This window comes from Ambystoma mexicanum, chromosome 6p (genome assembly GCF_040938575.1).
Source record: "Ambystoma mexicanum isolate Mex_15411 chromosome 6p, UKY_AmexF1_1, whole genome shotgun sequence".
Classification (NCBI taxonomy): domain Eukaryota; kingdom Metazoa; phylum Chordata; class Amphibia; order Caudata; family Ambystomatidae; genus Ambystoma; species Ambystoma mexicanum.
Genome location: NC_090935.1, coordinates 2055223 through 2127311, shown reverse-complemented (window position 1 = coordinate 2127311; position 72089 = coordinate 2055223). Strand labels below are relative to the sequence as shown.

Here is a 72089-nt window from a genome sequence, read left to right as displayed (position 1 = left end):
GGTGGCGTACACCTGTATCCAAGATTACCAGAGATCAGAGCCAGTTTAGGCATGATTTCCACCACCACATGGTACAGATGTTGTGTGCACCTGTATCCAAGATTACCAAAGATCAAAACCAGTGTAGGCATGCTTTCAACCATTGCATGGTACAGAGGTGGTGTTCACCTGTATCCAAGATTACCAGAGATCAGAACCCGTGTAGGCATGCTTTCCACCATCGCATGGCACAGAGGTGGTGTTCACCTGTATCCAAGATTACTAGAGATCAGAACCAGTGTAGGCATGCTTTCCACCACCATATGCTGCAGAGGTAGTGTGCACCTGTATCCAAGATTACCAGAGATCAAAACCAGTGTAGGCATGCTTTCAACCATTGCATGGTACAGAGGTGGTGCTCAACTGTATCCAAGATTACCAGAGATCAGAACCAGTGTAGGCATGTTTTCAACCATTGCATGGTACAGAGGTAGTGTGCACCTGTATCCAAGATTACCAGAGATCAGTACCAGTGTAGGCATGCTTTCCACCACTTCATGGCACAGAGGTGGTGTTCACCTGTATCCAAGATTACCAGAGATCAGAACCAGTGTAGGCATGCTTTCAACCACTGCATGTCACAGAGGAGGTGTTCACGTTTATCCAAGATTACCAGAGATCAGAACCAATGTAGGCATGCTTTCCACCACTGCATGGCACAAAGGTGATGTCCAACTGTTTCCAAGATTACGAGAGATCAGAACCAGTGTAGGCATGCTTTGCACTACCGCATGGCACAGAGGTGGTGTTCACCTGTATCCAAGATTACTAGAGATCAGAACCAGTGTAGGCATGCTTTCCACCACCACATGCTGCAGAGGTAGTGTGCACCTGTATCCAAGATTACCAGAGATCAAAACCAGTGTAGGCATGCTTTCAACCATTGCATGGTACAGAGGTGGTGCTCAACTGTATCCAAGATTACCAGAGATCAGAACCAGTGTAGGCATGCTTTCCACCACCACATGGCACAGAGGTAGTGTTCACCTGTATCCAAGATTACCAGAGATCAGAACCAGTGTAGGCATGTTTTCAACCATTGCATGGTACAAAGGTAGTGTGCACCTGTATCCAAGATTACCAGAGACCAGTACCAGTGTAGGCATGCTTTCCACCACCGCATGGCACAGAGGTGGTGTTCACCTGTATCCACGATTACTAGAGATCAGAACCAGTGTAGGCATACTTTCCACCGCCGCATGGCACAGAGGTGGTGTTCACCTGTATCCAAGATTACCAGAGATCAGAACCAGTGTAGGCATGCTTTCATCCATTGCATGGTACAGAGGTAGTGTTCACCTGTATCCAAGATTACCAGAGATCAAAACCAGTGTAGGCATGCTTTCCACCACCGCATGGCACAGAGGTGGTGTTCACCTGTATCCAAGATTACCAGAGATCAGAACCAGTGTAGGCATGCTTACCACCACTGCATGGTACAGAGGTAGTGTTCAGCTGAATCTAAGATTACCAGAGATCAGTACCAGTGTAGGCATGCTTTCCACCATTGCATGGCTCAGAAGAAGTGTTCACCTGTATCCAAGATTACCAGAGATCAAAACCAGTGTAGGCATGCTTTCAACCATTGCATGGTACAGAGGTGGTATTCACCTGTATCTAAGATTACCAGAGATCAGTACCAGTGTAGGCATGCTTTCCTCCATTGCATGGCTCAGAGGTAGTGTTCACCTGTATCCAAGATTACCAGAGATCAAAACCAGTGTAGGCATGCTTTCAACCACTGCATGGCACAGAGGTGGTATTCACCTGTATCCAATATTACCAGAGATCAGAACCAGGGCAGGCATGCTTTCCACCACCGCATGGCACAGGTGTGGTGTTTACCTGTATCCAAGATTACCAGAGATCAGAACCAGTGTAGGCATGCTTTCAACCATTGCATGGCACAGAGGTAGTGTTTTTTTTTAATTGCTTTTGTATTGCTTTTTGCTTTTTATAGAAGGGAGCCCCATATCTTTGGGTCGTTCACAGACCCTACCCTAGCAAAGTAATCTCGTGTGGAGTTGAAATATTGACCAATTGAAATTCTTTAAATAGTAAACCTTACAGTAAGCCGCATTCGATTAGCCGCAATTGTGCAAACAACTAGATACTGCACATATGAGCTGGCTTTGGTTTAAAACCCTATTCTATATATTTCTATATATTTGCAGTAGGTTCCCTTGGGTGTAGCCAATGATATAATTGTAAGAACAAATGGGTTCTTTTTTACACACTTAAATGTTTGTGTTGTGTTTAGGCCCATACAATATCAGGCGCAGCCCTCCCTGGACCTGGGGATTCATCTTCACATCTATGACCGCCGGCTGAACGAGCGTTCGGGCATCCCCGGTAAGACCTGTTAGTCCATCCTTGTAAATTTCTAAACTTCAATTCTAAATTGATGATCCGTACTGTGGGAGCCAATTGGATGATGTATACATGTTCGTTTGCCCTTTGACACCTTGCAGAGAGGAACTTTGGTGTTCATATATTCGCTATCTGCAGGAACTTCTACTGGGACGTTGTTATTTAATTTGTACAAATGGACCCAGCGTATAACTAAAGGAAGAGACGTACAGCCTTCTATTGCATGAATGAAGGTCAGTTAATATTCTTTGCAGCCATGGGCATACACCAATGGACATATATTTCCCACTGGTAGCCAGTATCAGGCCTGTTCTTATTTGAATCTTAAGTATGTGACTTTGTGTACTCTGGTTATGGGCTGCTATAGTGAAGGTCTTATACATTGACTTCTTTTGTGTGGACATCTGTAGCACTGATTCTGTCTATGGCCTGGTTTTACATCTTATCTGCCTCCCAGAGACACCAATACAAGAGAGCAGCACTACTTTCTGTTAGACACCTCAGGTCCATCCCGGAGTTATCCCGGGTTGGGAGCAGGCCTTTGTATATGATTATTTATTGTTTTATTTTACATTTGTCTATTATACATATTATTTTCACTATTGATGTTATATGTTTTCTTTCCAAGCATAGGGGTTTCATATATTGATGTGTCCCATCTGTGTTTCTTCTCCCTTTTTATGTTAGAATATACTTTTGTTACTCCTGATGAAGACGTCACTACACTAAAGTCTATACGTCGAAACCGGTTGAGTTTGGACTAAAATGAGGTCGTGGTCAGAAAACCCTGGGACCCATCTTAATTGCCTAGGCCACTGATGTCATCTGTTGTGGCCCGTCAAATATTCTCTCTATAAAAAATGCTTCAGATGAATTAATTGTGATGAATTTTCTTATAGATTTTATATTGTACATTGATTGGTGTCTAGTATGAGTGGTTTGTCTAATGGATGGATGAGGTTGTATGCTTGGATGATTGAATAAGAAGATTTTTATTATTATATAGATGTGTCTTTTTTAATAAAAGTTGTTTCCTGCTATGTAAATTGTTTTTACAAGTGCAGATTTAATCATGATTTGTTCGATATATTAAATTAGTATCAGGTTTAATAAAATCCTTGATACCATCTTTTTTGAATCGTTTCCTTTGGATGTCTTTCCGTTATCCAAATTTAAAATAATACTCCCATCCAAAGTGTGGGGTCTCCTGTGTCTTTCAGAGTACACACAGAGGTAGTGTTCACCTGTATCCAATATTACCAGAGATCAGAACCAGTGCAGGTATGTGTTAGGCAGAATCCCGTGCAGTGCCCTTAGGGACCATTACACACAATTAAGACTACAGGTGGCAATACAAGTTTTACCTTTGGTACAAGCCTGTTCTACTAAGTTATAGTGGTAGCAGTAGCAGAGCAGCCAGGCTTATCTCAAGAGTATATGAGCAGTAGCAGAGATTACACAAAGGGACCACAATTACTGTGGCTCAAGCAAACACTCAGTCAAGGTTTCAGGTAGAAAAATATAAGTCATTTATTTTTAAACATTTGTTATAAACACAACACTTCTATTAAATTCAAAACCACACACAAAATATACTAGAGCTAACCAGTTCACTTTGTATGGTATAACTCAAGGTAAATACCCTCTGTTTGAATGGACCGGTGTTAGGAAACAAGATACGTTACCGTGAATACGATTGCGATCACTTTTTGACAGTTCGATCTACTAAATAAACGCGTATCCGTGACAAGGAATTCTACCAGGGCAAAACACACTTAGCACCTGAGACACCCAGAGGGAGTTGGAGGCAAAAATCATAGGCAATATTATAGATACGCAGACAGAATCGAAGAACATTCATAGACAGGAATTCAAGAGTCAAAGGGCCGGAGACAAGGTCAAATGACACCGGGTGCCTGTTGTCGAGGATCACACAGTCGGACAGTTCACGATTCAACGTAGCCAAGAGTACTTTGATATTGTCAATGTTCGGAAGCAAAAATTATAAGAAGGAGGGAAGACAAGGGCAAGCCTTGGAGATGAAGAAAAGGGATTCACTCTAATTCCTCAAGTAGAACACAGTACCTTATTCAATGGAGAAGCTGGTGCACTGGCAGTTGTTCTGTTGGTTTCCTGCAGACCCACGGTTCCTGGAGCTTCGATGTGAAGGAGGACGTTTGGAGGGGTCTGCACCACACAGGGATGAAGCCGGCACCAGCGGCGATGAATACAAGGTGCACTCCTTAAAAACAGAAGAGGCTCTTCAGATGGCTATCCGGACCACTACAGCAGTGTGCAGCGATTTCGACCAAGAAGAGGATCCTCTGGCTGTGGAAGATGAGCTGGTTATCCCCACCAGGCTCAACGGAAGAAGACTCCGGACTGGATCTTCTCTGGTTGTCAAAGGGTAGATAGCTCAGGACTGCAGCAGGGCTTCACTGGGTCGGGGTAGTTGCAGCAGTTGACTTTTTCTCTGCTTCTCTTCGGTTCCTTGTAGTTCCAGTGGCGACTCTCTGACTTCTAGCCCAAGAGACCTGCCTTTTATGCGAAAATCCCCCATTCACACAGCCTGGCTGTCAATCACGCAGCAGGGGGTTGTCTGGCCCGGACAACCACCTCAGCCAATCATGGCAAGGTGCGACTTGGGTTTCCTAGGATACCCTGTGCAGGGGGTGACTACACCCCACCCTCACATTCAGCCCACCTAGACACCCAGGTTCCTGGAGGAGGGCTTCTGAGCAGAAGCCCGCCAAAAGACAGTGAACAAAGGAGGCAAACCTGGTTTGCCGCACAAAGCAAAACACAAGAAGGACTTTAACAAAAAGAAATGGGGAATAAACCTGACCGGAGCCAAAAGAAAAAGTATTTGGTCAAGCGGATTTAAGTTCGAGGCTAATATAATAGCCTAAAACAAAACCATGTTTATCTAATATAATTGCGGTAGAAAAGTTAGGGTAGATACCACTGCCACCAGCCAAGTCTAAATGTTAAAAGAGTGAAACAATGCTCTAGGAGGTACAGATACAAAGGGATATGAAGTAACCCTTTCCATTACTCCATGGAAGATGGGGTGTACTGGATCTGTGGGAAATTGACTAAGTAAAGTCAATGGCAACTTTACCCTTATCTGGGGGACTGTAGTCAGCCCCAGAAATGGAGTCGGTGGGAAGTCTAAAAGACAGCCCTGTGTCACTGCACTGAAGGTGCTGTGTAACACACAAAAGAAGGGGGCCGCAATCATAAAAAAACAGGTAAAAGACACATGGCAAAACATGGGTAAGAGTGGGGGAAAAACTCACACTCTTACAAAGTGAAAAAAATAAAGTCCAGAAGTCCAGAAGTCCAGAAGTCCAGCAAAGCTGGTGGGGGCTCACTAGGGGAGGGAAATTAGCCATAAAATGAGAATTCTCCCTAACACTCACCCCCCCCAGAGCAAGGGATAGGAGGATTTAATCCACTCCTGGATGGTCCTCATACCTCTAGTCGGTTAAAACCATCCTGGAGAGACCATCAGAATTTTGGTGGTGACTTCCTGCTCTGTGCTCAATGGAAAAATCAAATCCTTGTAGGCAGACTGACCATATGAGTAACTTTGGGTTTTCCCCTTTCATTTGCATCAGTCATCTCAAGGGTTGGTGGTCCGTCTGAATGATGAAAGTAGACCGATACAAGTATGGTCTAAACCTCTTCAGTGACCACACAACAGCAAAACATTCTCATTCTATTGTTGCCCACCTTTCTTTAACTTCCTGCTGATGGAACAAATGGGGTGTTCCCTACCTTTCTCATCTAGTTGACTAAGGACTGCATCTATACCTACATTAGAAGCATCCGTTTGTACAATGAAGGGTTGGTGATAGTCAGGAGCTCCTAGGACTGGAGCTTGACAAAGGGCTTTCTTTAGACCTTCAAAGGCTTGATTACACTCCTCATTCCACCTGACCTTTTTAGGGAATTTGGGAGAGTAGATGACATTCAAGGGAGAAGCTATGGTCCCATAGTTCTCTAGGAAGTTCCTATAATAACCAGTGAGACCTAAGAATGCTCTCACTTGGGTATGAGTAGTAGGGGTGGCCCAGTTTTGTACAGCTTGTACTTTGCTAGGCAATGGCCTTATTTCACCTCCTCCTACCTCATGTCCAAGGTAGACCACTGTACCCTGACCAATTTGACATTTGATTGCCTTAATGGTCAGATGGGCCTGTTCCAGAGCCTGCAATACATATCCTAGGTGTTCAATATGTTCTTTCCATGTAGGGCTGAACACTGCAATGTCATCCAAGTATGCCATGCAGAAGTCCTCCATCCCATTCAGAACTTGATTGACCATCCTCTGAAATGTAGCAGGTGCATTCTTTAGTCCGAAAGGCATTACCTTAAATTGGTAGAGGCCAGCTGGGGTGGATAATGCAGTTTTCTCCTTGGCATGGTCTGTCAGGGCTATTGGCCAATAGCCTGACATTAGGTCAAATCTGCTGAGGTACTTGGCTGCACCAAGTCTATCCACCAGCTCATCTGTCCTGGGTAAAGGATGGGCATCAGTCTTTGTGATTGCATTAAGAGCTCTGTAGTCCACGCAGAATATCAACTCTTTGGATCCTGCCTTTGGTACAAGCACAACTGGGCTAGACCATGGGCTAGTAGAGGGCTCTATAACCCCGAGATCAAGCATCGTGTTGACCTCATTCCTTATATGGGTTCTTACATTGTCTGACATTCTACTTTTGGCAATCAGGATTGCTATTCCCAAGTGGTTTCAGGCTACTGTGTGTGTAGCCTGATGGTGGTTTTAGGCAGTGACCTCCTGTGCTCACTAATATAGGCAAAAGTGGGTGGCAGCCTATTTTTCAGATTTTAACTGTGCATTTTTGGATGATTTCTGGTGAGCAGCGTGCTTTCCGGTGGCCACTCTAATGTTTCTGCTGCCAGCGATGTTGTAGGGCTTGGATGGGTGGGTGAAAACATCCCACACTTCCCAGTGTAACCTATACTTCCCAGGCTCAGTCTCATTGAGCTGAGAAGCTGCCTGTAGGCAAAGACCTTCCAAGGTAGGACACTCTCTTTGTCCTTTGCTGAAATCTGCCCTGTTGGGTCCACCTTCTGCCAGTAAAGACTGCAGCTCAAGATGGTCAACAGGGTCAAGATCTCCTACCAGAGTAAGATCTTCTTCTAGATCTGATTCCTCAGTATCTAGCTGAACCATACAGGGTTGAACCTCACACTCAGCCTCAGCTGGTGGAGGAGTCACTGATGTGACTTTGGAAAGTCGTGGAGTTGTCCTTCTGGGCACAGGAGTGCTTGCTGGTTTCTTGCTGGTAGACTTGGGTTTTCCCTTTGTCTCTTTCTGACCTACAATAGCAGTAAGTAAGTCCTGTGGACTTGGGGTGATAGCTTCCTCTATCATGTCCCCGGGAGAGTCTCTCAAGGTTCTCTCCCTTGCAGACCTTGTGAGCGACTGCTTCCTTCTGCTGGGGGGCATGGGGGTACTAGACACAACTCCAGGAGTTTTAAGGTCATTACCCAACAGGACCCTCCCAGGTACGTTATTTTGCACACTTACAGGTATTCTGACAGTCATGTCATTGCACTGGATGAGAGCTGGTAACTGGGGAACCATTTGCACAGGGCCTCCGGCTAACTTGGTTAGGTGTTTGGGTGCCTTAGCAACATCCTCCACCTTGAAAAAACATTCATCAACCACAGTTATGCTGGCTCCAGTGTCTCTGATGGCAGGGGTCTCCTGACCATTCACAAGAACACTATCTTTGTAATACTCTTTAGTATTATCTGGGATTGAGTTATAGACATCTAAGTTCTGTTGTTCCCAAAGACCCAAGGACACTAAAGAAACACTAGCTGAGACTCTTGTGGGCTCATCAGCTAGTAACTGAACGTTTCCACTGGCTATAGGTACTTCATCCACCTGGGAGAAGGCTAAGGAGACAGTGTTGATCCCGGAAGGTTTACCCTTACACCTGGGATCTCCTTTCACATGGCCAGGTAACCCACAAACAAAGCATTTCCCAAATGCTCTTTGGAATGGGGGTTTGTTCTGACCTCCATCTGGTGTGGAACCAGATGGTACACTAGCCTGATTCGTTTTCCCTTGTGGCTTACCCTGGTTATGTTTGGGGCCCTCTTTTGGAATGGAATAATTGGAATTCTCTTTGTTGTCCTTCTTTGGCTGCTTCCCCTCATCCTTTTTCTGAGTAGCCCCAGAATCCTTGTGAGTAGCCCTATTGGCAACTCACAAATCAGCAGCCTTAGCTAGCTTCTTAGGATCTATCTTCTTTGAATCAGCCGAGTGCTGTCTAAGCTCAGGAGAGCAGACATCAAAAATAGACTCCAACATTACAAGATTCCTCAAACCTTCATAAGTGTTCACTTTGTAACCCTTAACCCACCCATCTAAGTTCTTCAAACAGTCACACACCCAGGTAGCTCAAGGGGTACCATCATGAGCCTTCTAGCTTCTTTTCCTTTGCAGATGGGGAGCAGGTGCAAGTGGATCTAGGTCACCTGGCCTAAGCCCCGCCCACCTGGTGCCTTCCTCTTTTCCACCACTTAGCAAGCCCCGCCCACCTGGTGACTTCCTGCTTCCCGCTCTTTTTCACCACTTAGCAAGCCACGCTCACCTGATGCCTTCCTGCTTGCCGCTCTGTTTCCCTACTTAAGGAGCCCTCCAGCTTCTTTTTCTTTGCAGATGGGGAGCAGGTGCAAGTGGATCTAGGTCACCTGGCCTAAGCCCCGCCCATCTGGTGCCTTCCTGCCTGCCGCTCTTTTTCACCACTTAGCAAGCCCCGCCCACCTGGTGCCTTCTGCTTGCCGCTCTTTTTCACCACTTAGCAAGCCCCGCCCACCTGGTGCCTTCCTGCTTCCTGCTCTTTTTCACCACTTAGCAAGCCACGCCCACCTGATGCCTTCCTGCTTGCCGCTCTGTTTCCCTACTTAAGGAGCCCTCCAGCTTCTTTTCCTTTACAGATGGGGAGCAGGTGCAAGTGGATCTAGGTCACCTGGCCTAAGCCCCGCCCACCTGGTGCCTTCCTGCCTGCCACTCTTTTTCACCACTTAGCAAGCCCCGCCCACCAGGTGCCTTCCTGCTTGCCGCTCTTTTTCACCACTTAGCAAGCCCCGCCCACCTGGTGCCTTCCTGCTTCCCGCTGTTTTTCACCACTTAGCAAGCCCCGCCCACCTGGTGCCTTCCTGCTTGCCGCTCTGTTTCCCTACTTAAGGAGCCCTCCAGCTTCTTTTCCTTTGCAGATGGGGAGCTGGTGCAAGTGGATCTAGGTCACCTGCCTAAGCCCCGCCCACCTGGTGCCTTCCTGCCTGCTGCTCTTTTTCACCACTTAGCAAGCCCCGCCCAACTGGTGCCTTCCTGCTTGCCGCTCTTTTTCACCACTTAGCAAGCCCCGCCCACCTGATGCCTTCCTGCTTGCTGCTCTTTTTCACCACTTAGCAAGCCCCGCCTACCTGGTGCCTTCCTGCTTGCTGCTCTTTTTTACCACTTAGCAAGCCACGCCCACCTGGTACCTTCCTGCTTGCCACTCTTTTTCACCACTTAGCAAGCCCCGCCCACCTGGTGCCTTCCTTCACCATCACCGTCTTGTGTCCAATGCTGGATTTGACTTTTATGGACTTCATTAATTCACGGTGCGTCACTCTTTCTCAACTATCATGCTGGACTTCCTTTGCATCTTGTACTCACGGTGGCCCTGAATCATGCTGTTCCCATCTTCATCTTGTATCCTGGCTTGCAACATTATGTGCTACTACTGACTTCTGCAATTGTATTCGCTCTCCACTCTTGCTTCTCCACTCTTTTTGACTGCTTACACTCTGTTCTCTCCTCCTTTCCCTTCTCCCTTTTCCTATTTCCTCCCCTTACTTTCTTCTATGCACTTACTCTATCAAAATTGTCCCTGGACCTAATATGATAGCAATTTAGCACTTAGCAAGCCACGCCCACCTGATGCCTTCCTGCTTGCCGCTCTGTTTCCCTACTTAAGGAGCCCTCCAGCTTCTTTTCCTTTGCAGATGGGGAGCAGGTGCAAGTGGATCTAGGTCACCTGGCCTAAGCCCCGCCCACCTGGTGCCTTCCTCTTTTCCACCACTTAGCAAACCCCGCCCACCTGGAGCCTTCCTGCTTCCCGCTCTTTTTCACCACTTAGCAAACCACGCCCACCTGATGCCTTCCTGCTTGCCGCTCTGTTTCCCTACTTAAGGAGCCCTCCAGCTTCTTTTCCTTTGCAGACGGGGAGCAGGTGCAAGTGGATCTAGGTCACCTGGCCTAAGCCCCGCCCACCTGGTGCCTTCCTGCCTGCCACTCTTTTTCACCACTTAGCAAGCCCCGCCACCTGGTGCCTTCCTGCTTGCCGCTCTTTTTCACCACTTAGCAAGCCCCACCCACCTGGTGCCTTCCTGCTTCCCGCTCTTTTTCACCACTTAGCAAGCCCCGCCCACCTGGTGCCTTCCTGCTTGCCGCTCTGTTTCCCTACTTAAGGAGCCCTCCAGCTTCTTTTCCGTTGCAGATGGGGAGCTGGTGCAAGTGGCTCTAGGTCACCTGCCTAAGCCCCACCCACCTGGTGCCTTCCTGCCTGCCACTTTTTTTCACCACTTAGCAAGCCCCGTCCAACTGGTGCCTTCCTGCTTGCCGCTCTTTTTCACCACTTAGCAAGCCCCGCTTACCTGGTGCCTTCCTGCTTGCCGCTCTTTTTCACCACTTAGCAAGCCACGCCCACCTGATGCCTTCCTGCTTGCCGCTCTGTTTCCCTACTTAAGGAGTCCTCCAGCTTCTTTTCCTTTGCACATGGGGAGCAGGTGCAAGTGGATCTAGGTCACCTGGCCTAAGCCCCACCCACCTGGTGCCTTCCTCTTTTCCACCACTTAGCAAGCCCCGCCCACCTGGTGCCTTCCTGCTTGCCGCTCTTTTTCACCACTTAGCAAGCCCCGCCTACCTGGTGCCTTCCTGCCTGCCGCTCTTTTTCACCACTTAGCAAGCCCCGCCACCTGGTGCCTTCCTGCTTGCCGCTCTTTTTCACCACTTAGCAAGCCCCACCCACCTGGTGCCTTCCTGCTTCCCGCTCTTTTTCACCACTTAGCAAGCCCCGCCCACCTGGTGCCTTCCTGCTTGCCGCTCTGTTTCCCTACTTAAGGAGCCCTCCAGCTTCTTTTCCGTTGCAGATGGGGAGCTGGTGCAAGTGGCTCTAGGTCACCTGCCTAAGCCCCACCCACCTGGTGCCTTCCTGCCTGCCACTTTTTTTCACCACTTAGCAAGCCCCGTCCAACTGGTGCCTTCCTGCTTGCCGCTCTTTTTCACCACTTAGCAAGCCCCGCTTACCTGGTGCCTTCCTGCTTGCCGCTCTTTTTCACCACTTAGCAAGCCACGCCCACCTGATGCCTTCCTGCTTGCCGCTCTGTTTCCCTACTTAAGGAGTCCTCCAGCTTCTTTTCCTTTGCACATGGGGAGCAGGTGCAAGTGGATCTAGGTCACCTGGCCTAAGCCCCACCCACCTGGTGCCTTCCTCTTTTCCACCACTTAGCAAGCCCCGCCCACCTGGTGCCTTCCTGCTTGCCGCTCTTTTTCACCACTTAGCAAGCCCCGCCTACCTGGTGCCTTCCTGCCTGCTGCTCTTTTTCACCACTTAGCAAGCCCCGCCTACCTGGTGCCTTCCTGCTTGCCGCTCTTTTTCACCACTTAGCAAGCCCCGCCTACCTGGTGCCTTCCTGCTTGCTGCTCTTTTTCACCACTTAGCAAGCCACGCCCACCTGGTACCTTCCTGCTTGCCACTCTTTTTCACCACTTAGCAAGCCCCGCCCACCTGGTGCCTTCCTTCACCATCACCGTCTTGTGTCCAATGCTGGATTTGACTTTTATGGACTTCATTAATTCACGGTGCGTCACTCTTTCTCAACTCTCATGCTGGACTTCCTTTGCATCTTGTACTCACAGTGGCCCTGAATCATGCTGTTCACATCTTCATCTTGTATCCTGGCTTGCAACATTATGTGCTACTACTGACTTCTGCAATTGTATTCGCTCTCCACTCTTGCTTCTCCACTCTTTTTGACTGCTTACACTCTGTTCTCTCCTCCTTTCCCTTCTCCCTTTTCCTATCTCCTCCCCTTACTTTCTTCTATGCACTTACTCTATCAAAATTGTCCCTGGACCTAATATGATAGCAATTTAGCACTTAGCAAGCCACGCCCACCTGATGCCTTCCTGCTTGCCGCTCTGTTTCCCTACTTAAGGAGCCCTCCAGCTTCTTTTCCTTTGCAGATGGGGAGCAGGTGCAAGTGGATCTAGGTCACCTGGCCTAAGCCCCGCCCACCTGGTGCCTTCCTCTTTTCCACCACTTAGCAAGCCCCGCCCACCTGGTGCCTTCCTGCTTCCAGCTCTTTTTCACCACTTAGCAAGCCACGCCCACCTGATGCCTTCCTGCTTGCCGCTCTGTTTCCCTACTTAAGGAGCCCTCCAGCTTCTTTTCCTTTGCAGATGGGGAGCAGGTGCAAGTGGATCTAGGTCACCTGGCCTAAGCCCCGCCCACCTGGTGCCTTCCTGCCTGCCGCTCTTTTTCACCACTTAGCAAGCCCCGCCCACCTGGTGCCTTCCTGCTTGCCGCTCTTTTTCACCACTTAGCAAGCCCCGCCCACCTGGTGCCTACCTGCTTGCCGCTCTGTTTCCCTACTTAAGGAGCCCTCCAGCTTCTTTTCCGTTGCAGATGGGGAGCTGGTGCAAGTGGCTCTAGGTCACCTGCCTAAGCCCCACCCACCTGGTGCCTTCCTGCCTGCCACTTTTTTTCACCACTTAGCAAGCCCCGCCCAACTGGTGCCTTCCTGCTTGCCGCTCTTTTTCACCACTTAGCAAGCCCCGCCTACCTGGTGCCTTCTTGCTTGCCGCTCTTTTTCACCACTTAGCAAGCCACGCCCACCTGATGCCTTCCTGCTTGCCGCTCTGTTTCCCTATTTAAGGAGTCCTCCAGCTTCTTTTCCTTTGCACATGGGGAGCAGGTGCAAGTGGATCTAGGTCACCTGGCCTAAGCCCCACCCACCTGGTGCCTTCCTCTTTTCCACCACTTAGCAAGCCCCGCCCACCTGGTGCCTTCCTGCTTGCCGCTCTTTTTCACCACTTAGCAAGCCCCGCCTACCTGGTGCCTTCCTGCCTGCCGCTCTTTTTCACCACTTAGCAAGCCCCGCCTACCTGGTGCCTTCCTGCTTGCCGCTCTTTTTCACCACTTAGCAAGCCCCGCCTACCTGGTGCCTTCCTGCTTGCTGCTCTTTTTCACCACTTAGCAAGCCACGCCCACCTGGTACCTTCCTGCTTGCCACTCTTTTTCACCACTTAGCAAGCCCCGCCCACCTGGTGCCTTCCTTCACCATCACCGTCTTGTGTCCAATGCTGGATTTGACTTTTATGGACTTCATTAATTCACGGTGCGTCACTCTTTCTCAACTCTCATGCTGGACTTCCTTTGCATCTTGTACTCACGGTGGCCCTGAATCATGCTGTTCACATCTTCATCTTGTATCCTGGCTTGCAACATTATGTGCTACTACTGACTTCTGCAATTGTATTCGCTCTCCACTCTTGCTTCTCCACTCTTTTTGACTGCTTACACTCTGTTCTCTCCTCCTTTCCCTTCTCCCTTTTCCTATCTCCTCCCCTTACTTTCTTCTATGTACTTACTCTATCAAAATTGTCCCTGGACCTAATATGATAGCAACTTCGTCTGTTTCCTCCACCCTCCCATTTCTTTTTTTTTCCTCCCCAAAACCCCTCCAGCACTGTCTGCACCCCTCTCCCTCACCTTTTGTTTTTCTCCGGCTCTACCAGAAATGTCATCAGACCTAGTACGGTAGTCGCCTGTCTGTTTCCATTTCCTTCCCACTCTCCCCCTCCCTTCCTTATCAATGTCTTAGCTCTTGCACTATCTGAAATGTCGTCAGGCTGAGTACGATAGTTAATTTCACATCCTTACTGTTCATGGCCTGTAAGAATGTGGTTGTATTTTCCCTTGTTCCCTCCCTTGCCTTGAAGTGCTTTGAAACACATTGTGCATAGGCGCTATATAAATAAACAATCATATCATATCATATCATATCATATCATTCTTTTTGAGGGTTCTAAACCTCTCAAGATACTGGTAAGGGGTCTTCCCAAACCTAGCTATTAATGCTAATTTCACACACTCATAATCCTGCTTATCCTCCTCCCCCAACTTCATTACAGCATCACTTGCAACAGGGGGGAGCCTAGAGAAAAGCCAAGGAATCAACTGATTCCCTGAGATACCTTGAATCCCATGATTGTACTCAAACGTTGCTAACCAATCCAAAACATCAAGTTTAGTCTCATGCATACCAATCATTTCCTTTGGCATACGGGGGTCTCTTAGGGCTGGAAGACCTAGAAGACTCGGGGCGAGAAGCATTTCCTACAATTTCTTAATTTCTAGTTCATGATTCAGCTCCATTTCTCTGAGCCTTAACTCTTGATGTTTCATGGCAGTTTGTGCATCAATACGTTTCACTTCCAATTCAATTATCATTTTCTCAAGTCCAATAAATTCAGGAGTAAGTGTAGGACCTGTGGGGGTCCTTGTGGACAGAGGTTGTGCTTTCTGAGCAGGTAAAGGAGTTGTAGGGTTTCCTAACAAGGACTCATCTACTTCTTCAAAATTAACACTCTCAGAATCAGAAACATCAGTATCCACATTTGCTGGAGGGTTAGGCCCTTCTGACCCACTCTCCAGACTTTGTTTTTCCATTAACTTTGCAATCAATTCAGATTTCTTTCCTTTACAAGAGAGACTCCTCACACATGGTTCTTAAAACCTCAGCGGTGTAGTTTAAGAGACCCTCTTCAGTGTAGTTTTCCATATTTGACATGATTTATTAGTTAAATAGAATTAGTGGTGATAGCCGTGTGGTTAGTTGAACCCAAGCAATAGCAGCACTCTAAGTGTAATCACTCTACTTCCAAATCCTCACCGCTGTACACCAGTGTTAGGTAGAATCCTGTGCAGTGCCCTTAGGAACCACTACACACAATTAAGACTACAGGTGAAAATACAAGTTTTACCTTTGGTACAAGCCTGTGCTACTATGTTAAAGTGGTAGCAGTAGTGGAGCAGACAGGCTTATCTCAAGAGTATATGAGCAGTAGCAGAGATTACACAAAGGGACCACAATTATTGTGACTCAAGCAAACACTGACTCAAGGTTTCAGATAGAAAAATATAAGTACATTTATTTTTAAACCATTTTTTATAAACACAAGACTTCTATTAAATTCAAAACCACATGTAAAATATACTACAACTAACCAATTCACTTTGTACGGTATGACTCAAGGCAAGTACCCTGTGTTTGAATGGACTGGTGTTAGGAAACAAGACACGTTACTGTGAATACGATTGCGATCACTTTTTGACAGTTCGGTCTACTAAATAAACGCAGATCCGTGATAAGAAATGCTACCGGGGCAAAAAAACACTTAGCGCTTGAGATACCCAGAGGGAGTTGGAGGCAAAAATCATAGGCAATATTATAGTTAAGCAGACAGAATCGAAGAACATTCATAGACAGGAATTCAAGAGTCAAAGGGCCGGAGCAAGGGTCAAGTGACACTGGGTGCCTGTTGTCGAGGATCACATAGTCAGACAGTTTACGATTCAAGGTAGCCAAGAGTACTTTGATATTGTCAATGTTAGGAAGCAAAAGTTATAAGAAGGAGGGAAGACAAGGGCAAGCCTTGGAGATGAAGAAAATGGATTCACCCTAATTCCTCAAGAAGAACACAGTACCTTATTCAATGGAGAAGCTGGTGCACTGGCAGTTGTTCCTGTTGGTTTCCTGCAGACCCACGGTTCCTGGAGCTTCGATGTGAAGGTGGACGTTTGGAGGGGTCTGCACCACACAGGGAGGAAGCCGGCACCAGTGGCGATGAATAAAAGGTGCACTCCTTAAAAACAGGAGAGGCTCTTCAGATGGCTATCTGACCACTACAGCAGTGCGCAGCGATTTCGACCAAGAAGAGGATCCTCTGGCTGTGGAAGATGAGCTGGTTATCCCCACCAAGCTCAAAGGAAGAAGACTCCGGATTGGATCTTCTCTGGTCGTCGAAGGGTAGATAGCTCAGGACTGCAGCAGGGCTTCACCGAGATGGGGTAGTTGCAGCAGTTGACTTCTTCTTCGGTTCCTTGTAGTTCCAGTGGCGACTCTCTGACTTCTAGCCCAGGAGACCTGCCTTTTATGCAAAAATCCCACATTCACAGAGCCTGGCTGTCAATCACGCAGCAGGGCGGTTGTGTGGCCCGGACAACCACCTCAGCCAATCATGGCAAAGTGTGACTTGGGTTTCCTAGGATAGCCTGTGCAGGGGGTGAGTATACCCCACCCTCACATTCAGCCCACCTAGACACACAGGCGTCTGGAGGAGGGCTTCTGAACAGAAGCCCACCAAAAGACGGTGAAAAAAGGAGGCAAACCTGATTTGCCGCACAAAGTAAAACACAGGAAGGACTTTAACAAAAAGAAATGGCGAATAAACCTGACCGGAGCCAAAAGAAAAAGTATTTGGTCAAGCAGGTTTAAGTTTGAGGCTAATATAATAGCCTAAAACAATACCACGTTTATCTAATATAATCGCGGTAGAAAAGTTAGGGTAAATACCACTGCCACCAGCCAAGTCTAAATGTTAAAAGAGTGAAACAATGCTTGAGGAGGTACAGATACAAAGGGATACAAAGTAACCCTTTCCAGTACTCCATGGAAGATGGGGTGTACTTGATCTGTGCGAAATTGACTAAGTAAAGTCAATGGCAACTTTACCCTTTTCTGGGGGACTGTAGTCAGCCCCAGAAATGGAGTCGGTGGGAAGTCTAAAAGACAACCTTGTGTCACTGCACTGAAGGTGCTGAGTAACACACAAAAGAAGGGGGCTACTGAAGTGGTGTACTTCAGAGTCCACAATCATAAAAACAGGTAAAAGACACATAGCAAAACATGGGTAAGAGTGGGGGAAAAGCTGACACTCTTACCAAGTGAAAAGAATAAAGTCCAGAAGGGGGACTCCCTAGGTGAGGGAAATTAGCCATAAAATGAGAATTCTCCCTAACAGCATGCTTTTAACCATTGCATGGTACAGAGGTAGTGTTCACCTGTATCCAAGATCACCAGAGATCAGAACCAGTGTAGGCATGCTTTCCACCATTGCATGGCACAGAGGTGGTGTTCACCTACATCCAAGATTACCAGAGATCAGAACCAGTGTAGGCATGCTTTCCAGCACCGCATGGCACAGAGGTGGTGTTCACCTGTATCCAAGATTAAAAGAGATCAGAACCAGTGTAGGCATGCTTTCCACCATTGCATGGCACAGAGGTGGTGTTCACCTGTATCCAAGATTACCAGAGATCAGAACCAGTGTAGGCATGCTTTCCACCATCGCATGGCACAGAGGTGGTGTTCACCTGTATCCAAGACTACCAGAGATCAGAACCAGTGTGGGCATGCCTTCCACCATTGCATGGCACGCAGGTGGTGTTCACCTGTATCCAAGATTACCAGAGATCAGAACCAGTGCGGGCATGCTTTCCACCATTGCATGGCACGCAGGTGGTGTTCACCTGTATCCAGGATTACCAGAGATCAGAACCAGTGTAGGCATGCTTTCCATCATTGCATGGCTCAGAGGTAGTGTTCACCTGTATCAAAGATTACCAGAGATCAAAACCAGTGTAGGCATGCTTTCCACCACTGCATGGCACAGAGGTGGTGTTCACCTTTATCCAAGATAACCAGAGATAAGAACCAGTGTAGGCATGCTTTCCACCATTGCATGGCTCAGAGGTAGTTTTGACCTGTATCCAAGATTACCAGAGATCAAAACCAGTGTAGGAATGCTTTCGACCACTGCATGGAACAGAGGTGGTGTTCACCTGTATCCAAGATTACCATAGATCAGAACCAGTGTAGGCATGCTTTAAGCCATTGCATGGCACAGAGGTGGTGTTCACCTGTATGCAAGATTACCAGAGATCAGAACCAGTGTAGACATGCTTTCCAGCACAGCATGGCACAGAGGTGTTGTTCACCTCTATCCAAGATTACCAGAGATCAGAACCAGTGTAGGCATGCTTTCCACCACTGCATGGCACAGAGGTGGTGTTCACCTGTATCCAGGATTACCAGAGATCAGAACCAGTGTAGGCATGCTTTCCACCACCGCATGGCACAGAGGTGGTGTTCACCTGTATCCAAGATTACTAGAGATCAGAACCAGTGTGGGCATGCCTTCCACCATTGCATGGCACGCAGGTGGTGTTCACCTGTATCCAGGATTACCAGAGATCAGAACCAGTGTAGGCATGCTTTCAACCATTGCATGGCATAGAGGTAGTGTTCACCTGTATCCAAGATTACCAGAGATCAAAACCAGTGTAGGCATGCTTTCCACCACTGCATGGCACAGAGGTGATGTTCACCTGTATCCAAGATTACCAGAGATTAGAACCAGTGCAGGCATGCTTTCCACCACTGCATGGCACAGAGGTGGTGTTCACCTGTATCCAAGATAACCAGAGATCAGAACCAGTGTAGGCATGCTTTAAACCATTGCATGGCACAGAGGTGGTGTTCACCTGTATCCAAGATTACCAGAGATCAGAACCAGTGTATGCATGCTTTCCACCACTGCATGGCACAGAGGTGGTGTTCACCTGTATCCAGGATTACCAGAGATCAGAACCAGTATAGGCATGCTTTCCACCACCACATCGCATAGAGGTAGTGTTAACCTGTATCCAAGATTACCAGAGATCAGAACCAGTGTAGGCATGCTTTCCACCACCGCATGGCACAGAGGTGGTGTTCACCTGTATCCAAGATTACCAGAGATCAGAACCAGTGTGGGCATGCCTTCCACCATTGCATGGGACGCAGGTGGTGTTCACCTGTATCCAAGATTACCAGAGATCAGAACCAGTGTAGGCATGCTTTCCACCACTGCATGGCACAGAGGTGGTGTTCACCTGTATCCAAGATTACCAGAGATTAGAACCAGTGCAGGCATGCTTTCCACCACCGCATGGAACAGAGATGGTGTTCACCTGTATCCAAGATTACCAGAGATCAGAACCAGTGTAGGCATGCTTTAAACCATTGCATGGCACATGGGTGGTGTTCACCTGTATCCAAGATTACCAGAGATCAGAACCAGTGTAGGCATGCTTTCCACCATTGCATGTCACAGAGGTGGTGTTCACCTACATCCAAGATTACCAGAGATCAGAACCAGTGTAGGCATGCTTTCCAGCACAGCATGGCACAGAGGTGTTGTTCACCTCTATCCAAGATTACCAGAGATCAGAACCAGAGTAGGCATGCTTTCCACCACTGCATGGCACGAAGGTGGCGTTCACCTGTATCCAGGATTACCAGAGATCAGAACCAGTGTAGGCATGCTTTCCAGCACAGCATGGCACAGAGGTGTTGTTCACCTCTATCCAAGATTACCAGAGATCAGAACCAGTGTAGGCATGCTTTCCACCACTGCATGGCACAGAGGTGGTGTTCACCTGTATCCAGGATTACCAGAGATCAGAACCAGTGTAGGCATGCTTTAAACCATTGCATGGCACAGAGGTGGTGTTCACCTGTATCCAAGATTACCAGAGATCAGAACCAGTGTATTCATGCTTTCCACCACTGCATGGCACAGAGGTGGTGTTCACCTGTATCCAGGATTACCAGAGATCAGAACCAGTATAGGCATGCTTTCCACCACCACATCGCATAGAGGTAGTGTTCACCTGTATCCAAGATTACCAGAGATCAGAACCAGTGTAGGCATGCTTTCCACCACTGCATGGCACAGAGGTGGTGTTCACCTGTATCCAGGATTACCAGAGATCAGAACCAGTGTAGACATGCTTTCCACCACCGCATGGCACAGAGGTGGTGTTCTCCTGTATCCAAGATTACTAGAGATCAGAACCAGTGTGGGCATGCCTTCCACCATTGCATGGGACGCAGGTGGTGTTCACCTGTATCCAAGATTACCAGAGATCAGAACCAGTGTAGGCATGCTTTAAACCATTGCATGGCACAGAGTTGGTGTTCACCTGTATCCAAGATTACCAGAGATCAGAACCAGTGTAGTCATGCTTTCCACCATTGCATGTCACAGAGGTGGTGTTCACCTACATCCAAGATTACCAGAGATCAGAACCAGTGTAGGCATGCTTTCCAGCACCGAATGGCACAGAGGTGGTGTTCACATGTATCCAAGATTACTAGAGATCAGAACCAGTGTAGGCATGCTTTCCAGTACAGCATGGCACAGAGGTGTTGTTCACCTCTATCCAAGATTACCAGAGATCAGAACCAGTGTAGGCATGCTTTAAGCCATTGCATGGCACAGAGGTGGTGTTCACCTGTATGCAAGATTACCAGAGATCAGAACCAGTGTAGGCATGCTTTCCAGCACAGCATGGCACAGAGGTGTTGTTCACCTCTATCCAAGATTACCAGAGATCAGAACCAGTGTAGGCATGCTTTCCACCACTGCATGGCACAGAGGTGGTGTTCACCTGTATCCAGGATTACCAGAGATCAGAACCAGTGTAGGCATGCTTTCCACCACCGCATGGCACACAGGTGGTGTTCACCTGTACCCAAGATTACTAGAGATCAGAACCAGTGTGGGCATGCCTTCCACCATTGCATGGCACGCAGGTGGTGTTCACCTGTATCCAGGATTACCAGAGATCAGAACCAGTGTAGGCATGCTTTCAACCATTGCATGGCATAGAGGTAGTGTTCACCTGTATCCAAGATTACCAGAGATCAAAACCAGTGTAGGCATGCTTTCCACCACTGCATGGCACAGAGGTGGTGTTCACCTGTATCCAAGATTACCAGAGATTAGAACCAGTGCAGGCATGCTTTCCACCACTGCATGGCACAGAGGTGGTGTTCACCTGTATCCAAGATAACCAGAGATCAGAACCAGTGTAGGCATGCTTTAAAACATTGCATGGCACAGAGGTGGTGTTCACCTGTATCCAAGATTACCAGAGATCAGAACCAGTGTATGCATGCTTTCCACCACTGCATGGCACAGAGGTGGTGTTCACCTGTATCCAGGATTACCAGAGATCAGAACCAGTATAGGCATGCTTTCCACCACCACATCGCATAGAGGTAGTGTTCAACTGTATCCAAGATTACCAGAGATCAGAACCAGTGTAGGCATGCTTTCCACCACCGCATGGCACAGAGGTGGTGTTCACCTGTATCCAAGATTACCAGAGATCAGAACCAGTGTGGGCATGCCTTCCACCATTGCATGGGACGCAGGTGGTGTTCACCTGTATCCAAGATTACCAGAGATCAGAACCAGTGTAGGCATGCTTTCCACCACTGCATGGCACAGAGGTGGTGTTCACCTGTATCCAAGATTACCAGAGATTAGAACCAGTGCAGGCATGCTTTCCACCACCGCATGGAACAGAGGTGGTGTTCACCTGTATCCAAGATTACCAGAGATCAGAACCAGTGTAGGCATGCTTTCCACCATTGCATGTCACAGAGGTGGTGTTCACCTACATCCAAGATTACCAGAGATCAGAACCAGTGTAGGCATGCTTTCCAGCACAGCATGGCACAGAGGTGTTGTTCACCTCTATCCAAGATTACCAGAGATCAGAACCAGTGTAGGCATGCTTTCCACCACTGCATGGCACAGAGGTGGTGTTCACCTGTATCCAGGATTACCAGAGATCAGAACCAGTGTAGGCATGCTTTCCAGCACAGCATGGCACAGAGGTGTTGTTCACCTCTATCCAAGATTACCAGAGATCAGAACCAGTGTAGGCATGCTTTCCACCACTGCATGGCACAGAGGTGGTGTTCACCTGTATCCAGGATTACCAGAGATCAGAACCAGTGTAGGCATGCTTTAAACCATTGCATGGCACAGAGGTGGTGTTCACCTGTATCCAAGATTACCAGAGATCAGAACCAGTGTATTCATGCTTTCCACCACTGCATGGCACAGAGGTGGTGTTCACCTGTATCCAGGATTACCAGAGATCAGAACCAGTATAGGCATGCTTTCCACCACCACATCGCATAGAGGTAGTGTTCACCTGTATCCAAGATTACCAGAGATCAGAACCAGTGTATTCATGCTTTCCACCACTGCATGGCACAGAGGTGGTGTTCACCTGTATCCAGGATTACCAGAGATCAGAACCAGTATAGGCATGCTTTCCACCACCACATCGCATAGAGGTAGTGTTCACCTGTATCCAAGATTACCAGAGATCAGAACCAGTGTAGGCATGCTTTCAACCACTGCATGTCACAGAGGAGGTGTTCACGTTTATCCAAGATTACCAGAAATCAGAACCAATGTAGGCATGCTTTCCACCACTGCAAGGCACAGAGGTGGTGTCCAACTGTTTCCAAGATTACGAGAGATCAGAACCAGTGTAGGCATGCTTTGCACTACCGCATGGCACAGAGGTGTTGTTCACCTGTATCCAAGATTACTAGAGATCAGAACCAGTGTAGGCATGCTTTCCACCACCACATGCTGCAGAGGTAGTGTGCACCTGTATCCAAGATTACCAGAGATCAAAACCAGTGTAGGCATGCTTTCAACCATTGCATGGTACAGAGGTGGTGCTCAACTGTATCCAAGATTACCAGAGATCAGAACCAGTGTAGGCATGCTTTCCACCACCACATGGCACAGAGGCAGTGTTCACCTGTATCCAAGATTACCAGAGATCAGAACCAGTGTAGGCATGTTTTCAACCATTGCATGGTACAAAGGTAGTGTGCACCTGTATCCAAGATTACCAGAGATCAGTACCAGTGTAGGCATGCTTTCCACCACCGCATGGCACAGAGGTGGTGTTCACCTGTATCCACGATTACTAGAGATCAGAACCAGTGTAGGCATACTTTCCACCGCCGCATGGCACAGAGGTGGTGTTCACCTGTATCCAAGATTACCAGAGATCAGAACCAGTGTAGGCATGCTTTCATCCATTGCATGGTACAGAGGTAGTGTTCAGCTGAATCTAAGATTACCAGAGATCAGTACCAGTGTAGGCATGCTTTCCACCATTGCATGGCTCAGAAGAAGTGTTCACCTGTATCCAAGATTACCAGAGATCAAAACCAGTGTAGGCATGCTTTCAACCATTGCATGGCACAGAGGTGGTATTCACCTGTATCTAAGATTACCAGAGATCAGTACCAGTGTAGGCATGCTTTCCTCCATTGCATGGCTCAGAGGTAGTGTTCACCTGTATCCAAGATTACCAGAGATCAAAACCAGTGTAGGCATGCTTTCAACCACTGCATGGCACAGAGGTGGTATACCACCTATACCATATACCACATAGGTGGTACACTATGAATATGCTCACGTCTTTCACTAAAGCCAATACACCCGTCATTGTCCTGGGTGACTTCATTATATAATGCCCTCCTTTAGACATGTTATACTATGAATATGCTCACGTCTTTCACTAAAGCCAATACACCCGTCATTGTCCTGGGTGACTTTATTATATAGCGCCCTCCTTTAGACATGTTATACTATGAATATGCTCACGTCTTGCACTAAAGCCAATACACCTGTCATTGTCCTGGGTGACTTTATTATATACTGCCCTTCTTTAGATATGTTATACTATGAATATGCTCACGTCTTTCACTGAAGCCAATACACCTGTCATTGTCCTGGGTGACTTTATTATATACCGCCCTCCTTTAGACACGTTACACTATGAATATGCTCACGTCTTTCACTAAAGCCAATACACCTGTCATTGTCCTGGGTGACTTTATTATATAGCGCCCTCCTTTAGACATGTTATACTATGAATATGCTCACGTCTTTCACTAAAGCCAATACACCCGTCATTGTCCTGGGTGACTTTATTATATAGCGCCCTCCTTTAGACATGTTATACTATGAATATGCTCATGTCTTTCACTAAAGCCAATACACCTATCATTGTCCTGGGTGACTTTAATCTTTGGGCTAATGATCCCATGGATAAAAAAGCTACCTCCCTTCTGCTAGCACTGTGCTCTACTGGATTCCCTGCCCTCACCCATAAGGCAGGACACATTTTAAATTTGGTTTTGACACACTGGGCTTCATTCCGAGTCCGGCGGTACCCTGCCGGTGCTACCGACGTGTTTCCGCCGGACTCTGAATAAATTACTGGCGTCTGACCTCCCCGTGCCACCGGCTCATTCCAAGTCATGTGGCCCAAGTTCAAGCAGCTTGTGGATACACTATTAAACTGCTCAACTATATTCATCCATACATTTCTCCAAAAAACAGTGCCCTTCCGGCTACAGCTCTGATTTACTCCCGTCTTGATCATGGTAATAGTCTTCTTGCAGGAACCTCCAAAGCTAACCTCAATGTGCTTCAAGTTGGTCAGAATCGAGCCGTAAGAGACATTTTCGGTCTCTTCAAAAAGATCATGTAACTGAGGCCAAACGGGAACTCCATTGGCTGCCAGTTAAACATCTGGTCACGCACAAGATTCTATCATTAACCTATAAATGTTCTAACAAGGACTCTGCACAACATCTATGCGATCGGCTGACTCATCTTATGTCCAGCCATCCCCAATGCTCATTTGATACTACAAAACGTAAACAGCCAAGATTCAAGCTTACGAGATTTGGTGGTACAACATTTGATGTTCAAGCACAAGCAGCCTGGAACAAGTTAACCCTTCATCGCGGGCAGGAAAATTCACTCACCTCCTTTAAAAAGGGTGTTAAGACCTTTGTCTTCAATTTGGCTCCTTATTAAAGCTTAGGTTGGCCTTTCCTCCATGCCAATCCTGCTCTTTATGTCTTAAGTCTTGTACATAACTATGTGCGCTTTGAGGCCCACAGGCAATTTTGCATGCTACAAAAACTATAAATAAATCAAATAAATAAATAAATATGTGCAGGAGGTGGAGAGGAAGAAGTGCAGGAGTGGGGTGCTCAAAGGGAGGGGGTGAGCAAGTGCTGGGGGGGCCAAGACCACAAGTTCAAGGGGAGATAGTGGGGAATGGAGTATGAGTGCAGTGGACAAGGTGGACCAGGTTAGGGCTAGTCTGGGGAAGGGTGCCCGAAGGCAAGTGCTGGCAAAGATTGCTGGGAGGAATGGTAGGTGGGTGGTCTGGCCCCTGTATGACTTTGAAGGGACCAGGCCACAGTAGCAGCGGCAGAGGGACATTTGCACAGGAAGGGGAGAGGGAAGGAAGCAGAAAAAAGGAAAGTCTTGAAATGTTTCCAGAACTTAAGTATATCCGGCTCAACTCTGAGAGGGGCAGGGAGGTTGTTACAGAGGGAAGTACCAGCTGAGGAAAGGGATCTACCTTTCAATCTCTGCTTGGTGAAACGTTTGACCTGCAGAGAGTTGGAGCTAGAGGACCGAAGTACTCTAGCTGGGAGGTATTTAGGGAAAAAGGCTCAATGTAGAGAGGTCCCAGGCCCCAGACAGCCTTGTGGATGATGCAAAGGGTCTTGAATTGGATCCATGTCGTCACCAGGAGCCAGTGGGGAGATTTTAGGGCTGGAGAGATGCGGTCCCTGGGCTTGAGGCCAAGGATAAATCTTGCAGTCCTATTATGGATTAGTTGAAGGGGATGAAGCGAGAAAAGGGGCAGATTGAGGAAGAGGCTGTTGCAGTAGTGCAGCCTAGAGAGAATCAGGGCTCTGGAGATGTTGAGCTTCTGGGGGAAGGTGAGGAAAGGTAGAATGCCTCTGAGATGGGGAAGCTAAAAGTTGGACTTCTTGGCAAGGTCCGTGACGTGTGGAAAGAGTTTTTGCCTCACAGGTGGCTGAGGGGAGAGGGCCCAAAGGAGGGTTGGCCAAGAGTGGGGGAGGGTGGGGCAAGGAGCAGGACCTCCCAATTAGAAGGATCGCTGTCTTACTGGCATTAAGGCAGAGATCATTGACAGAGAACCATGCCTGAATAGCAGGCAGGAAGTCAGGTATGAGAAAGGAGAGGAGGCAGAGGGTGGCAGATTAAAGGAGAGCTATGTGCCGTCTACATAACACTGGAAATGAGGGGAGAAGGTCGGGATCAAGTGGCCCAGAGGGGCTAGGTAGAGGTTGAAGAGCCATGGCGATAGGAGAGAGCCCTGAGGGACGCAACAGGTAGAGAGTGAGGTGGAACAGAGAAAAAGAGCCATTGGCACTTGGGATGGTCTGTCTGAAAGGAAGGAGGTCAGCCACGCCAGTGTCCTGTCTGTGATGCCTAAGGTATCAGGGAGATGATTTATGAGGATGTAGTTGTTGACTGTGTCAAAGGCAGAAGAAAGATCGAGCAGGATAAGAACAGAAGGAGTGCTGGAGTCCAAGTTAGAAAGTAGGTCGTCAAAGGTGTTCAGGAGAGCAGTTTCCGTACCTCTGGATGACCTGAAACTGGATTGGCGGTCACGGAGGCAGTCAGCCCTTTTTGTGTGGAGGGTTTGTTGGGGGATAACCAGATTCTCCATGAGTTTGCCCAAAAAAGGGGTGCGATAGGGCGATAGTTAGCCGGGCAAGAAGCGTCAGCAGATTACTTTTTTAGGAGAGGGCGCACAAGAGATGGTCACACCAGAGCTGTCTCATTCTGCACTGTTATCCACACTGGATAAAGGGTGAATTCTTTCCAATGGTGATATTTCGTTACGTTTACGATGGATAAATACAAGTATTACATGACATTGCAGATAAAGGGTCTGTTTTCAGCGATTTTCATTTAGGGTGGCCAACCATCCCGTATTTTGCGGGACTGTGACAATTTAGTGAGATGGGTCCTGCGTTTCGCACAGAGCCTGCCCGGGGCTGTTAAAGGTCCCCACTTACCTCCTTTGCAGAAGGATGCGTTCTCTTAATCCTTCCCAGCTGAACTTCAAACTGTTTCTTGTGATAGTTCACCCCTGTGGGAAGCACAGCCGCTCCCCCTGAGGTTTGCTTGGTGTTATCAAAGCATGACAGAAAGAGCTAGGAAAGGTTGCTGGTCCAGGCACCCTGTGCCTGGGGAAGGACTGTTGTCCCCTAGGATGTGCAAATGCTGGCTGATGATAGGAGGGCCACATAAGACTGCACGCTGCGTGGAATAATGCCCCCTGCCAATGACGCCCTCACACTGCAGTGCCTTTTATTTCACTCTGGATACAGGTTTAAAATCCCAATGAGGTTGTTTAGATTCACGTTTGTGTCCAGGCTGCTACTGGAATTTGCCATTTAGCAGGAAGACAATCACAGCTATAATCACACTCTTTTGCTCTCGCATGTTTTTATGACAACCTATGGTTTGCCTCTTAAGTCATGTGATGATGTAAATACAGATGCAGAATATGGGGGTGCAGGGCTCTTGCTGTGCACAGAGCCTTGATGATTCTAATCTAACACTTCAGTTCCCTGTGTGCAGAACAGTCCTGCAGGCTGGGAAGTTTAGTTACGTGTGGCAAGCATGCACGTGTGTGAGCGTGAATGTGCAGAACAGTCCTGCAGCATACTTGCCAACCCTACCGATTTAGGCAGTAGGATACCGCTTTTTAAGCAGTCCTACCACCTACCGATTTTTTTAGTTAAAAAAAAAAAATTGATCTTTTTTTTAAAATATTTTTTTTTTGTCCACGCCAGCTCGGGGGAGTCTTTCAAGGGCTCCCCCGAGCTGGCGTAGTGGGAGAAGGCACGGCATGCAGGCTTTTGATGTAAAAGGCGCCCACGGCGGTGGGCTAAGGGCGCCCCTCCGCCGCGGGTGCCTTTGACAAAAGACGCCATTAGCCCCCCACCACGCTAGCTTGGGGGAGTCTTTCAAGGGCTCCCCCGAGCTGGCGTGGTGGCAGAAGGCGTGGCAGGTGCCTCATTGTCATTGAATGCACCGTGGCGGCGGGCTCATTCAATGACAATGGGCTGCTGACGCGCCCTATTCCTATCATTACCTCCTCGCCTGACTATTTTTGAAACTTTAAGATTCCTACAGATTTTTGGTCACAGAATGTTGGCATGTATGCAGAGCAGGCTGGGAAGTTTGGTTATGTGTGGCACGCATGCACGTGTGTGTGCACAATGCCTTCAGCACTAATGTTATCATAAAGGTGGAAATGGGGGGGAACCCACGTGCGCAAAGGACGCTGCGTGGAACCAGGCAAAGTGCTAAATGCTCGGGATCCACTTCCTGTAAACTAATGTGTGTTGTTGCCCCCCCATAAATCATCCATTGCTTTATTGATTGCAGGGAACCTCGCACCATGCGCTCCCACCACCTGAAATGCGGGGGGGGGGAGAGGAGTAAAATGTTAATAAACGTGACGTCATTGAATGTGCGATTGAGTGAACCCCGGTGTATGACACGTCCTGATTGGTCATTACTGAGGGACGGGTTCGCGCAAGAAAGCAGACGCATGCGCAGAGTGGATAGACTCGGCTCACGGGGAAGAGCATGCGCAGAATGAATCACGCGACACGGATAGGCTAGGAGCATGCGCAGAATAGAGATAGGTTTCCTGATAGGCTAGGAGCATGCGCAGAGTAGAGATACCTTTACTGTTAAACTAGGAGCATGCGCAGAGTAGAGTTGGTTCCTGATAAGCTAGGAGCATGCGCAGAGTAGAGATGTTCCTGATAAACCAGGAGCATGCGCAGAGTAGAGATGCCTTTCCTGATAAGCTAGGAGCATGCGCAGAGTACAGATATTTTCTTGATAGGCTAGAAGCAAGCGCAGAGTAGAGATACCTATAACTATTAGGCTAGGAGCATGCGCAGAGTAGAGATAAGGCGCCTGAGAGGCTATGAGCATGCGCAGAGTAGAGATAGTGCGCCAGAGAGTCTATGAGCATGCGCAGAGTAGAGATAAGTTTCCTGATAAACTAGGAGAATGCGCAGAGTACAGATAGATTCCTGAGAGGCTAGGAGCATGCGCAGAGTAGAGATAAGGACCTGATCAGCTAGGAGCATGCGCAAAGTACGATAAGTTCCTGATAGGCTAGGAGCATGCGTTAAGTTGAGTCGGCCTTTGATAGGATAAGAGCATGCACAGGGTGGAGCTGCGGCATTTCGTAGTCTGAGAGCATGCGCAGTAACAGGTGTGCACCTTCTGAGCATGCGCATTGTAGAGACACGTCCATGAACTGCGGGTGGGTCAGAGGCCCGTGGTCACCTTCTCCGGAAGTGGGAGGTGAGAGGTTTATTATTCCCCCCCCCCAACCATTCTAGCGTTTATTCTGAGTTCTGGGCTAATATATCCCCTTCCCGGTCCCCCACGTTTAGGACAGAGGGTGTCTGCCCCGCAATCCTCTTCCACATATGTTCACACTCCTGCTCCCCCCCCCACCACCACTACTGCACCCCCTAGCCACTCCTGCCCCCCCAGCCACTCCTGCCCCCCTGGCCACTCCTGACCTTCCCTAGCCGCTCCTGACCCCCAGCCACTCCTGCTCTGCCCTAGCCACTCCTGTCCCCCCTAGCCACTCCTGTCCCCCTAGCCACTCCTGTCCCCCCTAGCCACTCCTGCCCCCCCCTAGCCACTCCTGCCCCCCCCTAGCCACTCCTGCTCCCCCTAGCCACTCCTGACCCCCCCAAGCCACTCCTGACCCCCCCCAAGCCACTCCTGACCCCCCCCAAGCCACTCCTGACCCCCCCAGCCACTCCTGCTCTCCCTGGCCACTCCTGACCCTCCCCCACCCACTCCTGTCCCCCCACTGGCCGCTCCAGCTTCCCCTGGCCGCTCTCCCTTTCCTCTGGTTGCTCCTGCTCACCCCTCTAACCACTCCTGCTCCCCCACTCTGACCGCTCCTGCTCTCTTCCCCCCTGTCTACTCCTGCTCTTCTCCCCCCGCCCTCTGGCTGCTCCTGGTCTCTCCCCATCCCCTGACCGCTCCTGCTCTCTTTCCCCCCTCTGGCCGCTCATGCTCTCTTGCCCCACCCCCACTTGCAGGTTGCTCCTGTTCTCTCCCCCACCACTGCAGGCCGCTCCTGCTCTCTCCCCCCCCCACCCTCTTACTGCTCCTGCTCTTTCACTCCCCCCCTGCCTGCCCGCCCTCTGGCCAGACACCTGCTCTTTCTCTCCCCCCCTGCCTGCCCGCCCTCTGGCCAGACACCTGCTCTTTCTCTCCCCCTCTGCCCGCCCTCCCTGTGGCCGGCCACCTGCTCTTTCTCTCCCCATCTGGCCGGACACCTGCTCTTTCTCTCCCCCGCTGCCCGCCCGTCCGCGCCCTCTGGCCAGACACCAGCTTTTTCTCTCTCCCCCCCCCCCTCCTGCCCGTCCGTGCCCTCTGGACGGACACCTGCTCTTTCTTGCCCCCCCGCCTGCCCGTCCGCACCCTCTGGTCGGACACCTGTTCTTTCTCGCCCCCCTTACCCACCCACCCTCTGGCCGGACACCTGCTCTTTCTCTCCTCCCCCTGCCCGCCCATCCTCTGGCTGGACACCTGCTCTTTCTCTTCCCCCCCATCTGCCCGCCCACCCTCTGGCCGGACACCTGCTCTTTCTCTCCCCCGCTGCCCGCCCGTCCGCGCCCTCTGGCCGGACACCAGCTTTTTCTCCCCCCCCCCCTGCCCGCCTGTCCGCGCCCTCTGGCCGGACACCAGCTTTTTCTCTCCCCCCGCCCGCCTGTCCGCGCCCTCTGGCCGGACACCTGCTCTTTCTCTCGCCGGCCCGTCGGCGCCCTCTGGCCGGACACCTGCTTTTTCTCTCCCCCCCTGTCCGCCCGTCCATGCCCTCTGGCCGGACACCTGCTCTTTCTATCCCCCCCTGTCCGCCCACCCTCTGGCCGGAGACCTGCTCTTTCTCTTCCCCCCATCTGCCCGCCCACCCTCTGGCTGGACACCTGCTCTTTCTCGACCCCCCCCCCACCCGACCGCCCTCTGGCCGGACACCTGCTCTTTCTCTCCCCCCCCTGCCCGCCCGCCCTCTGGCTGGACACCTGCTCTTTGTCTCCCCCCTCTGCCCTCCGCCCTCTGGCCAGTCACCTCTTTGTCTCCCCCCCCTGCCCGCCCACCCTCTGGCCGGACACCTGCTCTTTCTCTTCCCTCCCATCTGCCCGCCCACCCTCTGGCCGGACACCTGCTCTTTCTCTCCCCCAATCTGCCCGCCCGCCCTCTGGCAGGACACCTGCTCTTTCTCTACCCCCCGCCCGCCCACCCTCTGGCCGGACACCTGCTCTTTCTCTCCCCCCCCTGCCCACCCGCCCTCTGGCCGGACCTGCTCTTCTTTCCTCTGGCTACTCCTGCCCCCCTCTTGCAGACCGCTCCTGCTCTCTACCCCCCTCCTGCTCTCCCCCCGCCCGCCTACCACCTGGCCACACCTGCTCTTCTCCCCCCTCCCCACAACATCTGGCTACTCCTGCTCTCTTCCCCCCCATCTGGCTGCTCCTGCCCCCCCTCTTGCAGACCGCTCCTGCTCTCCCCCCAGCCCGCCTACCACCTGGACACACCTGCTCTTCTCCCCCCTCCCCACAACATCTGGCCACTCCTCCTTTTCGCCCGCCCTCTGCCCGCCCACACTCGGGCCGCTCCTCCGTTTTTGCCCACCCTCTGGCCGCACCGGCTCTTATTTCCCCCGCTCTCTGGCTACTCCTGCTCTCTTCCCCCCCTTTGGCTGCTCCTGCTCCCCCCTCCTGCAGACCGTGTCTGCTTTCTCCCCCCCCACCCTGGCCGCTCCTGCTTTCTACCCCCCCCTGGCTGCTCCTGCTCTCCCCCACCCTGCACTCCCGTCCTCTGGCTGCATCTGCTCTTCTCCCCCCACCCCACTCCCTCTGGCCGCACTTGCTTTTCGCCCGCCCTCTGGCCGCACCTGCTCTTCTTTCCCCCGCACTCTGGCTATTCCTGCTCCCCCCCCCCTTTGGCTGCTCCCCCCTCCTGCAGACCGCTCCTGCTCTCCCCCCGCCATCTGGCCACTCCTGCTCTTCTCCCCCCCCTGCCCGCCTGCCATCTGGCCGGACACCAGCTCTTTCTCTCACCCCCTGCCCGCCTGCCCTCTGGCCGGACACCTGCTCTTTCTATCCCCCCCCTGCCCGTCTGCCCTCTGGCTGCTCCTGCTTTTCACCCGCCCTCTGGCCGCACCTGCTCTTCTTTCCCCTGCCCTCTGGCTACTCCTGCTCTCTCCCCCCCTCTGACCGCTCCTGCTCTCTCCCCCCCCCTGGCTGCTCCTGCTGTCCCTGCCCTCTGGCCGCACCTGATCTTCTTCCCCCCATGTTGTTATACTTAGCATGACATTTTAGACCATCTAATAATCTCGCCAGACCTATGGGCGTCTGGTCTATTATTAGTAAGTCATTAGCATAGAGTAAATATTGAACCACTATTTGATTTAATCGCGGTGGGAAAGCCCTGACCTTTTCAAAATAGTCTGGTATGTCATGAATATAAAAATTAAAAAGTGTTGAAGCCAGCAAACATCCCTGTCTAAGGCCTACATTCGTTTTTATTGGAGCTGTTAGCAGGCCCTCCCTGTTCAATTTGACTCTTAAAGATGCACCTGTATAAACTGTAGAATTCTGTTTAGTAATAAAGCTGGACATCGCTGTTAACTTATCCCACAAGGCAAACCAATCAAATGCTTGCTTATAGTCCACAAATAGCATATATAAGGGTTTTTTTATGAGCTCGCGCTTGATGCTTTAAGTCTTGTAGGATGTGAAGGTTAAGTAGGGTGCCTATACATGCTGTAAAACCTGCTTGTTTAGTATCTAATACCTTGTTCATTCTGTGCCATTTATTACATTTTGATAGTAATATTCTAGCATAGATCTTCGCCGCTGAGTCCATCAAGGTCAGTGGACGATAGTTTTGAGGATTGAGACGATCATCTTTTTTGAAAACTGGCAGAATAATTGACTCTTTCCAAGAGTCGGGTATCATGCCAGTCTTCCCTATTCTGTAGTATATCTGTTGTAGTATTCCAGACCACTTGCCCAAATTCCTTTGGATGGTGGCATTAGCAATGCCATCAGAGCCCAAGGCTCTGGAATTGCTACATTTTTAAATGATGTCTTTGAATTCATCTTTATCTATTACAAAATAAGATTGATCTTTTATAGGCACAATTGATTGGTCATATGATTCCAGCTTATTATAGAGCAAATCAGAAAAGTATTTTGTCCATGTCTGCTCGTCAATAGGGTTAATCGAATGAGACAATGTCGTCATCCCTTCACATTCGTGCAACAAATCCCAAATACGAGCACTGGATTTGGTCGCTAAGGCTCGTATCATATTTTCATTTTGTTCTTGTTTTTGTGCCGTATATGTTGTGTAACAAAATGTGTGTATTTGTTTTTTATCCATCGTACAGCAGCTGTATAATCAGCAGGTTTGGCAAACTTGAATATTATTTGTGGCTTTAGGCATTTTCCTTTTTTCATCTATGATAATTTTATCATAGCTATGTCATTTTATCTCTTAATCGTCCATTATTTTTGTTTGTTGATTTAAAACAGTGCAATACTTCAACGTAATGTTTATTAGGGTTATGTTGAAACTCAGTTAACTACTTATTACGTTTATTCTCCTTCCATTTAATGCGATTTAGACCTGGACTACTGTCTGTAGCGTATGTATTGTAAGTACTAGAAGGTTGCTTACATATTTTTACTGTTATAACTAATATGTTATGGTCACTTAGGTTAGTAGGGACAACCGTAACATTTGTTATGTCAAGAGATTTGCTAGATATGAAGGCGTAATCAATAATGCTTTGCATTGATTCTCTCTTCCAGGTGTAATGAGGTGGGCATCACCTTTGATGCAACCATTTAACGTCGTCATGTTACAGTGTTTCATGTATTTTATCCATGCCCCTCGCTCAAGGAGATAGATTTCTTTTTTAGCCCACCTCTATGCACTGTATATTAAGATCCACAACGAGCAATATTTGGGTAATTCTATTTCTTCAAAAATATCCCCAATTTTAGTCATAAAATCTGTCTATTATGTCTTTTGAATTCCAATAGACATTGATGATAGCCATCGAATTTAAACATTGTGTCCAGCCATATTTTAGCAACTGTAATCCAGCACAGGAAGAGTTCCATGTCGATAGCTTACCGGGAGAGTCTATTTTTAAGGCTGTCAATAGGCCCATTGATGGTCGCCCCACTGATTTTTTTTCTTTTTCTTTTTTTTACTCCAATCTGACACTGGAGCAATACTTATTCTCTTTCCTCCTGATTTAATTTAGTAATTAAAATATATGCAATAATCTTGCTGGTAATGTCAAAAAGTGCTTCCAGGTGGTATATTGCCCGGGTCAGCCACTCTCCCTTTCCTTGTATAGGAGCTTGTATACTCTCTCGCTATCAGATGTTCCATTGCATGGTTCAGCCACTCTCCCTTTTCTTGTATAGAGACTTGTATACTCTCTCGCTATCAGATGATACATTGCATGGGTCAGCCACTCTCCTTTTTCTTGTATAGGGACTTGTATACTCTCTCGCTATCGGACGTTACATTTCATGGGTCAGCCACTCCCACTTTTCTTGTATGGGGACTTGTATACTCTCTCGCTATCAGATGGAAGTTTGCAGGGTTGAGCCACTCTCCCTTTTCTTGTATAGGGGCTTGTATACTCTCTCACTATCAGATGGTAGTATACAGGGTTGAGCCACTCTCCCTTTTCTTGTATAGGGACTTGTTTACTCTCTCGCTATCAGATGGTAGTTTGCAGGGTTGAGCCACTCCCCGTTTTCTTGTATAGGGACATGTATACTCTCTCGCTATCAGATGGTAGTACGCAGGGTTGAGCTGCTCGCCCTTTTCTTGTATAGGGACTTGTATACTCTCTCGCTGTCAGATGGTAGTTTGCAGGGTTGAGCTGCTCGCCCTTTTCTTGTATAGGGACTTGTATACTCTCTCGCTATGAAATGGTAGTTTACAGGGTTGAGCCGCTGTTCCTTTTCTTGTATAGGGACTTGCATACTCTCTCACTATCAGATGGTAGTTTGCAGGGTTGAGCTGCTCTGCCTTTTCTTGTATAGGGACTTTTATGCTCTCTCGCTATGAGATGGTAGTTTGCAGGGTTCAGCCGCTCTCCCTTTTCTTGTATAGGGTCTTGTATATTCTCTCGCTATCAGATGGTACATTGCATGGTTCAGCTGCTCTCCCTTTTCTTGTATAGGGACTTGTATACTCTCTCGCTATCAGATGGTGCAATGCATGGGTCAGCCACTCTCCCTTTTCTTGTATAGGGACTTGTATGCTCTCTTGCTATCAAATGGTAGTTTGCAGGGTTGAGCCGCTCTCCCTTTTCTTGTATAGGGACTTGTATACTCTCTCGCTATCAGATGGTAGTTTGCAGGGTTGAGCCGCTCTCCCTTTTCTTGTATAGGGACTTGTATACTCTCTCGCTATCAGGTGGTAGTTTTCAGGGTTGAGCCGCTCTCCCCTTTCTTGTGTAAGGGCTTGTATACTCTCTAGCTATCAGGTGGTAGTTTGCAGGGTTGAGCCACTCTCCCCTTTCTTGTGTAGTGGCTTGTATACTCTCTCGCTATCGGATGTTACATTTCATGGGTCAGCCACTCCCCCTTTTCTTGTATAGGGACTTGTATGCTCTCTTGCTATCAAATGGTAGTTTGCAGGGTTGAGCCGCTCTCCCTTTTCTTGTATAGGGACTTGTATACTCTCTCGCTATCAGATGGTAGTTTGCAGGGTTGAGCCGCTCTCCCTTTTCTTGTATAGGGACTTGTATACTCTCTCGCTATCAGGTGGTAGTTTTCAGGGTTGAGCCGCTCTCCCCTTTCTTGTGTAAGGGCTTGTATACTCTCTAGCTATCAGGTGGTAGTTTGCAGGGTTGAGCCACTCTCCCCTTTCTTGTGTAGGGGCTTGTATACTCTCTCGCTATCGGATGTTACATTTCATGGGTCAGCCACTCCCCCTTTTCTTGTATAGGGACTTGTATACTCTCTCGCTATCAGATGGTAGATTGCAGGGTTGAGCCGCTCTCCCTTTTCTTGTATAGGGACTTGTATACTCTCTCGCTATCAGACAGTAGTTTGCATTGTTCCACCGCTCTACCCTTTCTTGTATTCTTTTTGCGGCTCTGGACTCCATGGGTGTCATCTACACCAACTTCGCAGATGACACCCAGATCCTTATTCCACTAACAGGCAATCACAAGCAAGATTCTCTTCTCATCAATCAAATCTATTCACTCATACAAATCTGGATGGCGAATAATAACCTTTGCCTCGATGATGACAAAACAGAGCTACTCATATTAGGCTCACCCTCTAGAATTGACTCACTACAACCTAGCTACAAATCATTCAGCATCGATGGCACCCCAATCCCAGTTCTCAAGCAAGTTAAGACAATGGGGGCCTCATTACACGGACGGCGGTGGACCAAGGTGCTATTAGCACCTTGGTCCATGCCGGTAAAATACCGGCACCGCCTTGGAGGAAAGGGGAATTACCGCCCTATTCCAAGGTTGGTGGGGCGGTAATTCCCCCATTGCCCTTCCCCATTCCCATTTTTGCATCATGGGGCATAATGGGAATGGGGAAGGTGCTAATTACGGCACCACAAATTGCGGTACCGTAATTAGCTCCCTGGTGCCTTTGCGGTAGACTTTGCAAAAAGCAGGCGTTAAAGTCTACAACCCGCAAAGGGACCTTGTAGTAAGGCGGTAAGGGTTAACGGTCACCGGTACCATTAACGGTGACCGTTAACCCTTACCGCCGTCCGTGTAATGAGGCCCTGGGTGTCTATCTAGACACCTCCTTAACTATGGCCCTCATTCCGAGTATGGTGGTAGCCATGGAGCAATTAGCTCCATGGCTGCCTCCCATACCGGTACCGACTCCGGTTTGGGTAAGTGGGGATTTACCTGTCCATTCCGACCTTGGAGGGACCGGTAAGTCCCCATTGACCAAACTATTCCCCATTCCCATTTGAGCCCCCATAGGGCTAAATGGGAATGGGAAGGGTGCAAATAACGGGCTTGCGAATGGCAAGCCCGTTATTTGCGCCCTAGTCCCCTAACAGAACCCGTAAGGGACGTTTGGTCGACCAAACGTACCTTACGGGTCCTGTTAGGGGACCTCGGAATCGGGCAGTAGGGGATTACCGGCACTGGTCTCCTTACCGGTGCCCGGTATCCCCTACCGCCCGACTCATTCCGACTTTGGAGGACCCAGTAAGTCCCCATTCCGAATACCATTCCCATTTGAGCCCCCATAGGGCTCAATGGGAATGGGGAAGGCGCTAATAACGGGCCCGCAAATAGCGACCCTGTTATTTGCGCCCAGGTCCCCTAACGGGACCTGCTAAGGACGTCTGGTCTGACTAGACGTTTTCAGTGGGTCCCGCTAGGGAACCTCAGAATAGGGCGGTAAGGGTTTACCGGCACCGCCATCCTTTACGGTGCCGGTAAACCCTTACCGCCCTACTCGGAATGACCCCCCCCAATCTTCCTCCACCGCCTATACATCCAAACTCATCTCCCTAAGCCACACATTTCTCTCACCTAACAAATGTGTTACATTAGGCAGAGCACTTATACTATCTAAGCTCGACTACTGTAACATCCTCTTCCTTGGCACTTCCAAAACTAACATAGCCAAACTTCAGCTATTGCAGAACAAAACCCTCCGAGCTGCCCTAGGCATAAAAAAATCCGAACACATTTCATATATCAGGAGAGATAATCACTGGCTCCCAATACAAGCTAGGATACTATTCAAAACCTTAAGCATTACGCATAAATGTATTGCCAACCAACAAAGCGCCCAAATGCCTCATTAACACAGTCAACAAGAAAGCCCAAACCATACTCCTCAGATCCAAAAATAACACTTACCTCGATAGCCCACAGTACAAAAGAGAGAAAGCGGGAGGCAGCAGCTTCAAAATCCTTGTGCCTAGACACTGGAACTCACTACCCACCAACATCAAGGAGGTCATTATGAGGTTGGAGGTAAAGGGTTAATGGTGCCGGTAAAGTTGCCAGTGCCGTTAACCCCTTACAGCCGCATTACGAGGTCCTTTAGCGGGTCCCGCTAAGGGTGGCTGGTTTTACCAGGCACCCTGAGTGGGAGCCGCTAAAGGACCAACATGCTAACAACGGGCCCATTGTTAGCATGGTCCCCATTCCCATTGAGCCCTATGGGGGCTCGAATGGGAATCGGGATGAGTTCCCTGAATGGGGAAATAACAGGTCCTCCAAGGTTGGAATGGCCTGGTAATTCCCCATTCAGGGAACCCGGACTCTGTAAGCGGTAATGGGGTAGCCATGGCGCTAATAGCGTCATGGAGGTGGCTACCTCCAACCTCGTAATGACTGAATCCTCCTTTCCACAATTCAAAAAATCAATGAAAACTTGTTTATTCAACCAATATTAGGCCATCCTAGACCCCCACCTGCATCGACTAGACCAACATAAGACATGGAATCCACCTGTGTACACTCTGCGATTACTTATACCACTGTTTTTTATGCCTATGTTTTATTTTAAAGATGTATTCAACCACTGTCTGTAACTACGCTGTGATTCCTCCGGGTCTGAGCGTAAAACAAATGTAATAAATAAATAAATAGGGACTTGTACTCTCTCTCGCTATTAGAGGGTAGTTTGCATGGTTCAGCCTCTCTCCCTTTTCTTGTATAGGAGCTTGTATGCTCTCTTGCTATCTGATGGTACATTGCAGGGTTCAGCCGCTCTCCCTTTTCATGTATAGGGGCTTGTATTCTCACTTGCTATCTGATGGTACATTGCATGGTTCAACCGCTCTACCCTTTCTTGTATAGGGACTTGTATTTTTCCTCGCTATTAGATGGTGCATTGCATGGGTCAGTGTTAGGCGGAAACCTGTGCAGTTCCCTCTGGGACCACTGCAAAAGATTTAGGACTACAGGTGTTGCGATTAACCCACTTGGTAGCAGTCTGTACCACACAGATTCAATTGGTAGCTGTGGCTGAGCAGTCAGACTTCTCTCAAGAAAAGTTGGTCAGTATAGGGAGTATACAAGATAGGGCAATTCTTCGCAGCAAAACAAGTAAGTACGCAACAAGGCTTAGTATAAAGATAGTAAGTTATTTATTTATAACAGAACGTCTATGAAAAATACTAAAGCAAATCACGGCAAACAAATCAAAACACAATTACTCTGCGGAATGGAATAAAAGCTCAATCCCCCGGAACACAATATCGACAACTCTAGGTTCTAACGGCACCACTTATTTTCAGACAGAGGTGTATACCTCAACCTAGATGACACTCGAATATTTAGTGAGGAAGGGAGAGAAGAGATAGGCAGGTAATGAAGTCAACACGGTTCGCACTGAAGCGGGTAAAATGCAAGGCAGGAAGGCAATAATCACAATAGGTCATAAAGTTCAGCGGCCAGGCCCACTCGGTGAGAGGCAAGGCACGATGTCCCAGAAAGTCTCTACTGATGATGCACTCAAGTCTTTGTTAGCAAATTGTTTAGCGACAGGTTGAACCAGTTCAGAACAAAGAGTGAATAAAGCTTGGAGGCAACCCAACGGAACGGAGAGGAATCAGATACCTCACACGAACCGATCGAAAAGGGAAGCCAGGCGGTTACGGTACCTTGTTGTGGAGGGCAGCTCCGGCGGGGGCAGTTGTTCCTGGTGGTGGATGCACGATGGGTCTTGACTAAGAGAAGAGATGCTCTCGTCGTCGAAGAGAAGATAGTCCGGTGCACCACCAGGGAAGAAACCAGCCGCGGAGTGCTCCGTCACAAGGCACCACCTTTCGGTCGCGGTACAGGAGTAGTGGCTATCCGGTTGCCGGGTGCTCTGCACGGGCAATTCGACCACTGCGTCCTGGGCGAATAAAAAGCACAAAGAAGAAGACTGGTTGTTCCCACCAGCCAGGGGAAGAGACTCTCTGGCAGGGAGATCTCCTCTGTCGTCAGGAGATTGTGAGACGATTCCGCAGGCCTCCACCGGAGGTGTCGTCGTGCAGGTCGGCTCAGCGTTACCCTCGTCGGATTCTTTAGGTCCTGTGGCGACTTCTGAAGATCCAGTCCCAAAAGCCCTGCTTTTATGCAGACGCCCCCCATTCATTCAGCCTCGCTGTCAATCAACACATGCTAAGTGGTGAGCGGGAAGGCTCACCACCTGGGCCAATCACTCCAGAGTGCGACCTGAGTTGGCAAGGCAACTCGGTCCAGGGTGTCTAAACCCCCTCCCACACCCCTGAGGTAACCCAGACAGAATGGCACCACTTTGGAGGGTCTCTGTCCAGAGGCCCGCCAAAAGTGGAACAAAGGGCTCAACCTTTGGTTTAGGAGTCACAGAGACGAACACAGACGCCATTTTACAAACCAAGTTCTGGCAGAAAATACCACTCGATAAACCTATTTAAGATAAGTAGATCGGTGGTACGTTGGAGATTAACGAGAAAAAGTATCAATCTCCAACAATGGGACGAATCCCATAGGGTTATGCTCGGGGTCGAACATAACAAGTAGTTTCCACTGCCACCAGCCAAAACTCGACGAGGGGGGACGGGACAGTGCCCCCTCGAGTAACAGATCCAGGAGTAATCGAATTACCCCTACTAGCACGTCCACAATAAGATGGTTGGTACTAGTTCTGTTAGCAAATTTAGGTCTAGTAAAGCCAATGGTGACTTTACATGCCCGGGGAGACAGTAGTCAGTCCCCGGGTATGGAGTCTATGGTGGGGGGACCTGCTAGGGCGCCCCCGTGTCACGACACGTAGGGTGCAGTGTGACACACATAGAAAAACATATGAGACCCTATGGAGTAAAAGACCCCATAGCCCATCGAACACATTGACATATCAAAGGAATTACACACATACATGTCCAAGAGTGAGAGAAAAGGGTCACACTCTTGGCAGGATCGAAAAAACAAACTCCAGAAATCCAGCAAAGCTGCTGGGGGACTCACTAGGTTAGGAAATTCAGCCTAAACAGAGAATTCTCTCTAACAGTCAGCCACTCTCCCTTTTTCTTGTATAGGGACTTGTATACTCTCTCGACATCAGATGGTAGTTTGCTTTGTTCAGCCGCTCTCCCTTCTCTTGTATAAGGGCTTGTATACTCTCTCGCTATTAGATGGTACATTGCATGGTTCAGCCGCTCTCCCTTTTCTTGTATAGGGACTTGTATACTCTCTGGCTATCAGATGGTACATTGCATGCTTCTGCCACTCTCCCTTTTCTTGTATAGGGGCTTGTATGCTCTCTTACTATCAGATGGTGTATTGAATGTTTCAGCCGCTCTCCCTTTTCTTGTATAAGGATTTGTATACTCTCTGGTTATCAGATGGTACATTGCATAGTTCAGCCGCTCTCCCTTTTCTTGTATAGGGGCTTGTATACTCTCTCGCTATCAGATGGTACATTGCATGGTTCAGCCACTCTCCCTTGTCTTGTATAGGGGCTTGTATGCTCTCTTGCTATCAGATGGTGCATTGCATGGTTCAGCCGCTCTCCCTTTTCTTGTATAGGGACTTGTATACTATCTCGCTATCAGATGCTGCGTTGCATGGTTCAGCCACTCTCCCTTTTTCTTGTATAGGGACTTGTATACTCTCTCGCTATCCGATGGTAGTTCTAAGGGTTCAGCCGATCCCTTTTCTTTTTTCTTTTAAAGAGACGTGTATACTCTCAGATGGTACATTGCATGGCTCCCTTTTCTTGTGTAGGGGCTTGTATACTCTCTTGCTATCAGATGGTAGTTTGCAGGGTTGAGCCACTCCCCGTTTTCTTGTATAGGGACATGTATACTCTCTCGCTATGAGATGGTAGTTTACAGGGTTGAGCCGCTCTCCCTTTTCTTGTATAGGGACTTGCATACCCTCTCACTATCAGATGGTACATTGCATGGTTCAGCTGCTCTGCCTTTTCTTGTATAGGGACTTTTATGTTCTCTCGCTATGAGATGGTAGTTTGCAGGGTTCAGCCGCTCTCCCTTTTCTTGTATAGGGTCTTGTATATTCTCTCGCTATCAGATTGTACATTGCATGGTTCAGCTGCTCTCCCTTTTATTGTATAGGGACTTGTATACTCTCTCGCTATCCGATGGTAGTTCTAAGGGTTCAGCCGATCCCTTTTCTTTTTTCTTTTAAAGAGACGTGTATACTCTCAGATGGTACATTGCATGGCTCCCTTTTCTTGTATAGGGGCTTGTATACTCTCTGGCTATCAGATGGTACATTGCATGGTTCAGCCGCTCTCCCTTTTCTTGTATAGGGACTTGTATACTCTCTGGCTATCAGATGGTACATTGCATGCTTCTGCCACTCTCCCTTTTCTTGTATAGGGGCTTGTATGCTCTCTTGCTATCAGATGGTGTATGGAATGTTTCAGCCGCTCTCCCTTTTCTTGTATAAGGATTTGTATACTCTCTGGTTATCAGATGGTACATTGCATAGTTCAGCCGCTCTCCCTTTTCTTGTATAGGGGCTTGTATACTCTCTCGCTATCAGATGGTACATTGCATGGTTCAGCCACTCTCCCTTTTCTTGTATAGGGGCTTGTATGCTCTCTTGCTATCAGATGGTGTATTGCATGTTTCAGCCGCTCTCCCTTTTCTTGTATAAGGATTTGTATACTCTCTGGTTATCAGATGGTACATTGCATAGTTCAGCCGCTCTCCCTTTTCTTGTATAGGGGCTTGTATACTCTCTCGCTATCAGATGGTGCATTGCATGGTTCAGCCGCTCTCCCTTTTCTTGTATAGGGGCTTGTATACTCTCTCGCTATCCGATGCTGCGTTGCATGGTTCAGCCACTCTCCCTTTTCTTGTACAAGGGCTTGTATACTCTCTCGCTATCAGATTGTACATTGCATGGTTCAGCTGCTCTCCCTTTTCTTGTATAGGGGCTTGTATTCTCACTTGCTATCTGATGGTACATTGCATGGTTGAACCGCTCTACCCTTTCTTGTATAGGGACTTGCATACTCTCTCACTATCAGATGGTAGTTTGCAGGGTTCAACCGCTCTCCCTTTTCTTGTATAGGGTCTTGTATATTCTCTCGCTATCAGATTGTACATTGCATGGTTCAGCTGCTCTCCCTTTTATTGTATAGGGACTTGTATACTCTCTCGCTATCAGATGGTACATTGCATGGTTCAGCCACTCTCCCTTGTCTTGTATAGGGGCTTGTATGCTCTCTTGCTATCAGATGGTGCATTGCATGGTTCAGCCGCTCTCCCTTTTCTTGTATAGGGACTTGTATACTATCTCGCTATCAGATGCTGCGTTGCATGGTTCAGCCACTCTCCCTTTTCTTGTACAAGGGCTTGTATACTCTCTCGCTATCAGATTGTACATTGCATGGTTCAGCTGCTCTCCCTTTTATTGTATAGGGACTTGTATACTCTCTCGCTATCAGATGGTACATTGCATGGTTCAGCCACTCTCCCTTGTCTTGTATAGGGGCTTGTATGCTCTCTTGCTATCAGATGGTGCATTGCATGGTTCAGCCGCTCTCCCTTTTCTTGTATAGGGACTTGTATACTATCTCGCTATCAGATGCTGCGTTGCATGGTTCAGCCACTCTCCCTTTTCTTGTACAAGGGCTTGTATACTCTCTCGCTATCAGATTGTACATTGCATGGTTCAGCTGCTCTCCCTTTTATTGTATAGGGACTTGTATACTCTCTCGCTATCAGATGGTAGTTTGCAGGGTTCAGCCGCTCTCCCTTTTCTTGTATAGGGTCTTGTATATTCTCTCGCTATCAGATTGTACATTGCATGGTTCAGCTGCTCTCCCTTTTATTGTATAGGGACTTGTATACTCTCTCGCTATCCGATGGTAGTTCTAAGGGTTCAGCCGATCCCTTTTCTTTTTTCTTTTAAAGAGACGTGTATACTCTCAGATGGTACATTGCATGGCTCCCTTTTCTTGTATAGGGGCTTGTATACTCTCTCGCTATCAGATGGTACATTGCATGGTTCAGCTGCTCTCCCTTTTCTTGTATAGGGACTTGTATACTCTCTCGCTATCCGATGGTAGTTCTAAGGGTTCAGCCGATCCCTTTTCTTTTTTCTTTTAAAGAGACGTGTATACTCTCAGATGGTACATTGCATGGTTCAGCCACTCTCCCTTGTCTTGTATAGGGGCTTGTATGCTCTCTTGCTATCAGATGGTGCATTGCATGGTTCAGCCGCTCTCCCTTTTCTTGTATAGGGACTTGTATACTATCTCGCTATCAGATGGTAGTTCTAAGGGTTCAGCCGATCCCTTTTCTTTTTTCTTTTAAAGAGACGTGTATACTCTCAGATGGTACATTGCATGGTTCAGCCACTCTCCCTTGTCTTGTATAGGGGCTTGTATGCTCTCTTGCTATCAGATGGTGCATTGCATGGTTCAGCCGCTCTCCCTTTTCTTGTATAGGGACTTGTATACTATCTCGCTATCAGATGCTGCGTTGCATGGTTCAGCCACTCTCCCTTTTCTTGTACAGGGGCTTGTATACTCTCTCGCTATCAGATTGTACATTGCATGGTTCAGCTGCTCTCCCTTTTATTGTATAGGGACTTGTATACTCTCTCGCTATCAGATGGTAGTTCTAAGGGTTCAGCCGATCCCTTTTCTTTTTTCTTTTAAAGAGACGTGTATACTCTCAGATGGTACATTGCATGGCTCCCTTTTCTTGTATAGGGACTGGTACTCTCTCGCTGTCTGATGGTACATGTGCAACACATGCAGTGACCTACCCCATAGGCTAATGTACGCATAGCAGCTCACTTCTGCTGTTCTACAAAGTCTAAAATGTCCTCCACAACCAATGTGTGAAGGTCACCACCTTGAAAGACATGCAGAGTTAAAACCCCATGGCTGCATTATGTTGGGGTGGCTGTGGTGAAGGCCTAGACTGTTGGGTGCATGGCCTACGGCCTATGGCCTTTGGCCATGCACCCAACAGTCTAGGCCTTGCTCACACCCAGCACAACATAACAGAGCCATGCAGGCGAACATGTAGCCGGGTACCAGTATCCACTAACGCAACATAGGCTGCAGAACTTCTACCCAACCGCCGCACCATAATACAGCGATGCATGCAAACATATTCCAGTTACCATAATCCACAGTGTTTGGCACCCCTACCCACTTCCATTCAGATAGCATTGTATTACTGTTAGGGAGAATTCTCATAAATGTGCTAATTTCCCTTACCTTTTGAGACCCCCAGCAACTTTGCTGGATTTCTAGAATTTTAATTTTAACCTGGAAAGTGTGAGCCTTTTTTCCCACTCTATCATGTATTTTGATGTGTGTTTTACTTTTGTGTTCTTTTTATATGGAGTTTTAGACAACTCCATAGGCATATTCTTTTTCTGTGTGTCACACAGCACCTTCAGTGCATTGGCACAGGGATGTCTTTCAGACTTCCCAAGGTTTAAATACCTTCTCTGGAACGGACTACTGTCTCCCAGAACATGTAAAGTTAAATTGACTTTGCTAGTCTTTTTAAATGTGTAGACCCAGCACACACTGTCTTCCTATAGAGTGCCGAAGGGATTGCCTAGCATCCCCTGTGTCTAAAGACTCATGTAACAGTCAAATGTTACCCTTTCCTCTTGAAATGGCTGGTGGCAGTGGTTTTAGAACAAACTACCATCATTTTTCCCGACCACGAACACCGGTAGCTAAAAATCGGGTCAGCCATGTTTTTCAATATGGCGCCCAAGTCCCCTCTGTAAAAACAGACTCCGATCATCTTTTTTTTTACCGTTTCTTTTAGGAAAGGTCCTTCTAGTGTTTGTCTCTGCGCATCAAACCAGGTTTGGTCCCTTTGTTCGATGGCCTTTGGTGGGCTTCAGTGCTGAAGCCCTACTCTGGCACCCGACTATCTGGGGTGGACAGGATGTGAGGGAGGTGCCCGAAACTCCCTGTGCTTAGTCTCCTAGGAGACCTGAATGCACTCTGGCGTGATTTGCCCGCTGGCTGTCCGTCAAGGAGAGCCACCCTGCTGTGTCAGTGACAGCCAGGCTAAAATGAATGGGGGAAAGCTGTTTAAAAGCAGGCCTCTGGACTTGGAACGCAGAGTTGACCACCGGAATGAAAGAACCAAAGACAAGCTGAAGGAAGACGACTGCTGCAACTCCTGGACGACCGGTGAAGCAGGTCCAATTTGCCTGAAACTCCATCGACAGAGAAGCCCTTCAAGGTTAACTTCTTCCCTTGAGAGTTTGGTGGGAACAACCAACTCGCAAGCCACCTGGACACAGTCTCTGCTCTGGTCGAATTTTTTTCAGAGTGCTGTTGAAAACTGGATAGCCAGTGAGAAGTATACCAGTTTGTGGTCTTTAACGCACTCGCACCTTAAATCGACGTTTTGCCAAGTTCGTGGCCTCCTCCGTGGGCAGTGCAGGAACCTCCCGATGTCCCCCTTCTTGCCCCCACGACTGAAGCTCAGGAACAGCGAGATCTGCAGGAACTGCCAGGAACAACTGCCTCAGCTACAGCCCTTCTTCACTTTAAAGGTACTGTGCAAGTGCGGTCAGGAAATCCTTTCTGCCGCTGTGAAAGTTTGTGCAACTTTCCCAACTTTGAAGGCTTGACCTTCCCTAAACCGACATATAACTTTACGTCTGACCAACTACTTCTAAAAACCGTGGCAAAGACTTACCCATTTACTAACAGAACTGTGTTCACTCATCCAAGACTCTGAACCATTGACTTTGGCCCAGGCCTATTGATTTGAATTGCTGGTTGTAGTGAACTGAAACTATTTGCCCTACCTCTGCAAAGTATTGGTGCTTTAATTCTTTTAACCTTGTCTTTTTACCCCTTTTTAAAGTAACTGAAGTGCCATTTTTCTCCCACTTCAGGGGAGCTGAACTTGATCAGGAACTGATTTGTTGTGTATTATTGTGATATTGAGCTGCTCTTGCTAGTGGAATGTTTTCCACCTGACCGTGTAAATAAATGTATATTCTTTTACCAAGAAACCTTGAGTGTTTTTTTTTTTTAACCACTGTGATTGCTAGCCCTTTGTGTAACCTCTTGTACTGCTCACTTTACTCTTGAGATAAGCCTGGCTGCTCAGCCCTGCTACCACAAAACTGTGTAGTAGAGACTTATACCAAAGGTGTGATTGTGCTTACACCTGTAGTCTTACTTGTGTGTAGTGTTCCCAATGGGTACCACATGTGATTCTGCTTAACACTGGTGTACAGTGGTGAGGATCAGGTATAAGTTGTTACATTGAGAGTGTTGCTCTTACCTTTGTTCAAATAATCCTCACAAGGCTAAGCACCAGTAGAGAAGCAATTGTTTTATCATTCCTGATATGGATAGCTACAGACAGGAGATCCTAGTCACTTTAACAGTTGATCAGTTGAGAGAAATGTGTAAAGCTAGGAACCTCACTGTAAAAGGCAAAAAGGTTGAAGTGATAGACAAATTGTTAAAATATCAAAGTCTGAGGAGTGGGTCTGAAATACCTACTCCTGCAGAAAATGTGGAAAATGTTGATGAGGATGATAATGTTTCAGAGGGTAACTCAAATGTTATTGATGAGTTAGATGAGACAGAAGAGTCTCAAAATGTAGGCCCTGTTTTACCTCTACCTGCTCATAGGCCTCAAACTTTGGCCACAGGGACCCCATCAGGTCCAACACTAAGTCCTGAATTTGTCTCTCTTGAAAGGATGAGACTTTAGTTGCAATTCTAAAGAATCCAAGCCCAAACTGAAAGTAAACATCAAGAACTTAAACTCAGAGAAATGGAGTTGAATTTTGCCCTTGAAATGAAAAGGTTGTCCTTTGGGAATGGTTCTCACCCAGAGTCTTCTAGGTCTTCCAGTCCTAAGAGGCCTCACATGCCCAAAGATGCAGTAAGTATGTATGAGGTTAAGCTTGATATTTTGGATTGGCTGGCAACTTTTGAATATAACCATGGGCTTCAGAACATTACAGGGAATCAGTTGATTCCTTGGCTCTTTTCTAGGCTACCCCCTGTTGCATCTGATGTTGTAATGGAGATGGGAGAAGTAGACAGAATGGAGTATGAAAGTGTGAAACTAGCTTTGATAAGCTAGGTTTGGGCAGACCCCTTCCCAGTATTTTAAGAGGTTTACAACCCTCAAAAAGCATGTTGGTACCCCTTGGGCTACCTGGGTGTGTGAATGTTTGATAAACTTAGGTGGTTGGGTTAAGGGTTACAGAGTAAACACTTAAGAAGGTATGAGAACTCTGTTTGTTAGAGTCTATGGGCCTCATTACACGGATGGCGGAGAACCATGGCGCTATTAGCGCCATGGTTCATACCGGTAAAATACCGGCACCGCCTTGGCGGAAAGGGGAATTACCGCCCATTTCCAAGGTTGGCGGGGTGGTAATTCCCCCTTCCACCATTGCCCTTCCCCATTCCCATTTTTGCCCCATAGGGCATAATGGGAATGAGGAAGGCGCTAATTGCGGTACCGTAATTAGCTCCCTGGGTCCCTTTGCGGGTTGGTTTTTAACGCCTGCAAAAAGCAGGCATTAAATCCCCCAACCCGCAAAGGGACCTCGTAGTAAGGCGGTAAGGATTTACCGGTACCGGTATTTTACCGGTACCGGTAAATCCTTACCGCCATCCGTGTAATGAGGCCCTATGTATGATGCCTGCTCTCCTGAGCTGAGACAGCACTTGGCTGACTCTAAGGAAATTGATCCAAACAAGTTAGCCAGGGCTGCTGACTTGTGAGTTGCCAACAGGGCTACTCACAAGGATTCTGGGGCAACGCAGAAGAAGGATGAGGGAAAGCAGCACAAGAAAGATAACAAGGAGAATTCTAATACCTCCAATCCAAAAGAGGGCCCCAAACATAACAAGGGTAAGTCACAACGGAAACCAAATCAGGCTACTGTACCTCCTGGCGCTAAACCAGAAGGAGGTCAGACCAAACCCCCATTCATCAAGACATTTGGAAAATGTTATGCTTGTGGGTCAACTGACCATGTGAAAGGGGATCCCAGATGGAAGGGTAAACCTTCAGGGATCCACACTGTCTCCTTAGCCTTCTCCCCAGAGGAAGAAGTACCAATGGCAAGTGGAAACTTTCACTTACTGGTTGAGGAACCCATGAACATCTCAGGCAGTGTTTCTTTAGTGTCGCTGGGTCTGTGGGAACAGCAGAACTTAGATGTCTACAATTCCATTCCAGACAATACTAAAGAGTATTACAAAGACAGTGGGCCTCATTACGAGGTTGGAGGTAAGGGATTACCGGCACCGGTAAAGGTGCTGGTGCCGGTAATCCCTTACCTCCATATTCCAAGGTCCCTTCGCGGGAGCCGCTAAGGGATCAGGGAGCTAATAAAGGGCCCGCTATTAGCGGGCCCGTTATTAGCTCCATCCCCATTCCCGTTGAGCCCTATGGGGGCTCGAATGGGAATGGGGAATGGTTCTCGGAATGGGGACTTACCGGGTCCTCCAAGGTTGGAATGACCCGGTACGTCCCTATTTCGAGGACCTGGACCCGGAATGCAGTAAGGGTGTAGCCATGGCTACCTCCAACCTCGTAATGAGGCCCAGTGTACTTGTGAATGGTCAGGAGACCCTTGCCATCACAGACACTTGGGCCAGCATTACTGTAGTTGATGAATCATTTTTCAAGGTAGAGGATGTTGCTAAGGCACCCAAATACCTCACTAAGCTTGCTGGAGCCCCTTTCCAAATGTTTCCACAGTTATCAGCTCTCATCCAGTGCAATGACATGACTGTCAAGATACCTATAAATGTGCAGAGTGAAGTACCTGGGATATTCCTGTTGGGGAATGACTTAAAAACCTTTGGAGTTGTATCAAGCACCCCCAGGACTCCCAGCAAAAGGAAACAGGAGCAGACTAGGAAGGCCAGAGAGGGTATCTTAAGGGGCTCTCCAGGGTAACTTATAGAAGAAACTATAACCCCAGTCCACAGGACTTACTGACTGCAATCTCTAACACAAATGAAGTAAAAGGGGAAATCTAAAACCTCCAGGAAGAGATCAGGCAGCACTCCTCTGCTACCAACAAGGACATCCCTGAGAGGACTGTCCAAAGTCACACCTGTGACTCCTCCACCAGCAGAGACTGAGTGTGAGGAACAACCTAGTGTGGTTGAATCAGCTGCTGAGAAATCAGAGCTGAAAGAGGACCTTGCTCCTGTTGGATATCTGGATCCTGCAGAACATTCTGAGCTGCAGTCTTTACTGGCAGAAGGTGGACCCTGTAGGGCAGACTTCAGCAGAGGTCAAAGAGAGTGTCCTAATCTCGAAGGTCTTCGCCAAGAGGCAGCTTCCCAGTTGGATGGGCAAGAGCCAGGGAAGCATAGGTTGTACTGGGAAGATGGCCTCTTCTACAGTGAACCGACTGTGTCAATCCCAGGGGACTACAGGAGACTTGTAGTGCCCCTAGAAAGCAGACTTCTGTTCCTACAGTTAGCCCATGAGATACCTTTGGATGGTCACTTGAGTTTCAAGAAAACCAAAGAAAGGCTATCTCTGTATTTCTACTGGCCTAAGTTGTGCTCTGATGTAGCTATGTTCTGTAGGAGCTGTCACACTTGCCAAACCTCCGACAAGAGTGGAGCCAAGAATGTGGCACCCTTGGTGCCTCTCCCAGTGGTGAGTCCCTTTTGAGAGGGTAGGAATCGACATTGTTGGTCCCTTAGACCCGCCAAACTCTTCAGGAAAGAGGTCTATCCTGGTTGTAGTAGACCATGCTACTAGGTCTCCTGAAGCACTACCTATGAGAACTGTTACAACTCGGGCTGTGGCTAAGGCCCTACTTGGTATTTTTACCAAAGTAGGTTTTCCTAAGGAAGTCATCTCTGACAGGGGATCCAATTTTATGTCCCACCACATGCAGGCCATGTGGGAAAACTGTGGTCTAACTTACAAGTTCTCAACTGCCTACCATCCACTGAGAAATATATTGGTGGAGAGGTTCAACCGTACCAGGAAGAGCATGATAGGTGCTTTAGAGTTACCCCTTAGGAGAAAGTGGGACCTTCTACTGCCATGCCTTCTCTTTGCATATAAAGAAGTCCCTCAGGAGGGGGTTGGATTTAGTCCCTTTGAACCTCTTTATGGCCATCCAGTTAGAGGCCCCTTGGAGGGTGTTCCTTCCCCCAAGCCAGTGAGAGTCACTGACTATGTGATAGGTCTCTGGATGAGAATGTCACACATGATGGCAGAAGCATCAGATAACTTGAAAACAGGTCAGGCTCTGGTGAAGCATTGGCATGACCAGAAGGCCAACATGGTTGTGTTTACTCAAGACCTCCTAGTTCTAGTTATGGTACCTACAAGGCAGAGGGCCTTACAGGACAAGTGGATAGGACCCTTCAAGGTTGTGGAAAAACGTGGAGAACTCAACTATCTGGTGGACCTAGGCAATCCTAAGGAGGCTCCCAGAGTCTTTCACACCAACCGTTTAAAAGCTTATGTCTCAAGACCAGAAGTGGGAGCTTTGCTTCTAGCTTCAGCCCAAGAGGAGGAGGAGAGTGAACCTCAACCTGACTTACTCAGAGGCCAGCCTTTAGAAGAGAAAATAGGACTCAATCTCTCTTCTAATTTAACACCTGAAAAACAGGAGGAGTGCAAGTTTCTGTTAAATCAGTTTGCCTACCTGTTTTCACTATCACCAGGCTTGACCCCTAGGGGCCACCATGATATTCTCACTGGTGACTGTTTACCTGTTAAAAGCAGAGGTTACAGGGTGTCAAACCATATAAGAACCCACATAAAGGAGGAGGTCAACAAGATGCTTGATCGCGAGGTAATTGAGCCATCTACAAGTCCATGGTCTAGTCCAGTTGTACTAGTGTCAAAGGCAGGATCCAAGGAGTTGAGATTCTGTGTGGACGATAGAGCTCTTAATGCAGTCAATAAGAGTGATGCGCACCCTTTACAAAGGACAGATGAACTGGTGGACAAGCTTGGTTCAGCCAAGTACCTCAGTACATTTGATCTCACTTCAGGCTATAGGCAAATAGCTCTGACAGACCATGCCAAGGAGGAAACTGCATTCTCAACCCCAGCAGGCCTCAACCAGTTTAAGGTAATGGCTTTTGGACTAAAGAATGCACCTGCAACATTCCAAAGGCTGGTTAATCAAGTTATGAATGGGATGGAGGACCTCTGCATGGCATACTTGGATGACATTGCAGTGTTCAGCCCTACTTGGAAAGAACATGTTGACCACCATGTTTTGCAGGCTCCTGATCAGGCCCATCTGACCATAAAGGCAAGTAAACGTCAAATTAGTCAGAGGAAAGTGGTCTACCTTGGACATGAGGTAGGAGGAGGTGAATTCATTTCAGGACTGCTGCTTAGAGTGTGTTGGCGGTCAGTCTCTCGTCTCCTGCGCGGCTCACAGTGCACAATCCACATTTGTTTCTCCCAGATTCCAAACTGCATTTAATGCACTGCCTGCTGCTAGTACTCCATCGAATTGGCAAGCTCCAAATAGGAATGGCCGTCCAGCAGAAGCAGAATTCTCCTGCCAACCTCAGTGTACATAGACACTAAGACGCCTTAAACCATTGTGCGTTTTTCGGATTTGACTACATTGGATACTTCAGTCACAAGAATATTCCGTCCTGATGAAGGCCTACTACACCACTGCTTCCCAAGTTTAGCTTTAATTGGCCGAAACACTGTCATGTTAACTTGTTATTTATGTTGTTGTTCAGCTTTTGATTGTTTTCACACAACTGAGCTGATGACCTGACTATTACCTCACTGAGTTCTCAAGTTTCCTCCCCAAGGGACCTGTAGAGAATGTAAAAGCAAGAAAATTTGATATTTCAAATATTCGTCATTTGATTTGTATAATTCAGGCACTACTCCATGTATGTTTTAATGTTGAATATCCTATGCCTCATAGATTCAAGTGTATCTTTACACTTACTGCACACAAATTAAATAAGAACTGCAGTATACAGACTTGTTCAACAAACCTGTGTCCACCAAGTCCTTGTCTGAAAAACTCAGGATTCAGTATTTCTATCTCAGCAGTTAGACCTCCATGACCTTGCTCAATTGTGTTGTTTATATAAGTGTACCTACCTGGGCTGAGCAAGGCAGCAACCAGGACCCCGTCCAATATTTATTCCTACTGGACATCTGCAAGGATTCTATGTGGAGGTCGACGTCAGCTAAGCAGTGCTGCGCAACCTGTTCCCTTGAAGGTGAGCCTGGTGAGGAGGAAAGAGATTGCTTCTGTTGAGCCTTGCCATCTCCCATGGTTGTGTATGTTTGTACTGCTATGTATCCTTTATTCATTAGCATGTGAATTCATGCCAGACCCCATGCTGGAGGAGGAACAAGTTACTTATCTGTAATTGTTGTTCTCCAGCATGGGTCTGGCATGGATTCACATGCAAACCCTCCCGCCTACCCCTCTGCGGCTCTTCTCTTGGTCCTACTGCCACTTTATGTGCTACCATATCTGAAGATGGCTGCCAGGGGAGGGGCTTAGGGAGAGGGCAGTCATTGGCTGGGGCAGTATGACCCAGATCTTAGTGATTGGTTGTTAGGAGAAAGACAGGTTTCAGTTTCATTTCTGAACTATGTATTTCTTTACTGAGGATTCCCAGTCTAATGACGGTGAATATTCATGAGCATGTGAATTCATGCCAGACCCATGCTGGAGAACAACCGTTACAGGTAAGTAACTTGTTCCTTAGACATTTTTGCAGGAGTCATAGACCCGGACTTTGGAGGAGATATAAAAGTGTTTTTTAAAAACCATGGGAAAAATAAGACCTGGAGATGCAATATCCCAGGGAATTCTTGAAATGGCTTTGTTTCCCCACTTTGAAGAGGAGAGGTAAGTTAAGGAAACAGAGAGAGGTGATCAGTGTGTTGGAGAGGCCGAAAAGCTAACAGACATCAGTCCCCCCTGAATGATGAGGCAACTATCCTCCCTGATTTAGCATTTTCCCAGCGAAAAATAAATCCCATACTGGCTGAGGCCTTCTTACAGGTAACAACTGAGGGTGAAGGCCTAAGAAAAGACAGCCCCTTTTTTTCTTTTTGAAACAAGGTCTCCTTAATGGGAGAGAAACAGGAAGGTTTGACTGAAACTCAGCTGGTGATACCCAAGACACACAGGAAGATAGTGCTGGAAATTGCACACTCCCATTTGACCGGAGGGGGGTGGGGGACATACTTGGGGCAGTCTAAGACTCAAGCCTACATTAGTGGCAAGTTCTGTTGGCCCTGTTCACCTGTGGATATAAAGAACATTATCCAAAAGTGTAATACATCAGAAACTGGCTCACATATTACTTAAATGGCACCCTTGAACCCACTACCCATAAACGAAGTCCCCTTTTCCCAAATAGTCATGGACATCGTAGGTCCCTTAGAAACCTCGAAATTGCGGAATACATTAATCCGCCAGATACCCCGAAGCCGTCCCCATGAGAAACGGCACTACCCAACAGATTTTAAAACATCTGTGCCCTTCTTGTCTCGAGTAGGCTTTCCCAGGGAGATTCAAACAGACCAGGGAAAGAACTTTATGAGCAAACTGATCACAGAGATAAAATAAATATTACTTATCGCCACTCTGAGAACCTCAATTTACCACCCCCAGACAGACTGATAAGTGGAGAGATTTAATAAAACACAGTAAGAAAGTGCTCAAGCATCTACCAGATTCTCTCAGATTGAATTACTCTACTGTAGGGAGCCCTGAGATGTATTAGATATGCTCATAGAATCCTGGGAAGAAAGAGAAGAAGCACTAGTACCTCTGTCCCAGGCTGCCACCTGACTAAGAGATCATATGGCCCTAGTTAGAACCTTGGCACAAGCACATATGGAGAAAGCCCAGACCGAACAAGACTATGATAAAAAGGTGAATCTCTGCGCTTTCTCTATGGGTCAGAAAGTGTTGGTCCTCTTACCCACCTCTGAGAATAAACTAGTCTCAGTGGCACGGACCCTATGAGATAATAGCACGCACAGGTGCATGTACTTATAGAGCAGCCCAACCAGACCAAAGACCCATCACTATCATATTATCCTGCTAAAGGAATGGAAGGAAAATCCAACATCCTCCACACTAGCCTGTTTGGTACCGGAGGAAGTAACACAGACCTTATTCCACAGAATCTCCCAAACGGGAAACATAGAGAGATGGACGATCTTGTTAGTTCTTTCCCAGATGTATTTTGCCGAAAGCCAGGTAGAGTTCAGGGCTCGTGCCACCCCAAAGGGAAAGGTAGACCATCTAAAACCCTATTGACTCCCAGAATCTAGGAAAAAGATAGTAATTGAAATGGAAACTATGTAAAGAGCCAACATTATAGAGCCTTCTTCTAGTCCCTGCCCCTGCCTGATAGTTTTGGTACCAAGACCCAACCACTCCTGGTGGTTTTGTATCAACTTCTGACAGGTTAACACAATATCTGCTTTTGACGCCTACCCCATGCCATGGATCAACGATTTAATCAATAAACTGGGTAGTGCAGTGTTCCTATCTACTTTACACTTGACAAAACCAGCCATGACCGACTGACAGGTTGTCCCTTCAGTGACCACACGTCACCACATTGTATTAATCCTGGCTGTGGGCTAGTGGTGCACACCGTTATTAATTTATGTGCCATGTGATGTAGGAATGGTCAATGTGACTCTTGGTTCTTGATTTCTGTGTTAACCCTTTCCATGATGTTGAGGGCTCCTTACTCTATTCATTTACCTCAGTGTCCATAAGACATTCAGTAGAAGTTCAGGATTTCATGAGCTGAAAAGTGCCTTTTTGCTTGTTCACATTTTCTATTTAAAACAAGAAATATGTATCTATCTCTTACGCAACGCTAATCCTGATTTTCCTTTTCTTTCAAACAGGGAAACAAAGCAGGAAGCATGGAAAACAGTGAAATGATTTTAAAAGTGTTTGTTTGTTAAAAAAAAGGTTTCCTCTGATAGCTGGGTCTTGGAAACATTTTCTTGCTCACGACAGTCACTAACTACCAGCCTCGAGTCTCTTACTGTGGGAAAATATTTTACAGACTGAAGAGATTTCGCAGCAACTAAAGGTGCAATATTAATGATCTTGGAGAAAACATCTGGTTCCTATGTCCAGTCAGTACCAATCAATAGAGAGGTCACCTGTGTCGACTACACTGATGAGAGGCTAATAGGAATGGCTGCCACTTTAAAGTAGAGGCCGGGCATTTTCATGCAATGCACCACATTGAGTAAGAGAAAGGTGCTCAACACCAGCTTTGGACTTGATGCTTCAGAATCAATGGCGCCCCTGCTGTGGTGCTGCTGTTCCAGTGGAAGCTGCTAGGGATTAAAACCCAAAAGCACGAAAACTACAAGTCTAGAAACTGCTCTGGACATAGAAAGGTTGCAAGCACAAGCTTTTTATTTCGAGACTTGCCTCTTCTGGGCGAAGATTGAGGTTCTTTCTTGACATTCATGCGTACAAAAATGCACCTGACTTGGTGAGACCACCCGAGAGATTAAGATCATTGTGAAACTATTTTGAATTGGACAAGGAACTCCTTACACAGAAATCGCTATTTAAAAATGAACACCATCACAATGGAGATCCCCTTTGAATTTTCTGAATGTGAAACAACTTTCAATGAAACTGGTTATTTATGGCAACATCAGAGATTTCTCACTGAAGCGAAAGAACATACATATTTTGAAAGCTGCAAGGCTTTTACAGAAACAAATAATCTATTGATAAATCAGAGAATTCACACTGGGGAGAAACCATATGCGTGTCCTGAATGTGATAAGGCTTTCACAAACAAGAGTGACCTATTGAGACACCAGAGAAATCACACAGGAATGAAACCATATGAATGTTCTGAATGTGATAAGTCTTTCAGGCAAAGGGGTCATCTATTGATTCATCAGAGAAATCACACTGGGGTGAAACCATACACATGCTCTGAATGTGATAAGGCTTTCAAGCAAAGTGGTCATCTATTGAATCATCAGAGAAATCACACAGGATTAAAACCATATGCATGTTCTGAATGTGATAAGTCTTTCAAGCAAAAGAGTGAACTAGTGAGACACCAGAGAAATCACACTGGTGTGAAACCATATGCATGTCCTGAATGTGATAAGGCTTTCACGAACAAGAGTAAACTATTGATTCACCAGAGAAATCACACTGGGGAGAAACCATACACATGCTCTGAATGTGATAAGGCTTTCAAGCAAAGTGTTCATCTATTGATTCATCAGAGAAATCACACAGGGGTGAAACCATATGCATGTTCTGAATGTGATAAGGCCTTCACAGACAAGAGTAATCTATTGAGACACCAGAGAAATTACACTGGGGAGAAACCATATACATGTTCTGAATGTGATAAGTCTTTCAGGCAAAGGGGTCATCTATTGACACACCAGAGAAATCACACAGGGGTGAAACCATATGTGTGCTCTGAATGTGGTATGACTTTCAAGCTAAAGAGTGAACTATTGAGTCATCGGAGAATTCACACTGGGGAGAAAGCATATACATGTTCCGAATGTGATAAGGCTTTCAAGCTAAAGAGTGAACTATTGATTCATCAGAGAAATCACACTGGGGAGAAACCATATGCATGTTCTGAATGTGATAAGGCTTTCAAGCAAAGGGGTCATCTATTGATTCATCAGAGAAATCACACTGGGGAGAAACCATATGCATGTTCTAAATGTGATAAGGCTTTCAAGCAAAGGGGTCATCTATTGAGTCATCAGAAAATTCACACTGGGGGAGAAACTATATACATGTTCTGAATGTGATAAGGCTTTCAAGTGAAAGAGTGAACTATTGAGTCAGCAGAGAATTCACACTGGGGGGAAACCATACACATGTTCTGAATGTGATAAGGCTTTGAAGCAAAATAATCACTTTGTGATGTATCATAGAAATCACACTGATGACAAACCGTAAACATGTTCTGAATGCAATGTCTTTCAAGCAATAAGGGAAACTAGGGCTGCACCAGAGAAATCACACTTATATGTTCTCACTGTGATGAAGCTTACAAGCGTAATGAGAAACCTGTGATACATCAGAGAAATTACACTAGGGGTTTGTAGAGAAGCCTGACCTATTCCTACATCACAAGAAATCACACGGGGGCCACATGCATGTTCTAAATGAAGATGCTCAAGGTAATCCGTGTCCTGTGGCGACATTGGAAATTCATAAAAGGTGTTGAAATGGACTACTCGGATGCCGAAAACATCCACTACTTACACAGTCTCTTGGGCCCTGCTGTTTTTGGAGAAAAAAGTTACTAAACCATATTATCAAACAGGCACTTTGTGAAGTATTATTTATGTATAGAATTAAAGGAAAGTGTCTTGTTATTTGGATTCCTGAATAATTGATAACTTGCCAATGAAGTGATTTCTCAAAATGTGTTTTAAGCAGATCATATTATCTCACTGTAAGATCAAACTTCCAGTTATTACACACAATTCATGAAAGACTAAAACAGAAGCAAGCCTACATGTGCGTAGGTTTCACACTTCACGTATATACTCGGGGGGGGTATATTACATTGTGCAAAATACTATTAAATACTTTTTAACCTGTCACTCGCAACAGGGAAAGTACCGCAATCATTCAAATTGGTGCCCATCAAACCACTACTCAAGGACACGGGAGGAGGCGTGGAAGACCTCTCCAACTACAGACCGATTTCAAACATTTCCTACCCAGCAAAACTAGTAGACACCTACGTCTACAAAGTAACTCAAGAACACAGAAAAACACCTGCTGCTGGACCAGCCGCAAGTTGGCTTTAGCCCCACGAGGGGAGCAAGACCAGCATCTGCGATGACCTAAAGACAAATGCAGACACTGGCACACACTCTGCCCTTATTCTACAAGACCTCTTTGCAGCTTTTGACTCAGTCAACCATGACATCCTCTTCAAGAGAATAGAAGAAATAAGAATAACAGACGTAGCCCTACTCTGGATTAAATCATTCCTAGCAAATAGAAGGGAAACGGTCTGGATAAAACCCTTCAAATCCGCTCCATAGGACACTGACTGTGGAGTTGTGAAAAGAGATTGCTCGAGCACTCCAAGGTTTATGTGTAAACGTTTTCAGTCTTAGCTTCTATCTTTGATTACCAGTTTAAGGTGCAGGGGAGGAAAAGTGGACCTGGCACAAGCCCACTAGTACATATAAGCAACCAAGAAAAGAGGATCCAAAACAGGAACCCTCCCGTCCTCTGCACGCTATTGTTATACCGCCATCAGGCGGTTATCAATACTTTTATACTTCAAACAATGGTATCTATTTCAAATTTCAACAATTGTCAATGTCAAACACTACACTGAAGATTTATTTCATAAAGGGTGATAGTTAATTTAAACAAAAGTTGTTCTCCTTTGTAGTGCATATACAAAGTCCCAAATAAACGGCTTGTGTGAGCCATTCCCACATTGCATGTGTAAAGTTCAAGTTATACGGCTGACGCGTTTCGAGTTTATCAATTCTTCTTCTTGAGCTAAAGTTGAACTGTAAGGTGACAATATAGAGAAAAAGTCTATATGCGTTTTGCCTGACCATCAGTAAATAATCAACAATTTCCTTCAGAAGGCACAATCAAGTCTCTGGTGATACAGGTGAAACACATTCAAGGAAGTGTAGCATATTTGACACAAATATTACATAGGATCGATGGGAGGGGTGCAATGGTTTTAAGTATTATGTAGCATCGTGATTATTATAGTATCAAGAATGCTTGATTATGCAGGGTACCATCTGTCTAGTCTATTTACATCTAATGTGGGTAAGTGTACTCCCCTTGGAGGTACTAGTATCTCAGTACTCAGATTCTAATTTCACTTGTCTCAGTGTTATGCTGTTACCCTATATCTAAACAGCCATGGTAAAATATTTCACTATGATTAAGGCATACCTTAATGTGAGTGCCTGTGAATCTTCTTGTGGGAGTGTTCAAATCTTGTATTGTAGGTGCTATGTTTCGTCAGACTGGACAAATATCCTGTCTTGGAACACAGAACCTCTTATGTGTGAAACAACATTGAGTATGTTAAAAAGGAAGCTATTGTATATAATGATCCTTCATGCATCTGGGATTAACCAAATAGGTCTCACCGGTTCTAAAAATACACAATGTTCTATTTCCAGGAATGCCTTTATTCAAGGCTGCTTATGGCTATGGCCTTCATCCCAGTTCCTAGGTCTCCCTAGTGGCAACAGATGCAGTGCGTCCGTGATCTGTTGGAAAAAATAATGATGTAGCTTACCATGTCTCCTTACGCATATAATTCATCGAGATGCACTATGAGGTGCGTCAAGACCTTTAGGCAATTTAGCGATAATGTATAAAACATGAGCTCACCTCTGTTTCAATTGGGAGAGTTGAAAAAGATTCCACTGCGCTAAAACGCCCTTCTTATTACTAGTCTCTATGTTGTTTTCCCGTCTTGGGTGCTGGCACAGCCCATGTGTACAGGTGCAGTCTAAAAAGAAATGTTTTACCAGTACATGGTCACTAAATCTCATACTGTTTAATGAACAATCTCATTTTCGGAGTCTATGTCCACGTCTCCTCTGTTCTTACCTATGCAGCTGGATGCCTTTCCTGGATGATGCAGCGTCCGGAGTTCACTGTTTCCTACTATCGCGCTGTGGCAGTGATGCGCATGCTCTAATGATAGGGAGCCGTGAACCTCGCACGCTCCCTGGTGGGTTTACTATGTAGTCACGGAAACCCCTCTGGACGCTAGTAAATGGTGTGTGTTTCTGTCCCCCATATGCTGAGTCTCAGTCACGGAAAGTGAAGAGGGACTCAACTGAATCTACGTCATGATGTCTACGGCTTGTGACACGGTCATGCTGAGTATTTCCTGGGCGTCATCTATGTGTCCTAATGGGTGTATTTATATTATAACTTAGTCCCCGTATATTTTATTCCAGAGCTTAAGTGCAGCTCATTCTTGATGCTACAACAACCATGACTATAACCCACATACTGTACATCTGATCCAAGTGATGAGCAGAGAAAAGAAAATATTTTACACATTTGAAATACTGATCATAATAAAATATGCTAAAAAAAGAAGATGATAAGAAAATGATAGTGATGAGCAATGAACACTGGCTAATATTACATCGGTGTTATTCAATCCTAAGTGTGCTATTACCTCTAGGGCATTCCAATGTAAACAATAATCAGAATTCTAAATCAATGTTTTTCATCTATGCTCTTGTGATGGACAATACATTCAGTTTAACATTTCAGGTGGGCGGGTGAACATTATCCGGACTGGCGCTAATTTAACAGGTGTTCCACCCTTGTATATAGTTATATATCATGTACAGTGCTCTCTGATTCCTAGTTCATCGATCTTCTTATTCGGAATTATCCCTTAGACTGTGCCCCTTTTTGCTGTCTATATGTCATGGTTGAAGTCATCATCAAATGAAGCATTTGAGGGAAAACTCTTCATTGAGTCCCTTTGGGTTTAAGGTGTCTAGGACGTGTATCCAGAACGTCTTCCTACGTGAAAGGATGGATTGGTAGTCTCCACCTCTGTAGGGTTTCTTGACAACTTCCAAAACTTGGAATTTAACCTGGGCTACTGTATGATGATTTTCAGTGAAGTGTCTAGTTAATGGAGATTTTATGTTTTTGCATCTGATGTTCGATTTGTGTTCAGTGATCCTGTCCTTTACTGATCCTGTAGTCTGGCCCACATATAGTTTACCACACGGGCATTTTATCACATAGATGACGCCTGTTGAGATGCATGTATCAAAGTCTCTCAATTTGAATGTCTTCCCTGTTTGGGGATGTGCAATGGTTTCTCCTTTCACTACATTATTGCAATGCTTACACCCTAGACAGGGATAAGTGCCCTTCTTTCGTGTCTTTAGCAGAAATTGTTTCTCCTTTGGAGGTTTCTCCACTCTGAATAATTTTTCCCTTAAATTGCAGCCTCTCTTGAGAGCCATCATTGGTGACTTTGGAAAAAGTTTATGGAGGAGTAGATGACTCTGTAGAATACCCCAATGTTTCTTGATAGTTTTCCCCACTTGGAAACTCTGTCTTGAATATTTGGATATGTAGAGCAGTGGAGTCTCTTTGTCCTTTACTCTTGAAGTGAGCAGATGTTCTTGACTAACACTTGTTGAGCTATCTTTGGCCTCCTCTAGGACCGAAAGTGGATAACCTCTCCTACCAAATTTGTCCAATAATTTTGTGCATTCAACATCAAGTCCAGCTGGATCTGAAATGATCCTCTAGAGTCTCAAGATGTGACTGTATGGTAGGCTCCCCAGCATGCATTTAGGGTGGAAGCTTGTGAAATGCAGGAGATTGTTCACATCTGTGGGTTTGTGGTAGACGTTGGTCCTGATCTGGTTATTTTTTATATCTAGGGAGACATTGAGGAGGTTCAGGGATGGTGTTCCAATTTCCATAGTGAATTTAATGCTCTGATGCACTGAGTTCAGATAATTAAAAAAGGTTATCAATTCTTCCATTGTTCCACACCAGATACCGAAAATGTCATATATGAATCACTTCCATAGGAGTATCTTGTTCGACCATTCTGGATTCTCTAGTACATATATGTGCTCAAACCTGTACATAAAGTTGTTCGCGTACAACACAGCCATTGATGAATCCATTGAAGTTCCTGTCGCCTGGAGGTAGAAATTTTCCTGGAATTTTAGGTAAGTGTTGTTCAGTATAAAATCAAGAGTTTCATAATGGACTGTGGATCTCCTCTGGTTGCTGGTGAAGTACAAGCCATTCTACTGCTTGAACTCCTTCCTCATGTGGAATGGATGTGTACAAGCTATAGACATCCATGCTGAATAATATACATTCTGAGCTTAATGCTGTAATTTCCTGAATACAATTGAGGAAATCAGTAGTGTCTTTGAGGTACGTCGGGATGTTCTGAACCACTGGTTGTAGTAGGCGGTCGATGTATATTGACAAGGGATCAAATACACTGTCAGTGCCGGCCACTATGGGTCTTAGTGGTGGGTCCATTTGGTTCTTCTGTATTTTATGCAAGCCATAAAATACTGGCGTAATGGGATGTTGATTAATTAGGAATTCACACGTTTTACTGCTGATCCATTTGTTTTCAAATGCTTCATCTACTGTCTTTTCAATGAGTGCTCTTCTCCTCATGATTGGATCCCCATCCAGTTTGATATATGTGTCTATTTCATTGAGTAATTCCAGACATTTTCTTGTGTAGTTCTCTGTATCCATAACGACGATGGCCTCTGCTTTGTCCGCTGGTTTGATGGTAAGGTCTTCATCTTTCACTAGTGCCTCGATCTGGTCCAGTTGCCATTTCTTCACATTGAATGGTGTAGTAATCTGGTAATTAATTCTCTTTAAATCCGCCAATGCATTTCTCTCAAAGAGATTGAGGTTAGGGTACCGTACATTTGGATCAAAGTTACTTCTTGGTCGAATTTCTAGCATTTCACCATTGGAGTGTAAGGTTTCAAGATCTGCAGATTCAAATAAGATTTTTAACCTGAGTTTTCTTAGTAGTCTATGCAGGCAGATTTTCTCATCAAACAGTGTTGTGTTGTTGCTGGGGACAAAGGACAATCCACGCTTCAGCATTTCTAGTTGGCCACTCGTGAGGATCTTTTTAGAAATATTGACGACCAAGTTCTCACTAATTTGTTCTTTCTTTTTTGTGCTGCCTTTCCCTCGCCTCGGTTTTCTCTTTGTTTGTCTCTGAGTCCTAAAAAGCACTGGTACTATTTGGTCTAGGTGATGTAGAGGGTGATCTGGTTTCTGTGAGATTTGTTGGTCGCAGTTCTTCTTTTACCGGTGCTCTTCTATCTGTGTCAGTGGTCGGGCCTAAGGGTCCTGGTTGTATTGTGTCTCCTACACTGCTTGCGCTGCTGTCGTTGCCTGAGTTTGAAGAATCTGGATTTCTCAGTTTTGTTTTATTTAAGTTACAATGGTAACAATATTCTTGGCAGCTATATACAATATCATTCTGATAATCAAAAGTGTCTCTTTTGAATTTTCTGAGTTTCCTTTGTTCAATGTCTGACTTGTATGTTACAAGTTTTTCATTGATGTCTGACAGTAATTGTGTTTATTCTTCAGATGACTTGAATTTACTCAGTTGTGTTTTGTGGGTAATGATCTGTGTGTCTATTGAGGTTAGGGATTTAGATAATTCTTCTATTGTCAAAAGAATAAAATCTAAAGAACACTTATTCAGTATACGATCCCATCTTTCCACAAAAGACTTGCTCTCACTGCATAGTGTTGGTCTTGGGCCTCATCACGAGTCTGGCAATAACCTTTAAATGTGGCGGTAGCGCTATTATCGCTGCATTTAAGGGTCCACTAGATCATGGCTTTGGCGGATTTCTCTCCAGCTCTGAGCTGGGGGGAAATCTGCAGCAAAATTGCTGATTTTCGGCGCTATTACCGCCGGCGGGAAATCCAACGTCGGTAATAGCGCAAATTTTCCCCATTGGGCCCAATGGGGAATGAGGAATTCACGAATGGGCCCAATGGGGAATGGGAAATAACCCTTCCCACCAAACCCGTGATCCGGCGCTAATAGCGCCAGGGGTTTGGCGGTAGGGCTATTAGCGCCGGCACTAATAGCGCTGGCGTTACCGCCCAACTCGTGATGAGGCCCAGACTCTTAATCCCCACAGAATCTTTTTGGATTTGAAGTATTCCACTAGAGTACTTGCATGCAGTTTCTGTGCGATTTTTCTTTCCTGATTAACTTTCCTAGTTGGAATATCAGACGGTCTGGGCTTTCCTTACTCTGTAAGGATTTCTCAGTATTTTTGATCAGTCACAAGATCTGTTTGTCTTATTCTGCCTCAAATGCTAATGTTGACGCATGTTTGTCCATGAGTTCATTAGACATTATTATGAATGCCCAGTTTAGAAAAAAAGCGGGTGCTACCTACAAGTTATGCCACACTGATAAGAGATCAGTGGTCAAAACAAATTGCGAAAAGACACTGGGCCTCATTACGAGTTTGGAGGCAGCCATGCCCTTAGTAAGGGAATGGCTGCCTCCAAACTCGGGTCCGTGTTCCCTGGGGAAATACTGGGCCATTCCGACCTTGAGGGGCCCAGTATTTCCCCATTCAGGTAACCCGGACCCCGTCCATCCCCATTCGAACCCCCATAGGGCTCACTGGGAAAGGGAAGCATGCTAACAACGGGCCCGTTATTAGCATGCTGGGCTGCTCGCCGTAATGAGGTGTTATGGGGTTAACGGCACAGGCAACTCTACTGGCGCCGTTAACCCCATAATGCCAGGGTCCTAATGAGGCCCACTGACTGTGGAGTACCACAAGGATCATCCCTGTGCCCACGGTTCTTCAACATCTACCTGGCTCCGCTAATTAAGATAATTAAAAAACACAACCGTACGTGCAAGAACTACGCCGACGACACACAAACCATCTATAAAATAGAAGATACACAAGAAGAGAACACAACGCTGGGAGAATATCTCAAAGAACTGTACGAATGGATGTACACAAACAGCCTAACACTCAACCCAGGCAAGAAATCATGATTGTATTCAAAAACCTGAAAATAACACCTATGTCCCATGGCCCACAAAACTAGGAATAGCACTCACACCATCGAAAATAGTCAACAACCTGGGAATCCTAATGGACAACGCGCGAACATTAGAACCACAAGTAAATGCAATAACCAAGAAATGTTTTTTTCCTCCTACACTCGGTAAAAAGAATCCTACCATCCCTGTCTTTCACCCATAAGACACTGACAATCATTGCCTTCATCATGTCAAGAATTGACTATACCAACAGCCTCTACCTTGGACCTGCAACGTATCCAAAAGGCAGCGGCCAAACTCCTCAAACTATCACGAAGAGAACACATCACCCCAGCACTAAAAATGTTACATTGGCTTTCAATCAAACACCCAATCACATTCAAAACCATGTGCACAGAGCAATCCGTGGCCAAGGAGCAGAATTCCTACAAAAGAAAATAACAATTTACCAACCAACCAGAACACTCATATCATGCAACGATATCTGCCTTGAACCAAAACCTTACACAAAGAAAAAGCTAGGGGAATCCTCCTTTTCTCACCTGGCAGCAAAAACCTGGTACACCCTCCCAAAAAACATCCAAAATACAAAGAACCACCTAAAATTCAGGAAACTACTCAAAACGTGGCTCTTCGCCACAGAACCAAAATGAATCTGGTACCTCCAAACCCAAACCGTCTCGCCAGGCTAAATCCACGGGATGGGACTGCTGCTAGAGATGAAGAAGGATTAAATACTAACACCCAACAGGAAAGGGAGCACTTAGAACTCATAGGGAGGGGACAACCCCATAGGAACAAAGGGAGACAATGCTGTACAGAGCACTCTCATGACCAAGAAATAACTGATAACCGTAGAAATCTCAAACCTGGGTGGGGGAGACCCCCACCTCCTGTACCACCCACGGAGTACTAGAAAGTCTAAGAAATAGGCTGCTGCCTTGCACAGAGCCGGGCTAATGAAACACAGGGGAATGCTCCAACTGACAGCAAGACCATAGAAAGAAACACAAGACAGATGCCCGGAAGGATGAGATAACCCCACTAACCCGACTGCTAAAACCTCAACTCTTGGCACACAGCTCTCAAACGCTAAACAAACACAACCACTCTCCTGCACCCCAAACCGCAAGAACTTCACAGAACTGCAAAAAAACAAACCACACATACCGCAGAACGGCACATAGGAGCCCACTGATCCGAAAACCGCACCTATGCTCTGTGAATGGCGCTAACCGAACTGAAGCTGTCAACAGTACACCACTAATCTCGCTCTACCTTTATCCTGCTACACCCACCAACTGATCCTACCCTCTTAACTTTCAGATCCACCAGAGGACCAGGCAACCACTCCGATTTTGATAGTGCACAGTATAAATATCCTAAAACATAACATAAAATTGAGCCCGATTATGCCAGATAGGCTTACTGTACCAGATAGCCTGATTGTGCAAGTTAGCACCATTTCACATTTAGCCAGATTGTGCCAGCTAGCCTGATTGTGCCAGATAGCATTTCAGAGTCAGCCTGATTTAGCCTGATTGTACCAGATAGCGGGATTTCACATCTAGCTGTATTGTGCCATAAGGCAGCACTACACATTTAGCCTGATTGCGCCAGATAGCAGCATTTCACATTTACCCTGTTTGTGCCAGATAGACTAATTATGCCAGATCACTCACATCAAGATATCAGCGAGCAATATCTCACAACTAGGCAGACTTTACTCTGTGCTAGCTAGTCCACATAAAATTGCAGATATGTGCCAGTGTCACAATTAGAACGAATTTTGAAGATTAGCATTATCTGGTATCTAGTCTGAATTGTGATGCTTAGCTTGCGTCATATGTAGAAAGAACCGCAATACTAGCGGGCGTCAATTCTAGATAGAATTGTGAAGATTAACTAGCATCATATCTAGACAAAACTATAATACCAGCTTGCATCAAACCTAGACAGATTTGTGAATGTCAGCTTGCACCACAACTAGATAGGATTGTAAATACTAGCTGGCGCTGCAGCTAGACAGACTGGGGAATCTCAGCTTGCACCGCATCTAGACAGAATTACAAAGATTAGCATTGTGTCATATCTAGACAGAACTGTAATAGTAGCCTTATTCAAACCCAGACAGAATGATTAGCCTCCGTCACATCGAAAGAAAATTGTAATAATAGCTCACATCACATCTAGACAGAATTGTGAAGATCAGCATTGCGTCACTTCTAGAAAGAATTGTGAAGAACAGCATTGCGTCACAGCTGGACACAATTGTGAAGATTAGCAGTGCGTCACCTCTAGACAGAACTGTCAAGATTAGCACTGCGTCACACATCAAGAGAGAATTGTCAAGATTAGCCCTACATCACATCTAGACAGAATTGTAATACTTGTTTGCATCATATCGAGACAGAATTGTGAAGATTAGTCTGAATCACATCTAGACAGAATTTTAAAGATTAGCATAGCATCACATCTAGACAGGTTTGTAATATTAGCTCGCGTCACATCTAGAAAGAATTGCAAAGATTAGCATTGCGCCACATCTAGACAGAATTCTGAAGAAGAGCATGCGTCGCCTCTAAATAGCGATGCCACTAACCAACCTCACTGTTAGGCAGAAACCTGTGCAGTTCCCTCTGGGACCACTGCAACAGATTTAAGACTACAGGTGGTTGGCAGTCAACCCAATTGGTAGCAGTCTGTACCACCCAGATTTACCTGATAGCTGTGGCTGAGCAGTCAGACTTCTCTCAAGAAGAGTTAGGCAGTATACAGAGTATTCACAATAGGTCAAAAGAACACAGTAGAACAAGCAAACACTGACCAGAGCTTGGTGTCAAAGAGATATAATTATTTATTTAAAAACACATCTAGTTAAACACACTGGCACTAATATCAAGCAGTTCAAAAACACGGTTACTAAAGTATATACACTCCCTCCAACGGTTATTAGACAAGCCTTAAGTAAAGCAACACTTATTTTCAGACAGCGGTGAGCACTTAACGAAGATGGCACTCTAATAACTTGGTTAAAAAAGGAGAAAAAGGCGGAGCAAAGATAGCAACAGATCCCAACACTTTCAGAAGAACACAATAAGAGAAGAAGGCAGGATAAAACCGTAAAGTCAAAGTTCAAACGGCCGGACCCACTTTAAGAGACTCCGGTCAAAATGTGTCCAAGGTCACACGGTTGAAAGTGCACAAAAGTCTCGCAAAAGGTTCAGAAAGAGTTGGACCAAAGGAAAGGGACCAGTTAGATGGTCAAGGCGGCCAGCCCATTCCAGAAGGTTAAGGAGTTATTGTTACCTTGTAGCAATCTATAGAAAGGGAGGCCTGGCGGACACGGTACCTTAAAATGGTGAGAACGCTCCAGCGGGGGCAGTTGTTCCTGGCAACGGGTGCAAGTCGGTGCTTCGTCCGGAGGAAGAGAGGATCTCGTCGTGGAGGAAAACAGGAGTCCGTTGCACTGCCAGGGAAGAAACCAGCCACAGAGTTCTCAATTAAAAGGAGCGGTCCTTTTATTCGCGGTCCAGTGGTAAGTGGCTATCCAGTTGCCGGGGTGCTTGGCACGGGCAATTCGACCACTAGACATCCTGGGATGCGAGAAAGAAGGTAAACTGGTTGTGCCCACCAGTCAATGGAAGAAGACTCTCCAGCAGGGAGATCTCCTCTGTCGTTGGGAAGTGGTGAGTCGGTTCAGCAAGGCTCCACGGTGGTGTCGTCATAGCAGGTCGGCTCAGCTTCTCCCTCTTCGGATTTTCAGGTCCTGTGGCGACTTCTGAAGTTCCAGTCCCCAAAGCCCTGCTTTTATGCAAGAAATCCCCATTCATTCAGCCTAGCTGTGAATCAAACATGCTAAGTGGTGAGCGGGCCATCTCACCACTTGGGCAATCACGCAAGAGTGTGACCTGAGTTGGCAAGGCAACTTAGTCCAAGGTGCCTAAACCACTCCCACACCCCCTGTGGTACCCAGACAGAGTGGCACCACTTTGGAGGGCTTCTGTGTAGAAGCCCACCAAAAGTGGAACAAAGGGCTCGACCTTTGGTTTGGAGTTACAGAGGTGAACACAAACACCATTTTAAAACCGAGTTCTGGCAAAAAATACCAACCGGTGAATTAATATTAAATAAATAAACCGGCTGTATGTTAGAGGCTATGTTAAAAAGGATTAGCCTCGAACAATGGGAAAATCCCATAGAGATATATTCGCGGTTGAATATAAAGAGTAGTATCCACTGCCACCAGCCAAAACCTGACTAGGGAGGATGGGACAGTGCCCCCTCGAACAAGAGACCCAGGGGCAATCGAATTGCCCCTACCAGTACATCCACAATATGATGGTTTGTACTGGTTCTGTTAGTAATTTGGGACTAGTAAAGCCAATGGTGACTTTACATGCCCTGGGAGACAGTAATCAGTCCCAGGGTATGGAGTCTATGGTGGGGGTCACTTAGGACACCCCTGTGTTACTGCACTGAGGGTGCTGTGTATCACACCTAGTAAAAACATATGAGACCCTATGGAGTAAAAGACCCCATAGCCCATAAAACACTTTAACATTCAAAGGAACACCACAAATCATGTCCAAGAGTGGGAGAAAAAGAGTCTCACTCTTGGCAGGAGAAAAAAACAAACTCCAGAAATCCAGCAAAGCTGCTGGGGGACTCACTAGGTTAGGAAATTCAGCCTAAACAGAGAATTCTCCCTAACACTCACTAAACAATCTCTCCTCTCTGCATACAACTTTCAGTCCACACAAAACCAGACCTCCAAAGCACTACAAACCGCACGCACTTCACTACATTGCAACAACAAAACATAACACACATAGGGCCTCATTTCACGGAAGGCGGTAAGGGTTAATGGTCACCGGTAATGGTACCGGTGACCGTTAACCCTTACCGCCTTACTACGAGGTCCCTTTGCGGGTTGGTACTTTAACGCCTGCTATTTAGCAGGCGTTAAAAACCAACCCGCAAAGGGACCAGGGTGCTAATTACGGTACCGCAATTTGCGGTACCGTAATTAGCACCTTCCCCATTCCCATTATGCCCTATGGGGCAAAAATGGGAATGGGGAAGGGCAATGGGGGAAGGGGGAATTACCGCCCCGCCAACCTTGGAATAGGGCGGTAATTCCCCTTTCCTCCAAGGCGGTGCCGGTATTTTACCGGCATGGACCAAGGTGCTAATAGCACCTTGGTCCACCGCTTACCGTGTAATGAGGCCCATAGCCTCGCACAACAACACATGGCGGCTACCAACCGAAAAGCACATCTAAGCTCAGCGAACAGTGCTCACCGAACTGAGGCTGCCAACAGCACATCACAGTTCTCTTGCTCTTTTTCCCGCTCAACCTTCCTAACCCATCCCCCCTCTTCCCCTTTCAGATCCGCCAGTGGACCACCACAGTGGTGATGGTGTGGAGTATAAATATCCTTTAACATAACATCCTTCTAATGATATAACTAGTTATTCTCTTTGACGTACCTGCAACGTTCTGTTAAATCCAAGTGGCGGTTTCCTGTTGTTTAGTGTATGACCATAAAAAGGGTTACTGTAATGTAGGGCATAATAACAGAGATTTCTGATAACGTGCGTAGCAAGTCTCTCCACTACTGGAAGAGTGCCTTTCCATGCTGAAATCCTACACTTCACTGAATTCAAGAGATGGAGAAAAAAGCACCATGTTTAAGAGATACAATGACACTTAGGCCCTCATTACAAGTCAGGCGGTGGACCATGGTGCCATTAGCACCATGGTCATGCCGGATTCCGCCATGGTGGATGGCGGAATTACCGCCCCATTCCAAGGTGAGTGGGGCGGTAATTCCCCATTCACCATTTGCCCTTCCCCATTCCCATTTTTGCCTTGTAGGGCATAATGGGGATGGGGAAGGCGCTAATTACGGCACCGTAAATTACTGTGCCGTAATTAGCACCAAGGTCGCTTAGCGCCTTGGACTTTAACGCCTGCAAAAAGCAGGCGTTAAAGTGTGAATCAGGCGTTAAGGGTTAACGGCTGACTTGTAATGAGGGCCTTGGTAATTTGGAACAGAATTTTTCCTCAATCTAGTTTGACCATAACATGTATTACTGTCATTTATGGTAAGTAGAGTATCATATGACAGAAAAGGCTTTGGGCCTCA

The 72089-nt window shown here is 46.9% G+C and overlaps 1 protein-coding gene across 1 annotated transcript; it reads left to right on the top strand.

Annotated features, from left to right (window-relative positions):
• The first annotated feature begins 29529 nt into the window (after positions 1 to 29529).
• Positions 29530 to 59794, top strand: LOC138511109 (zinc finger protein 84-like). Its single transcript, XM_069626592.1, has 2 exons — positions 29530 to 29617; positions 56222 to 59794. The coding sequence occupies exon 2, from the start codon at positions 56912 to 56914 to the stop codon at positions 58127 to 58129; it is 1218 nt and encodes a 405-aa protein (XP_069482693.1). The 5' UTR covers positions 29530 to 29617; positions 56222 to 56911; the 3' UTR covers positions 58130 to 59794.
• Positions 59795 to 72089: the final 12295 nt, after the last annotated feature.

What these genes read in the sequence shown, in the direction of transcription:
- LOC138511109 (XM_069626592.1), top strand. Translation starts at nt 56,912, where the DNA reads ATGAACACCATCACAATGGAGATCCCCTTTGAATTTTCTGAATGTGAA.